Source organism: Lutra lutra, chromosome 5, assembly GCF_902655055.1.
Source record: "Lutra lutra chromosome 5, mLutLut1.2, whole genome shotgun sequence".
NCBI classification, from domain to species: Eukaryota; Metazoa; Chordata; class Mammalia; order Carnivora; family Mustelidae; genus Lutra; species Lutra lutra.
The window spans coordinates 164,296,031-164,368,119 of NC_062282.1; the positions used below are offsets into that span (position 1 = coordinate 164,296,031).

At 44.5% G+C, this 72,089-nt stretch overlaps 1 long non-coding RNA gene and 1 pseudogene across 1 annotated transcript; one reads left to right on the top strand and one right to left on the bottom strand.

Annotated features, from left to right (window-relative positions):
- Window positions 1–8,166: 8,166 nt before the first annotated feature.
- On the top strand, window positions 8,167–22,362 carry LOC125100415 (uncharacterized). The gene is made up of 3 exons (XR_007127543.1): window positions 8,167–8,211; window positions 17,523–17,716; window positions 22,241–22,362. It is a non-coding gene; the product is annotated as an uncharacterized LOC125100415 (long non-coding RNA).
- Window positions 22,363–30,124: 7,762 nt separating this feature from the next.
- LOC125100406 (uncharacterized) lies at window positions 30,125–32,291 on the bottom strand (annotated as a pseudogene).
- Window positions 32,292–72,089: the final 39,798 nt, after the last annotated feature.

Here is a 72,089-nt window from a genome sequence, read left to right on the forward strand (position 1 = left end):
ATGTGTTTCAAATATTAACCAGATAACATATTGTGGGCGATTTTTATTTACTCCTTAGAATGTTCTCTATGTTTAAAATTTCTCTACAGTGAAACATTAAGACTATGTAGATTATGAAAATGATGAAATGGAAATATAGAGATCAGACTTCATTCACAACAGCAACAAAAACCTAAAATATTCAAGAGTAGTTTTATTTTTTATAAGATTTGTTTATGTTAGAGAGAAAGAAATTGTGTGTGTGTGTGTGTGAGAGAGAAAGAGAGACACACAGAGAGAGAGAGAGAGAGAGAGAGAGAGAGTGGGGGGTTGGGCAGAGGCAGGGAATCTTCAAGAAGACTTCCTGCTGAGCATAGAACCCAATTCTGTGCTGGATCCCAGAAATGAAAAGATCATGACCTGAGATGAAACTCAACAACTGAGCCACCCATATGCCCCTCCAAGATTAGCTTTAAATGAGAAGAAATTAAAATGAGATCAATCCTCAATATATAAGTATAAAAAGGAAGAGTAGGAGAAGGAAGAAAAAGAAGAAAGACAAGAGCAGAGGAAGAGTAGTCAAGGAGTAATATGAATTTTACTTAAGTTGGCATGGGACAAGACTAGAAGGAAAGAAAGAACTTTATTAGTAGTATCTTCGTGGTATGACCAAGTGTGTTTTGTTTTTATTCTACATGCTAGAAAAATATCTTCCTATTTTTATTTCATTTTTAACTTTAATATTTAATATTCAAAGAAATATTTTGGGACTTCAGGAGGAATTCTCCTCAAACACACCACACCCACAAAATTTTGCTATACGGTTGATCCCCCACCATATCTTGGGTCTTGGAGATGATCATTATTTTCTCTAAAATGAACCAATAATAATAGAATTTCTAAGTCCAGACCCATTCATATGGATCCCTTCTCTCACAGAGATAGGCTATTGCCTTCTTGCTGGTAGTATCCTGCATAATTGTTCTTAGCTTTCTGCCTGCTAGGGACCTGCGGCTGGTTGTTTCCTTCCTTTGGCTTGCACAGTGAGTGACTCTGGATCTTGGGAGAGAGTATCTTTGCACCCCCTTTGGGAACCCATCTTATACCCAAGTGGGGCCATTCCATACTGTCAAAAATCCTTAAAATTCAAATTATGCACCCAGAGAGAAGGAAGCAAGTTGAAACTCTTATGCTGGATAGGTTGGATCAACATAGGATGTCATTTCATGTAAATACAAGTCTGTGAGTCATTGAGAGCAACTGTCCTCACAAATCTGAACAGAAAAGTAAATGCAGCTCTTTCAGCAATTCAAAGTTCCCCTATTCCTTTTCCCAATCTCCCAACTTCTCCTGCTTATCAAAGGGGGCTTATAAATGATTGGCTTTTTTTCTCCTTAAAGTTATACATCTTATCGTATCTTTGAAATATAAAACCAACCTACAGATGCCAGAGACTGAGGGAAAAAAAAAGGAAAGATGCCTTTTGGAAAATAGAAACTGCTAATAATACATAAATATAAAATACAAACTGCTAAAAGTCTTCTGTGCCTAAATTATAGCATAGTCTCCTTAATATTCCAGGGACACATACAGATCTTAACGTTTTCTCCATACATGTTAGTGACTCTAGGCTCCATGCAATGGTCTTTGTGTCTACAAATATATATTGTCAATGTGAGATATTTTTCTCACTGGACGGATATTGCTCAAATTAATTTGTAGAGAGCCCTATTTCCTTGGATTTGATACAAGTACTTGTAAGGATTGGGCATTCTAAAACTGCCAGAAAGATAAAAACTAACCTAAATTTGTTTCAAATTCATATGGTCTGGACAAATAGACTTGCCTTAGTTATCAGAACGAAAAATAAAACTGTCATGTGCCTTGGTTTAATAAAATAAGTAGATGTGATCTCTATTCAAAATGTTAAAAAAATAGCTTGGAAGAATGACAAGCTCTTATGTTTCCTAATTTTTTTTAATTTTCATTTTAATTATTTTTTATATTTTAAAATTTTATTTTAATTCCAGCTACTGAACACACCATGTTATATTAGTTCCATGTGCACAGTATAGTGATTCAACACTTGCATCCATCACCTGTGCACATCAGGACAAGCATAACCTGCAATCCTCATATCCTACTTCACTGATCTCACACCATGTCTCACACAGTTTTTATGGGTAATCTCAGTGAAACTGTTAGGAACAAGTTACATTGAATAGATGTAAATAAAATCAGAAATTTTAGATAAAGTCTTAGTCTTCCAAATCTTTTTGGTAAACTAAATCTTTAATGTTTTGGTGAGTTAGGTCAATGGTTAAATGAAATTACTTTCATTAAATATCTATATCATTACTAGTAAGATAATATTAAGTTATTAGTAAATGAACATGAGTTTATCTCCTTTTGGTTACCTTATTGCAAAGAAACTGGGCTTGTTTTTAAATGCATTTTTTGCTTTCCTGAAAGATTGTTTAATGGAGAAGCACGTAGTTCAGCAAATTATGAATTGCATTCATAAATTTCCCAACCTAAAGAATACTTTTTCACAGTTCACAACTGCTTTCTTTAAAAATGAAAGTTTCCAAGAGTTAAGAATTGTAAGTAATGTAATTAAGGCTACAGAAAATAATAAGAAAAAACAACTCAGAATGCAAAGAAGGTAAGATGTGTGTTTTTCATAAGTAAAGGAATGAGAAATGGAAATCTTTTCTCTCCCCCGCCCAGGGGAAAAAAGAAAGGAATTTTGTTTTACAGCAAAGGCAGTTACCTAAAGAAGGTAAACTCAGGACAATAATCTGAATGTAAAATAAAAAATTTGTAAAGCCTTCTAAAAAAGGAATGTTTGGAAAGGAATGATATGATTGTCAGGACGGTCTAAGATTGGAATGAAGAATTTTCCAATCAAAAGTAAGCTGGTAAAACATCAGAATTTGGGCTGCCTGGTAGCTCAGTGGGTTAAGACTCTACCTTCAGCTTGGGTCATGATCTCAGAGTCCTGGGATTGAGTCCCACATCGGGCTCCCTGCTGGACGGGGAGCCTGCTTCCTCCTCCATCTCTCTCTCTCTCCCTCTCTGCCTACTTGTGATCTCTCTCTGTCAAATAAATAAAATCTTAAAAAAATCATAATTTGGTTTTCCTTCCTGAAGAGAATGAAGGATTTTGTATTTTTTTTTTTAATTTTCTTGGAGTATTAGCCCTCTTAAGTCTCTTTGACCTGGAACGTCCCAAAGGATTTGCTAAATTAATTTAGCTTATTTGATATGTTAAATTACAGGGGAACCATTGTCAAATAAAACTTCCTACTAAGTTTTTTTTTTCCTGTTATAGTTGTAAGATTTGGCACATGTAAATAAGGTCCATTCCAATTCGACAAAACATGGCTCCTCATTGCCAGATGCAGGCCATCTTGATGTCTTTGTAACATGGCACCTGTTTCCTTCTGAATCAGAGAGAAGAAGGTGGGTAAAAAATGGGAGTGTTTTAAAGAAAGAGTCAGGCTAAGGGAAAACCAAGACAACAACTTGGTTCTTCCCAGATCCCTGGCAAACCGCATTTTTTTTCTTCTTTTTTTTTTTTCCATTCCTTCACCCACCATTGGGCATTTAAGATGATTCAAATGATAAATGGACATCAGTTGTAACCTTTCTAAAACAGTAAAAAAAAAAAAAAAAACAAAAAAAAAACAACTCTTTACCAGTGGTATCTAACTTGTCAGGTCCATAATCCTGAACACCTTTTTGTCTCCAGAGGTTTCAGACCCCCTTCCTGTGGACTCTTTGAACACCTGCAGCTGGGTTCATTCCACTGCCACTTACTAGGGTTTGTCATATACCCTTCTTGCTGTTTCTGTATCTTCTGCATCAGTTAAAGTCTTTCCCTGCCAAAAGGCTGATGATTGCACTATGGCAAAGACCCTGTTAAAAATGGGTTTCTCCCTTGGGGCACACTTTCTGTGATCTGCAGTATCCAGGGCACATATTTCACTGGGCAAATCACAAGAGCCTTTAGGAAATCCTTGCAGACTTCGTTGAATTGTTTCAGTGTTCAACCTTTTACTGATCCATTGTGTTGCATGCTGTTCTGTCCAACTACTGTAAGTCTGCGATGTCCAGTGCTCAAGCCTGTCATCAAGAGGTTATGGAAGACTTCCTAGATAACAGTTAAAAAGATCCTCTCCATCACAGTTTACAGTCTGGTGATTAAGTATTTGAGACACATCATTAGAAGAAGACAGCCCTTGAAAACCAGTAAAAGAGGGACTTTACTAAATCTCCTTCTGTAAAACTCAAAGGTATTGAGACTCTGGTGCAAATCCCATAGCAACAGAAGTCTCCACCTGAAACCTGGTCCTACACAGACACTTGATATTTCTGAATCTACTTGGAAGAAAGTGAAATAGCTGACATCTAAGTAGACCATGCTCACCCAAGGCAATGGGTCAAGACTCCAAGCTTTGAACCAAACATGTGATCCTTTATCTCTCTTCTCTTTTCCTTTATTCTGGCAATGGCCTGGAAAGGTAACACCCTCATCTGTATTGTCCAGTTTATTACAACAGCAGTATCCTCTGGAATTTAGAGCAACCTTTTATTTCAGGCTACCAGAAAATTCAACCCTGGTCTGAAAATTACTCAAGCTAAATAAGACATCTCATTGGTTAACTTCCCTACATTCATGTTCTGAGTTATAAGGGAACTACCAGGAAAAAGTGTGTTCTAAGATTCATGCCTTTGGCTGGCATTACTTCCCAGGTAGATGTAGATGGAGTATGATCAAGAGTATGATCAAGACATTTTCCTTCATTCTTGAAATTTTTGAAGAACCCCTTGCCAAAGCAATGTCTGCCCAAGAAGAATCCTTACACTCTGGCCAAAGGAGTTCTTGAAAAAAGATAGCCCTTAGTTATCTCTTAGCTGAGCAAGGCTGGGTTGGTGCTGTAGACAACAGCATGTGCTAAACCCCAATGAACAGTTCTGGGGGAAGTTGAAGCCCAATAATATCAGGTTACTGAGGAACCCACGTGGCTTCAAAGAGTGACTCCTTCAGCAGGGTCTTTCTTACTCATTTGTTTTTAATTGCTTTGAGTCTTGGAGTACATAGCCTCAAATTGCACTTCAAATATTGGGAATTATTTTGTTTATTGTAATCAACATAATCTGTGTGGTGCATTATGTTTTATCAAAAGCTCTAAATACAAATATAGAGACACTAACATGCACACTAATGATCTTTCTAAGACTGGAACATCAGAGAAACAAACAAACAAAAAGAAGATGATGACCAGCTCAAAAATTGTAAGACTGCAGTGGTGACCTGTGAGCATCACAAGGGTGAATCAGAAAGGTCAATAACTCTGAATACTGCACTGAGGAAGAACAAGTACTGTGAGCACTTCAGAGCAGTTGCTGAGAGTGGTGTTAAAGCCTTCAATTTAGAGCCCATGTCTCAGTTAAGTTGAGAGTCTGATCAAAAGGTGGGGTTGTTCAAAAGGAAAACCACAGGCACAAAATGCCGTCACATGGCTTAAGGCCTTAAATTGGTTAGCCAAGACTTAATAAGGACCCAACTGCAGTTGCAACATCCAGAACTATTTAACCTTTAGCCAGCCCAGGTGGGAATTTCCTGGTCAGCGCTAGGCAGTCTACTGATTGGCCCCCTGTGTTTCCCTTAGGGGGGTGATCTTGCCTAAAATAATGGATTCTTAGCTGATTATGTTTTGTTTTCTCCCTTGATGTCTTATTTTTAAGATTTATTTACTTGCGGGGGGGGGGGGTCAGAGGGAGAGTGAAACACAAACAGGCTCTGTGCTGAGCAAAGATCCCTGTGAAGGGCTGGATCCCAAGACCCTGAGAATAGGACCTGAGCCAAATCCAAGAGTGTGACACTTAACTGACTGCACCACCCATGCACTCCATCTCACAGGCTATCTTGGAAGTCTTTTCTTTCTTGTGGCCATTTGGAATGCCCCTCTACCTACTGGATAGGATACTATCCAAGTCATTAGTAGATCAATTAATACTGCCTATTAGGTCTTAAAACTTACTGGGCTGCATTTGTCTTATTTCACAGATTCTTATTTTGTGCATTTACCTTTGCTTACCTTTTATATACCATAAATATTTACCTTTGCTTGCACCTGGCCTGTGATGAAGATCCCATGAGATTATGTCAGTGAAAATGCTTGCTGTGGAAAACAATGAGGGTGAATTTATTATATACTTAAATTAATGTACATCTTATCCTAAAAGTAACACATGTATGATTACGAGAGTCAGCCCTAAGGTTTCAGTTCTACCACTAACAGAGAGCAAAGGATAAATTTAATATAAACACTGGGCTATGTGTGATGTTAAGTTTTGATTTTTATGGTGATCAGAGAAAAATAAAATGGAGTGTTAAGCTCCCCAGTGACCATTACTGGTAAGAGAGAAGTTCTTGTTTATGATGTATTTCACTTGACACTTATTTCTCTAATGAGTATCTGCCAAGGTCTTCTCATACAACAAAGTTAATGAGGGCATTTCTGTTCATGCAGTTCTACAGTGGACATCTAATGCTGGTTCTTGGGACCTTTTTTTTTTTTTTTGATTTTGAGAAAAGCTTGTTCATAGGTATGTACACTATACATGAAATCCCAGAACAGTGAGTGATTGTGAAGAGAAATAAAACTCATCTTTTCCATGATTTGGCCAGCCTTTGTTGAGAAAGAGCACCTAGACACATATACACATTTTAGTATGCAAACTGTTCCCTTAATGTCTGTATATCAAATGATGCATGATGTTAAAAGATATTTATTTATCTTTTTTACAGTTTTAATTTCATTCCAGTTAGTTAACTTGAGGATTATATTATTTTCAGGTGAACACTATGATGAATAAAGTCACTGTACGGAAAAGAAGGCGACATTAAAAGCACTTTAAATTTAGCTCTTTAGGCTATTTTAACACTTAACATCATTATGTTAACATTTTCCTTCTTGGGATTTACCCCCATGCCTATACCTCCAACCCACTTCCAGAACATACCTGCCGCGAGTCCCTATGCAGAAATTCTCTTAGGGCCGGTCTCCCACTGATGATTTCCAGGGCACTCCAGTGACGTCAGGGCAGCCAGGCAGCCCCTGGGCAGCAGTAGGGTGGTAAGGAGGGCCTGCATGGGGGACACGACAGTGGCGGGGTGGGAAACAGCAGTGGGGAGGGGAGGCAGAAACCAGAGGGGTGCAGTGAGGCAGCAGGTGCAATGGGGGGAGCAGAGGGGAAGCAATGTCACTGGGTCACAGTCATATCGGCATTGGGGAGGTGCAGTGGGGTGGCAGTGGCCTTGGCAGGGCACAGTGGGTCATCAGCAGGGTGGGGGGGGAGCAGGACAGTACTGGGGTGGGGTTAATGGTGGGGGACGGGCAGGATCAGCAGGGTGGCGGTCTCATGGTTGTGGGGCAAGGCAGTGGCACAGGACAACCAAGGAAGGGGCAGTTGCCTTGTAATCACTGGCAGCAGCACCAGGCCAGCGGGTCGTGGGGCGGAGAGGGGTGCAGAGTCGGGGTGGCAAGAAGGGGCTACGTGGAGAGTAGTTGGGGAGGGCTGCAGTGGCGATAGGGGGATGTGCAGAGGGACAGTAAGACCCTGGGGTGCGGTAGCTGTGGGGGGCGGGGTGTGGCAGCAGGAATTAAGGGCAACTCAGTGGGGCAATGGGGTCATAATGGCATGGAGTAGTAGGTGGGGCCGTGGGGTTGCCAAGCAGGAGGAGGTGGCACCCAGGTGATGAGCCTATGGTAGGGGGGAGGGACCCCTGGGGGGGGAGCAGGGGTCACCTGAGGCAGGTGAGGGGACAGCCAGGTGGTAGTGGCACAGGGAGCGGTGGAGGTCCGTGGTGGGAGAGCTGTGTGACAGCCAAGTGGGGCAGCCCTGCAGCGACTGTGAGGGGTGGGTGGAATCTAGGCAGCAGCAACCGGGAGTTGGGATGCGACCAGCCCGGAGGCAGCAGCTCTACAGTAATAGCAGTGGTGCAGCATGCTGGGTGGGCCCAGAGTGCATGTCAGCAGGGCGGGGCAGCAGCAGTTAGGTGGGCCTGGTGGGCGGGCCCACAGCTCACATCAAGGGGACTGGGCAGCAAGGGTTAGTAGGGCGTGGTGGGTGGGCCCATTGTGCACGTCAAGGGGGCGGGACACTGAAGCACTACAGAGGCCAGGGGCACAGGGCAGCCTCAGAGCAGTGGCACCTGAGGTAAGGCGGGCAGTGTGAGGGGCACAGCAGGGTGGCAGGTGTGCATGTGGCGGTAGCAATGTGAACTGTGCGGGAATGGGGCAGATATTCAGGGTGGAAGTAGCGTGGTAATGCACCTGGCAGCAGGGAGGCAATGGAGCAGGAGGAGGGTGAAGCCGTTAGGCAGTCGTGACATGTGGGGGGAGGCAAGACCAGCTGGGCGTCAGCGGGGCATCAACATCATGGCACGGTGGGCGGGGCTGCATGGGCCTTAGGAGTTGGCAGCCAGGAGATAACACTGAGGAAGGGGATGGGATCACAGGGGAAGGAGCAGGGGTCATCAGAGGCAGGGATGGGGGAAGGCAGTAGTGGCACTGGGAGGAGTGTGAGCTGTGTGGCACCTGTGGAGGATGGGTGGAATCTAGGCGGCAGCAGAGGGGGTGAGAGGGTGGGAGTAGCCCCAAGCAGCAGTGCAACAACTGTTAGGATGGCGTGATGGGCGAGCCCATGGTTCATGTCAAGAGGGCCGGGCAACAGCAGCAGGGTGGGCGTGGTGGGCGGGTCCATCGTGCAGGTCAAGGGGGCGGGGCAGCAAACAGTTAGGAGGTTGTTGGTGGGCGGGCCCGTCCTGCAGGTCATGGGGGCGGGGTAGCATCAGTGGGGCAGGCATGGAGGGTGGGCCAATTGTGCACATCAAGGAGGTGGGGCACCGAAGCACAGTAGAGGCTGGGACACAGGGCAACAGTGGAGCAGTGGCAGCAGTGGTAAAGGGGGTTGTGTGGGGGGGTACAGCAGGGTGGTAAGGGTACATGTCGGGGGCAGCAAGATGGTGGCAGCGTGAGGGGGGCAGGGGTCAGGCTTGCGAAGCAGTCATATGTGTGGCCGTGGTGAGGCAACGAAGTGGGGGGAGGGGGAAGCAGCTACTGGGTCGTGGTGGGTGGAGGGGAGGGGCCAGCCTGGAATCAGCGGGGCATCAGTGTCATGGTGTGGCAGGCAAAGCTGCCAAACTTCATGGGGGCGAGAAGGTGGCAGAGAGGTTAGAACACTCGGGGGGGTGGGGCCATCGCACGAAGGAGTGGGGGTGTCACCAGGCAGCACTGGTACAGGGAGGGGGAGCTTCTTGTGGTAAGGAGAAGCTGCATGACACCCGAGTGGGGCAGCTGTGTGGCACCTGTGGGGGGTGGAATATAGGCGGCAGGGCAGTGTAGGGAGTGTGGGACCAGCCCTGAGGCAGCAGCACAGTGACAGCTTGGCTGGCTTACTGGGCCTGCTCATAGTGCATGCCAACAAGGTGGGGCTGTGAAGCACAGCAGAGGCCATGGGCACAGGACAGAGGTGGCGCTACAGTAAAGGGGGCTGGGGGGGCACAGCAGGGTGGCAGGAGTGCATATTTTGGGGACAGCAAGCTGGTAGCAGCATGGGGTGTGGTGGACGTGCTGGGCAGCCACAGCCTTGGCAGCAAGGAGGCATCAGGGTGGGGGTAGGTGAGTAGCTAGGCAGTAGTGTCGCTTGGGCCTGGGCAGGGCTAGCTGGGTATAAGCGGGATGTCAATATCATGGCAGGTGGGTCAGGCAGCGAAGCAAGGGCCTGGCTTTGCTGGGCTTGGTGCATGTCTACAGGGGGGACCACTGATAGCAGAAGCAGCGGGGACCCAGGGTAGGAGCAGAGAGGCAATGGTGGTCGTAAGTGGGGGTGCTATGGATGGGGGTGCAGCACGGTGGGAGTGGCTCATGTTGTGGGGGCAGGCTGGTGGTACCAGTGCGGGGAAGGTGGAGTAGGACTCGTGGGGTGGCAGCAGCATGGCAGCAGGTCTAGGGATCAGGAAGGCTCCAGAGTGGGGGCAGGGGTAGCACTAGGTGGTAGTTGCAGGGAGGGGGGCTGGAACAGCACGGGGGCAGCGTGGCAGGTGGGGCAGGCATGCAAGTCACCAGGGCAGGGCTGCATAGGGCTGGGCTACTGAAGACCAGCAGCAACGGGACACAGGGCAGCAGCAGGACATAGGGCAAGAGTGGGACACAGGGCAGGCAGCAGATCAGAAGCAGGGTGGCGGTAAGGGGGCAATGACAGTGAGGGCAGGGGATTGGTAGCAGGGGTGTGGTGCACCTGGCAGGGTAGAGGTGCAGGGAGAGCATAGAGGGATGGTAGCAGCAATGCGGTGGGGCAGCAGGACAGTAGTGACGCATGGTGGTGGGCAGAGTGGGACAGCGTGGCTGCACGGGTGCATGTGGGGTTGTAGGCTGTTGGTGGCGTGGGGAGAAGGGTGTACGGAACCAGCTGGGAGGCAGCAGCACAGCAACTGCACAGGAAGGGCGTGAAGGGCGGGGTAGGGCCTTAATGCATGTCAGTGGGGACTGGACAGTGAAGGTCAGCAGTAGCCTGGGGCAGAGAGCTGAAGCTTAGCTACAGCAGCGGTGGTAAGGTGGACAGTATGAGGGGTGTGCTGCAGATTGCAGGGTCACGAGGCAGGGGCACCCAGGAAGTAGCAGCATTGGGAGATGGCTGGGATGAGTGGGGCGGCAGCAGCAGGTCAACGGCGAGAGAATCTGGAGGCACTGGAGCAGGGATGGAGGGCCGAAAGACAGTAGCATTTTGGGGGTGTTTGGTGGGACCAGCAGGGCAAGAGCATCAGGTTAATAGCAGTGTGGGCAGGACAGGGGCTCTGCACAGCTGAAGCAGCAAGGGGACAGTATGCAGTGAAGAAATGGCAGTGGGGGGCAGTGAGACAGCAGTGACTTGAGGAAGGCAGTGACTTAAGGAAGTACATTTGGATGACAGCAGACGTGGAGGCAAAGCGGGGAGGGATTGGCTCAGATGTGGTTGGGAGGGACCAGTGGGGCAACAGCTGTCTGGCAATGGCATGGCATGGCATGGCATGGCTTGGGGGCAGGGCGGGGCAGTGGAGATGGGCAGGAGCAGCAGGGTGACCATGCTATCAGTGGTGGTGCTCTTGGAAACACAGGCACCAGGCCAGTAGAAGCACTGGAGAGTGGTGCAGCAGGGTGGCAGAGTCCTGGAGGTGCACAAGGGAGTGGTAGGTGCACTGAGGGTGACAGTGCAGGGCATCAGTTGCAACATGCAGGGCAGCAGGGCAACTATGGTGAGGGTTAGCTGTTGTGGGACAAAGAGGCACTGCTGTGGAGTAGCAGGGTGGAGGGTGGCAGCACTGGTGGCAATGGCCTGTCAGCAATGGGGGGTGGAAGGGACAGCGGCAGGTGTGCGGGTGCAGCAGGGTAGCAGTGGGGGGATGGCACAGGGGGTGGCCATGGTACGGGGTGTGGGGACCAGCCAGGCAGCAGAAGCACAGGTGGGTAGGCAGTGATTTGGTAGCAGCGCTATCAAATGCTTTTTCTGCATCTGTTGAGATGGTCCTATGATGCTGATCCTTTGTTTTGTGAATGCGGCACAGTAGTTTGATTTGTGTGACAATTTTTATGATCTATGTTCATCACAGATACTAGTCTGTCATTTTCTTGGGGCACCTTGGAGGTTTCGATAAGGGCCTATGCTGGCCTCATAAAATGAGGTGGGGAGCATTCCTTCCCCTTGTTTTTCTGGACGTTTGAGAAGGATTGGTATTCATTTTTTTTCTGTGGATGATTCGTAGAATTCACCGGTGAAACCATGGGGTCCTGGACTTTTGCTTGTTGGAAGTTTTTGATTTCTTATTTAATATCCCTACTGGTCATTGGTCTGTTCAGAATTTCTGTTTCTTCAGGATTCAGTCTTGGCAGGTTGTATGTTTCTGGGAATGTATCCTTTTCTTTTGGATTATCCAGCTTCTTGGGGTGTAATTGATCATAGTACTTTTTATGAGCCTTTGCATATCTATGGTATCAGGCAATATCTCTTTCATTTCTCATGATGAGTCCTCTTTCATTTTTTCAGCTTGAGTCTGGCTGAGACTCTGTCAGCTTTGTTCTTTTCAAAGAACCAGCTCTTTGTTGATCTGTTGTTCTCTGTTTTAAGGGCTTTTAAAATCTTTTTGTTGTCTTTTTAGACTGTATTTCACTTATTTCAGTTCTGAGGTGCTCCTGCCCTTTGTTCTACTAACTTTGGACTTCATTTGTTCTTTTTCTGTCTCCTTGAGGTATCAAGTTATGTTGTTTATTTGAGATGATTCTTGTTTCTTGAGTTAGGCCTGAATCACTAGAAACTTCCTTCTTAGGACCACTTTTTTTTTTTTTTAAGTTAGCTCTAAGGGGTGCCTGTGTGGCTCAATCTGTTAGGCATTGGACTTTGGCTCAGGTCATGAATTTAGGGTCCTGGAATTAAGCGCTGTGTCAGCTCTCTGGTCAGCACGGGGAACCACGTTTTCCCTCTTCTACTGCCTGCTGCTACTTCCACTTTGCTCAGTCTCTCTCTCTCTCCCTCTGTGTCAAATAATAAATGACATCTTCAAAAAATTAAAGTGATCTCTATGCCCAACGTGGGGTTGAAACTCAAAACTGCAAGATCAAGAGTCACAGGCTCCACTGACTATTCGGGTGCCCCATTTTAGAACCCATTTTACTGCATTCCATAACTTTTGTTTGATTGTATTATTTTCTCATTTGCCTCAAAGTATTTCTGTGTTCCTATGTTCAGTGTGCCCATGAATCAATGGTTGTTCAGTAACATGTTGTTTAGTCTCTGTGTTTATGAATTTCCAGTTTTCTTCTTGTAATTGATTTCTAGTTCTATACCACTGTGTTTGGAAAAGATGGTCGATTTGGTTTCACTCATCATTTGGGAAAATCCTAGGCTTCTGGAGTTTATTGACTTGTCTTGTGGCCTCACATATGACCTATGGTGGAGAATGTTCTAGGTGCACTTGAGAGGAATGCATTCCATGTGCTGCTTTTGGATGGAGGGCTCTGTGTGTATCTGTCAAGTCCATTCTAAGTAACTGGGTTGTCTGAGGCTGATGCTTCCTTTGTGATCTTCTGTCTGGATGGTGTATCATTGAGAGAAGTGTGAGGTATTAGAGTTCCCTATGTTATTAGTGCTGATTGCTTCTCTTAGGTCTGTTCATATATGCTCTACATATTTAGTTGCTCCACTGCTGGGTGGGTAAATATTTATAAATATTGCATCAGTCTTACTGCATTGATTCCATTATCAGTTTGCTAGTGCCCTTCATTGGCTCTTGTTACAGTGTTTGGATTTTTTCTTTTCCTCCTCCATTGGACTGAAAATCAGAAAATCATCTGTTAGCTCTGCAGTCATGAGCAAAGCACAGCCCTGCTCTAAGTCTGGTTTTCTTTATTTTCCTATATAAATAAACACAATAAATTCTTTTCCCAGGACCATATCCTGACTCCAATAAGAAAGTATGTATAAAAGTGCTTTGGAAACTAGGAGATACTGCCCAATAATGAAAATGATTATGCAACCACCAAATGTTCAAGATTAGATTTTTTAAGACATATTTATTTATTGTAGAGACAGAAAGAGATTGCATGCACAAGCATATGCTAGAGAGGAGAGGGTCAGAGGAGAGAGGGAATCCTCCAGCAGCATATCCGCTGAGTGTGGAGCCTGGTGTGGGGCTCTCTCCCAGGAGTTGGGATCTTGATTTGAGCCCAAATCAAGAGTCAGCTGCTTAACTGACCCTGCCACCCAGGTACCCCCAGAATAAGATTTTTTAAAACATTTTTGAGGGCTTACTCTCATAGGTATTATTCTAAGTGACCTCTATTTCATTCAAATCTAAAAACTATTATTAAATTAAAAATAGAAGCTGTTCTAAAAGCAAATATTCATAATATCCTCAGAGGTGGGTAAACAGGCAGAAAAGAGGTTAAGTAGGGGCACCAGGGTGGTTCAGTTGTTGAAGCTTCTGCCTTTGGCTCAGGACATAATCCCAGGTTCCTGGGATCAAATCCCAGTTCAGACTCCCTGCTCAGTGGGGAGTCGTCTTCTCCATCTCCCTCTGTCCCTCACCCTGCTTATGTCCCCCCCTTCTCTGTCTCTCAAATAAATAATTAAATTAAAAAGGCAAGTTACTTTCTCAGTGTCATGATAAATATTAGAACTAGATACAGTCCTGAGTGTGTGACCCTGAAGAATGTGTTCTTTCATTTGTACATTTACCAAAAATACCTAGCCCTCAAAATACCATAGATTAAATTAGTTTCCCCTTTCTCCATACATTGAGTATCAGAAGATGTGACAATTCCAGGACCCTGGCTGGCGGGTACGGTGGAGTGTGTGACTCTTGATCTCCAGGTTATGAGTTTGAGTCATGTTGGGGGTACAGATTACTTAATTGAAAAAAAAAAAGATGCTATATTTGGGTTTGTTTTCTTTTTTCCTTTTGACACCTTCACCCATTTATCCCACCTCCAACCCCAAACTTCTGCCAGCCCCCATCTGTTCTGTCTGTGAGCTCACATTTTTGTTTTTGTTTTGTTTGTTTTAAGGTTCTACATGTAAGTGATTTCTAGTATTTGTCTTTCTGTCTGGCCTGTTTACTTAGCATAATGCCTTCAAGGGCCACCATGTTGTAAATCGAAAGATTTCATCCTTTATTATGGCTGAGTAGGATTCCACTGTGTTTATCAACCACAATTTCTTTATTCATTCATCCACTGATGGCATTTAGGTTGTTTCTTTATTTTCACTGTTGTAAATAATCCTGCAGTGTACACAGGGGTGAATATACCTTTGTGAATTAGTGTTTTCATTCCCTTCAGATAAATACTCAGAAAGGGAATTGCTGGCTCCTTTGGTTGCTCTATTTCTCATTTTTTTGAGGAACTTCTGTACTGTTTTCCATAGTGGCCAGCACCCATTTATACTGCCAGTAGTGGTGCACTAGAGTTTTCCTCTACTCCACATCTTTACCAAAACTTGCTATTTCTTCTGTTTTTGATAATGGCCCTTCTGACAGGTGTGAAGTAGTGCCTCATTCTGGTTTGATTTGCATTTCCCTGATGATTAATGATTGAGCATCTTTTCATGTTCAGTGTAGACCATCTGTATGTCTTCTTTAGGAAAATGTCTATTTGGAACTTCTCCTGATACACTAGATAACTTGTGGGGTTTTTGTTGTTTCTGGTGTCTTTGTGTGTTTTGTTTTGTTTTGTTGTTGAGTTGCACTGATTTCTTTATATTTTGAATATTAACCCCTTACTGGATATATAATTTACAAATGTTTTACCTTAGGCTTACCGTTTTATTTTGTTGATGGTTTCCTTTGTTGTTTGGATGTTTTATAGTTAGATGTAGGCCCACACTTTGCTTCTTTGTTTGTTTTTACTTTGGTATCCGCTTAAAAGCACCACTACCAAGACCTTTGCATCAAGGACCTTTCCAAACCCTGTGTTTTCTGCTACAGGTTTTATAGTTCCAGGACTTATATTCAATTGTTTGACCCATTTTGAGTTAATTTTTGTGTATGGTGTATTAGAATGGTGACAGTTTTGTTCTTTTGCATGTGGCTCTCCTAGTGTTCCCAGCACCATTGATGAAAGAGACTGTTTTTCTCACTTGTTTATTCTTGGCTCCTTTGTCATAAGGTCCCGGACTATAGATGTGTGTGTTTGCTTCTGGGCTCTCTCCTGTCTTCTGGTGATGTGTGTGTCTGTTGTTAGGACAATGGTAGATTGTTTTGATTACTCTAGCTTTGTCATTAGTCTGAAATGAGGAAGCACGATGCCTTTAGTGTGGTTCTTCTTTCTCTAGATTAGTCTGGTATTCAGAGTCTTTTGTGGCATCATACAAATTTTTAGAACCTTTCTTCTCTGTCTGTGAAAAATGTCCTTAGAATTTTGATAGGAATTGCAATGAAATTTTAGATGGTTTAGGGAAGTATGGACATTTTACCATTATTGATTTTTCTTCACCCATGAATATGCAGTGTCTCTTGGTTTACGTGTGTTGCCTTTGGTTTCTTTCCTTACCGCCTTGTCATTTTCATCATACAAGATTTTACCACTTGGTGAAGTATACTCCTGGGTATTTTATTCTTTTTCATGCAACTTCAGGTGGTGTGATCTTCCTAATATATTTTCTGATAATTCCTTATTAGCATATAGAAACACAGCAGATTTTTGGCAGTGACATTGTATCCTGCCCCTTTACTGAATTTAGTCATAGTTTGGACCATTTTTCACTGGCTTCTTTGAGGTTTTCCTTATATTCTGTATCATCTGCAAGTAGTGACCATTTTACTTCTTTCTTTCCAGTTTTGATGCTTTCTGATTATCTTCCTCCATAATTGTTCTGCCTTGGATTTTCAATATTGTATTCAGCAAAAGTGGCAAGGAAAGATCAGCAATGTCCCTAACTTAGGTGATCTTAGAGGAAAGAGAAACAGCTAAAACTTTTCACTATCAGATGTGATGTAATCTGTGTGGTTGTCATATGTGGCCTTTTTTAAAAAATATTTTATTTATTTATTTGACAGAGATAGAGAGATCACATTAGGCAGAGAGTAAAGAGAGGAGGAAGTAGGCTCCCTGCTGAGCAGAGAGCCTGATGCAGGGCTCGATCCCAGGACCCTGGGATAATGACCTGAGCTTAAGGCAGAGGATTTAACCCACTGAGCCACCCAGGCACCCCATATATGGCCTTTTTCGGTGTTGAGGTATGTTCCTTAGTCTACATACACTGTTGAGAATTTTGACTGCAAATGGATATTAAAGTATGTCAAATGCTTCCCTGCATCTCAAGATGATCACATCATTTTTATTCTTTATTTTCTTAATGTGCTTTATCTCTTTGATCAATGTGCACCTGTAAAACATCATTGCATTCCTGCAAGATCCCACTTGATCATAGTATATGATTTTTTTTCAGCATATTGTTGACCTTGAGTTGCTAGTATTTTTTGAACATTTTTGCATATATGGTCATCAGGGATATTGGAATGTAAGACTCTTTTCTTGGGGGTTCCTCATTTATTTTTGCATTAGGGTTATGTTGGCCTCAGCAAATGAGTTTAGAAGCTTTCTTTTCTGGTTTTGGAAAAGTGGGCAAAGGACTGCTATGAATCCTTCCCTGAATGGAAGAATTTACCACGAAATGCATCTGGTTCTGTAAGTTGTTTTTTTGGGGGGTTTTAAATTGCTGATATGATGAGTACTGGTGTTTTATATAAGTATTGAATCACTAAAGATGAAACTGTTTCCACATCTTGGTGGTGGGTTGGATGAAGGGGAATGAGAGTCATGGGGACCCAGCACTCAGAGGCTCCATCTGCCACTGCGGCTGTGCCATTCCTCTCAGATGCTGGCAGAGGAGGAAGGACATGGCAGAAACACAGGCAGAGTGGTGGTGGCTGGGGTGGTGGGAATGTGGGTCTGAGGGGTTGATGAGACTGATGCATGGCCCTCCTGTCCCACCCACAGGGTATCAGATCATCTACTGCCTGGCCAACAGCAACTCCAGCATGTTCACCACAGTGGAGATGGGTGCCATGGTGAGGCAATTCACGGCCACTGAGCTGGCCCCAGAGTCAGGGTACATCTTCAGACTGACGACGAAGATGAGGCAGGGCTGGGTGAGCCCCTAGAGGCCACCATCATCACCACTGAGAAGCAAGGTAAGGTCAGAGGCCCAGGTCCACCGTCCTGGTGACACGCAGGAGGACAGCTGGGCCCAATTGGGAGCCACAAACTTGCTGGGTCCACAGCTTCCTGAGGCAGAGCTTGCAGGGTAGTGTGTCTACACAGCACGATATTTACCAGACTGGCAGGAATGTCCCTAGAGAGGAGATTGTGCAACTGGATCAGGGTGGCTCTGAGTCACCATGTTGGAGGGAGGCTCCCTGAAGCCAGGTGCTTTTTCTCTGATGTTCAAAACGACATGACTAGCTGAGCCAGGGGTTCCAAAACACGTTTTCTACCAAGCAATGCTAGGGAGATGTGTCTTCATGGATGCCACTTCTGTTCCAAGCACTGGTGAAGTGCTTATTGTTCATTGTCTTGGTTTCTCCTCACCAAATCCTGGGGGACAAAGTGCTATGAGGCCCAGTTCTATAGAAGATGTGGGGCACAGACAGATTCAGTCATTCGCCAGGGACACAGCTGTTAAGGCAGTGATGTGAACACCCTCCACAGACTCTGGGCTCCCTGTTCCCACCACAATCTGCTGTGGGTTCCCATATCAGTGAGCCCCTGATATGTCCTCCAGCCTCATTCTGGGATCTGCCTCAGTGGGTTCCCTTCCCAGGGCCACCCCAACCACTCTATGCCGTTTTTATCCCACCTGACATTGGAGGGACCACAGGGATTCCAGCTTAGATCTGTGTCAGGACAGAACAGGGACGATCTGGAATGCAGAGCAGCCACTGAACCCCCAATCTGAAGCTGCCAGGAGCCTGGGTGGCTTTCAGGGCAGCGTGGTGCCTGCCAAGCCCATATGCATAGTTCCCTTAGAGTTCTGGCTTCAGAATGTGTGGCTCAATGACTGCATCCCTGTTCTCTCCACATCCGAGGAGCAGGCTGTGCTTTGGCCCTGCTGAGGTCACAGGGTAGCCCATGGGTAGTAGCCTGACCCAGCCTATCCAAGGAGTGGTGTTTAGGGGAATATATGGCTCATTTACCTCCTGTGCTCTCGAATGGAGAGCCCCGTCCATGCGCCAGAGGTATCTCCCTGTACTTTGGAGCAAAATCAAAATAACAAAATGAAAGGATCCAGGATACATTTGGGCCCACTTATCTGCAGAGGTTCTCTTGGTCTGTGGCTTGCTCATCAATGTCAGAACAGGGCTCTTACTGGAGCACAGGTAAGCTGTCAACCAGGCCTACTGCAGTGTATCTTGAAATGTTTCTGCCATGGGAGAAACACATTTGCTCACTATTCAAGTGTTGTTTGTGCTGTTGTGCTAAATACTTCTTTGATTCACCTGCGTACCATGAGAGGCTGAGTGATATGCAATGCCTGGAGTGTAGATGTGTTGGCTTCCCTATACATCTGTCCCTAAGGACTATTCAGCTGGTGGGGAGGGGGCTGGGAGCAGGTATTTGGGACTGACGTGCCTTGCTTCAGAAGTGCTCCCTGAGGTTGAGCAGGAAGGCGGGGGCTGCAGTCCTATCTGACACATGGGTCCACATTGGTCACCACGATGGTTGGGTTGAGGGGAGCATAAGACCAGCAAGCCAGAGTCTGTGGCTCCTCAACTGCCTGTTGATGGCCTGCAACCAGGGCCCGGGGCACCGGAGCAGAGCCAGAGTTGCAGGGCCCAAGCAGATGCTCATAGGAAAGGACTGGAGGCAGGGTGGGAGGTGGGCAGACCCAGGCAGCTGCATCAGACAGCCAGATCACAAGGGGGCTGAAGCCCGGCTCTGTACTCTGTGACACATTGAAGGGTTGGCATGTCTCAGGGCAAAAAGCACACAGCGGGAATTCTGCCATCACCACAATGCTGAAGTAGAAGGTGTGGTGTGGAGTGCAGTCAGGCACCTGGGTACAGTGTGTGTGTCTGCGTCTCCAGTCTCCTTTTGAATGCCTAGGTCCGCACCTGGGCGTTGGATGGAGAGAAGCTAGCTAGGGTGCAGGAGTTCTTCCTGAGGAGGCTGGCAGGTGGAATGCTGCCCCGTGGCTGGGGTGGGCCATGTGGTTAGAGACCAAAATATCCTGCTAAGTGCTAAGGCTCAGGCTTTGTGCAAGGGGATTCTTGGAAGCACCACAGAAGAACCCCATCTGCATGTCCCTACAGCTCTGCTCCCCCTGCACAAACCTTGGATGGGTGCAAGGAGGGAGAAAGGGTGGGAAGGAGTATATTTGCTCCTTCAACCCCTATGCAGGTTACCATCATCCAACGAGATCCATCAAGGACATGGAACACAGAGGCTGAGTGGCCTGGTGGACACCAGGAGAGGGTGGGCTGAGCAACCGGGGGAGAAAGGGCTAGACCTGCCTGACCGTGGTGGATGAGAAGTTGTCACTGAACAGTTTTGTGGGCCTCAGGCAAGGTGGTGGGAACCCCTCTGGTTTTCTCCTTGGGAGAAAATTCTAGAAGCAGAACCCTTAGTTCAGAAGTAATGAGTGTGTTGGGCTTGGAGACACGGAAACTCATGGACACGCCATGCCCTAGGGACCGAGATGCAGGTCTTGTGGCCTCTCTGCTTCCATGCTGATGTCTTCCCTTCAATGTTTGGTGAAAATATATCTCATTAAGCATGTGTCCACAGGCCTTTCAAACCTACTCTACCACTAAATGCCTGTGACTTTACACGGTGATCTGTCTCATGGGGTCTTAGTGTCCAATTGTGAAAATCCTCAAACTCAACTGGATACAGATTTGCAGAACTCGTGGAAAAGCTGCATTCAAGCCGAACAAGAATTAATAAGGGGGGGGGGGGCTGAGTGAGTTGAGGAAGATGAGTCTACCTTTGTGACTCTTGTTTGAAACATTGCTGGTCCTTTAATGTTTCTTCTTCCAGATTGAGGGAAACTATCTGAAAGTATCCATGACCTACAGAAATGTGATGATAAATTTCTCTGTTAGCAAATGGGAGCATTTAACTTCTCTCCTTCCCTGAACCCTCAATCATTCAGAAACTCTCAGGGAGAATTCTTTCTTCCAAGGTACTTAGAATTATTGGAGTAAGTTCAGCACAAGTGCCTTTTACTTGTAACAGGACACTGCTGGAAACATTGGTTACTTTACCAAGGGATTGAGTGAAATGTCCAATTTGAGAGTAATGTGTATGGACTCAGATAATGACCAGACAATTTTCAGGAATGAAGGGTGGCTTTGTGGAGCCCCTTGGCAATAGCGAATTCACACCTCAATGACACAGTGCCCAGGAGCCTTGCCACATGAGTAGGAAAAGTTACTTGTTGGCAGGTATAGGAACCTCAGGATATTTGGGGGACCTCGAGAAGAGGAATCCACCCAAATCGACAGGTATTGCAGTCCAGTCTGATGGGAGTATCGTGCTTGCTTTGGCTTGGACACAATTACTGAATGTTCACTCTAAAGAGTTCCTCATGAAAAGTGTCCAGTACAGCAGGGTTTCAAAATCTGTATGGAACAGTCCGATCACTATGCCTGCCAGGCTTAGTTAGAATAGATGCTAGCTAAGAAACCAAGTGTGCTTCTGGCTGCCTTCTTGCATCTAAGAACGATCCCAAATCCGTTGAACTGAAATCCATCAGCCATGTGGACTGGCACCCGCTGCCACAACCACAGGCATTTCTGTGCCTCCACATGGGTCCTGTGAAGCTCCTGAATCTATTTAATTTGCAATCAGGTTTGGAGGCTGGCAGTGTTTTCTTATTGGGAAAATCCTATCAGAACTAAACCCCAAATTATCCCAGAATCCTCTAGAAGCTGGTTGTTGGAGGGCTTGCCCTTTGTGTCAGTAGCATAGTCGCTGCCTAGGAGTGAAACAATCTTTAATCTCCAAGGTATAGGTTACATTCATTTTGGGTGGTGATTAGTTGTTGTTTTTTTATTATTATTATTTCTTTTTTTGAGTTCCAGGGTCCATGAGAGGCATGTCTTAGAAAGGAAAGACCAGAGGCTCATTTCAGCCAAATAGAGTTGTGAAAAAGAGAAAGAAAGACTAACAGAGTCACCCACGTAGAGTAGAAAAGACATTGAGAAGGTAGAGTATATGCACATCTCCTATAGGAGTTCTGTGTCATTGAAGTTACGGGGTAGATTAATGACAACGCTTGTCAAAGGTGAACGAAGATTCAAGGAGAAAGTAAGCAACCCTAGGACGGTCATGCAAAATGCAGTTGAAATAGGGTTGTCTGCAGATCTTCTGTTCAGGGTTCTCGGAGCAGCAGGAACTTTATTTAGGACTCTCGTCACTAGTTGCAAATGGTGATTGACCTCTGGGCCATCTCCTGGCCCACATCCTCCTGCGTGGGACTGGCATAGATGATATCCTGGAACTCCCGGTAGCCAATTGACTATGCATGTGTTATTTGAAGGTCTGCCAGCAGCAATGCTAAGTCTTTCACAAATTTTGGGATCCTGTGGTTTTGGCCTCTTTGAACTTGTGCTCTCTGCTGGAAGGGATGAGCTTGCTTTCAGTTTTGTATGACATTGTGTCTTCCCGAGTATGGGTCCTGAGACCTCAGCTAAATGCTCTCTCTGTTTTTACAGGTGGTGCTTCGAGGCTCAGGTGACTTGACCTCCTTGGCAGCATCCAATGCGCCTGGCCTCTGTCTCTTCAGTGCAGATTCAAGTGCAACACGTACAGGAGTGTGACGCCTGTTGTCTCCCCGGTGGATGTGCATCACAGCAGTAAGTTGTCCTGGTTCTGAACCTTCACTTGGGTTGAGGTTCAGGGCTTGATGTGGGTGCCTCTTTTGCTGGCTTCTGTCGTACTTACAGAAGGAAAGATACCCTCTTCTTTTTGATTAAATTGGAGATGTACCCTTAACCATAATATCTAGAGTTTGCTGTTTGGGGAAAATTCCTTAGTGGCACATATGGAGAAGGTTCCTCAAGTCCCTGCTCCAAACAAAACATCTGAATTACAGGTTGCTTCTGTTAGCAGAATCCTGAGTGATTTCAGGGTTATCTTATAAATAGACATTCTCTTCAAAATAGTGTTTTCTCTCAACACATTCTTTTTAAGGCCAGTAAACTAGAGTAAAGAATATCGGGCATCTTTACAAATGGATTTCTGTGTGGACGTGCTTTTTATGTTTTTTTTTTGTTTGTTTGTTTTTTGTTTTGTTTTGTTGTTTTTTTTTTTAAGATGGTGAGGTGCAAGAGGGAGAGGGAGACACTGGGCAGGCCCCACACGCTTTGCAGAGCATGACACAGGCTCGATCTCACAATCGTGGGATCATCACCTCAGCCAAAATCAAGAGGATCAGTAAGAAGGTCACTCACATAGAGTAGAGAAGACAATAGGAGGTAGAGTGTTTTCACATCTCCTCTAGGAATTCCATATCACAGAAGATTCAGGGTAGAGGAATGAGAACATATTTCTAATATGAAGATTCTAGGAGAAGTAAGCATTGCTAAGATGGTCATGTGAAATGCAGTTGTAATAGAGTTTCTGCAAGACTTCCATTTGGTTCTGGGAACAGCAGGAAGTTTATCTAGTCTCTTGTCACAAGTTGCCAATGGAGATTGATGTCTGGGTCACCTCTTGTCCTACACGCTCCTCCTTTAGTCTAGCATACACATCGTGGAACTTCTGGTAGCCAAGTTTGGAAGGGGAGGTATGGAGGGAGAGAGAGATCTTTACGCAGGCTCCACCTGTGGTGCAGATCATGACACATGTCAGGGGCTCGATCTGACAACCCTGATACCAGGACCTGAGCCAAAATCAAGAGTTTGTCCCTTAAATAAAAGAACCATACAGGCATTCCTGGATGTGGTTTGTGTTTATGGAAGGGAGCATACGTATCCCCTCCTGTTCTAAATATTCTAAATTGCGGACTGTTTCCATATCAGCAGTGGTCTTACAGCTTCTCAGGCCAAGAGATAAGGAGATATTCTTGGTGGTGGAGAAAAGCAGTTGGCTGCCATATTCTCAAAGAGGGGGAGGAAGGCCTCACTGCCTGAATTTAAACAGTACAGTTTAATTCCTGTCCTGATGCACACAGTTCTTCAAAAACAGCACCATTGTAAAACATGAAATTAATTTGCCAGTCCCAGGGTGGCACAGTTGGTTAAGCATCTGCCTTTTGCTGAGTTCAGAATCCCTGGATCCTGGAGGATCAGGCCCTGCATTGGGCACCCTTCTCTATGTGAAGCCTGCTTCCTCTCCCTCTTCTCTGCTGCTTAACCCGGACTGTTCTTGCTCTCTCTCTAGCTATCTCACTCTCAAATAAATAAGCATGTAATTAATTTATTAAATCTTTTCCAATTTATGAGGACAATATTAGTAGAATTAAGGACACATGAGAGGTAGATCATAAACCATGTGTTTGTTGAGTCTTGTTGCCATTCATCCTTGCAATCTACATACATCGATAGATTAATGTTTTCATGAACATACGTCAATCACCTTTTGTTCTAAGATTCTAAGATAACCCTCAAATTGATGTTCTCATGGATCCCAGGCAGTGTATATATGTGTCAAACTTCCAACCAAGAGACAGCACCAGTGTCATTTGTGAGAGCTAGTAAAGGGAAAGTCCCCCGATCTTAATTGGCACAGTGTGCATGGTTGTGAGACCACTCCTTTTCAGTGATACTGACCTTTATGCAAGTACTGATGGATGGGAACAGATTTGCTTTATTTCTAGCTATTGGTTACTGAAATACTGCATTCAGCATCCCTCAGAACATGACACAGTTGTATGTGTTTGCAGTGAAAAATTGTCAGTGTCTGAGTTTGTATCTCAATTTCACCCTAAGAAATTCCTTGGGAGGTATTTGCCCAGTGATTTTCTGATGTGAGTGTCGGGGGAAGAATTTCCCCTTATTGCATTGGGATCAGTGTTTCCTCAGTGTGAGGGTGTCGTTGCTGGCCAAGGAAGGAGGGATACCTGAGAACATTCCTTTCCTCTTCACTCCGGGAGGATTTTCTTCTGTGTGAATTCCCCCAGGTCCTTCACGTGTTGGCTCCATGAGGAATGGGATTCCCACATGGATTTCATCAGCATTCAGCAGCAGCGATGATGCAGGGTGTCCCAGGAAGTCCCTGCACCTTCACTCCTGTATAAGGGATGACCCCGCTCTCTGAGATGGTAGCAGGAGCTCAGGCCAGAGCCCCAGTTGAAGCTTCTTACACCCAGATACATCCCTAGTGGTTCTCCCCGTGTGAGTTCTCTGGTGTTGGGAAAGGGACCACATCTGGCAGAAGGCTCTGCCTCAGTGATCGGAGACACAGGGTTTGTACTCTGTGATTTCTGTGGTGGTGAGAAAGGTGGGCACTCTGGGTATAGGCAGGACCCCAGTAATGACAGACACAGGTTTCCCTGGTCTGAGTTGTCTGGTGTCTCCAAATGTGAGAGCTATATCTAACAGCTCTTCCATGTCGACCACATTTGTCGGGGTTCCCACCGTGTGGTTCCTCAGATGTTGGCTAAGGGTGTGGCTGTACTACATGCTTTCCCTTGAAGATGGCATTCAACCAGTTTCTGTCTGTGGCAATATGCCCATGGCCTCGAAGGGATGCATATTGCTGCGAGCTCTGGTACAGCAATGCCATCGCATGTCTTCTAACTCATGTGAGGTCATGGACAAGATTAAGAACAGAGCTCTCTGAATGAAGGGTCTCCCACCCTTGTTACATCCCTAAGGTGCCTCTCCCGTGGTTTTGCTGTGTGCAGAGGTGAGCCCTGTCCTAGAATTGTTTCCTCCATGCCTATCGTGTCTACTTTCCTCAGAAGGGTGAGTTCTCTCATGTCTCCCGAGGTCAGAGCCCTGACCAAAGGCTGTCCCACACTGGGGAGATGTGTGTGGAGCAATCCAGGATGAACGAGTTCTGATGTCATTTGAACTAGGGACACATGGCTGAAGGTTCTTCCACATTGTCTGTAAATATAAGGTTTCTCTTCCCAGGACATAACACACATGGAATGAGGTGTGGTACGTGAGAAATCTCTTCCCTGTGCCCCAGCATTGGCCGGGTTCCTGTGCAGAGTGAAACCTCTGCTAATGGTCAAAACAGGAGGGGCTGTGGAAGGATTGCTCACTCATGTTCCTCCCTTCCTGACTCAACATACGAATTCCAGCCCCTTCCCTCAGGAATTGTCTCTGCATCAACCTCTGCATGCCACTTGTAGTCGGGTGTCATGTTACTTTCTGGAATTCAGATAGATCTTTCTACATGGCAGCCTCACACCCATGTCAACTGCTGATTAAATTTTAGATGTTTGAGTTTCAAAGATTATATCGGTGTGTCATGTTCAAGCCAGTGACTTTTACAGACACTGAGGTGATGGTTTGACTTGAGGCACATTTCAGCCCAGAAATAAAACTATTCAGATTTCTGTGCTATGCTGGGGTCATGATGGGAGGCTGACTCTATCTAGGATGGGGTTGGGGTTGGTCAGGCAAAAGGGAGATTTTGCAAGAACGTTGCAGTAGGACAGAGAACACACAGGATACAGGAGGCTTTGCTCTTGTCAAATGAAGGTGGTTTTTCCTTCTAGGAAGGCATTAATAGAAAGATAGTTGGGAGCTTCCTGGAGGAATGTTACTTTCCTCATCTCACAAGTCCTTCTCTGTCATAAATCGAACTCAGACTGCTGAGGCCAAAGCCTGTCAGCAAACATGTCTGCCCCCAAAGCAGAGATCCTATTGTCCACCTGTTGGTTGTAATTGGCAAAAATCTTATAAGTATTTATCCTGACTCCAACAGGCCTTCGTTGTCCTCTACACCCATGAAGCAATTGACAGAAAAGGCTCTTCTTCCAAGCCATAACCCGCCAACCCAACATGGGCCTGAAATAATTGCATGTTCCAAGAATGGCCCTCAAACCTGCAGTCTTGAATAGAAAATCCGTTTTATTGACATTTCCTTCTGCCTCAGCCTCCCTCAGTGTGATGGAAGGGAGGGGGATGTTAGGGCTTCAGGAAACAGAGTTACGTGTTTCTGGATGGTAGCTAGCCTCTTGTTAAGAAAGCCTCTTCCTTGAGAATCACGAGGACTTTTTTAAACTGAGGGAGACTCTGGTCTTGCAGGGTTTTGATCTCTATTTGTGGAGAATCTGTTTTTTTTTTTTCCTTTCCATATTTTAGGGCAGTCAGAGCACCTGAGGAATGTCACTCATATCACATGTTGGGGGTTGGGGCTGTGTTAAGTGCCAGCTCCTGCTTGGTACTCAGCTGGCTTTCTCCTCCCTCCTCATGTGCCCCTGAACAGTTTAGACTCTTCTGTCATTAAGGTTGTTGAAGGAGGATAGTCTCATCTTCTGTAACTTCTTCCTGCTGAATAGGGGCGTAGAGCTGTCCCTACCCGTGGGTCATTCCTGGTCAGTTGGGGGCCTCTCTGTGTCAGAGTTGTAAAATGAATAGACCGCTGAGTGCGGGGTAGAAGTTGTGACTGGATCTTGTTGAGTGGAAAAGACCATCTGTCCTCTGGAAGTTACTGCAGTGAAGGGTTCCTGGCACCACCTGCAGAGACAGGGGGGATGGGTGGGGAACAACACAACAGGGTTAAAAGAAGAAAGAGAAGGACAATCCCCATGAAGAGTCCTTTGATAGTGGGTGAGAACCCTCCCCCAGGCTAAGAGCTGAGCCAATCCTTAAAGAGAGGGATCTTTGGAAGTGAAGATTTGAGCAGTGGTATCTGTTAGCAACCCAGAAATCTCTTTGTGATAGTGGGGAATGTACACACAGCATTGTGTCTTTAGATTGGCACAAGCTCCACCTTGTGCAGCAGTTACAACATCTAAAGTCTTTGTGTTTTGTAGAACTGCTTCATGCATTGGGATCATTCCCTTATTTTATTGAGAAATCCTGTTTGGGCTGATATGTAGGGCCTTTACTGTGTACTCTGTAAGGACTTCTCCATGCGACATGACATCATCCAGTCCCAAAGAGGGACAAAGATGGATGCTAGGTGGCCATGTCCGTGAAACAGAGCACACATGCACCGTTGCTTGAAATGGGGAAGTTTGGCTGGGTCGCTGATGGTTTTCATAATGCGCCCATGCATCTGGGCCCACCCCAAGTGTCCAGTGGCCTCTGGAGCTTGGGGAAGCCATGGGCACAGGTTAGAGCTTCATAGCCACTGGGTCCCAGCTAGGGGCCCTTATCTAATCCTGAGGCTCCTAGAACTGCAGTCAGGCTTTCAAGGGCTCCTCGGGTTTGGAGGGCCATTCTTGGAACATGCAATTATTTCAGGCCCATGTTGGGTTGGCGGGTTATGGCTTGGAAGAAGAGCCTTTTCTGTCAATTGCTTCATGGGTGTAGAGGACAACGAAGGCCTGTTGGAGTCAGGATAAATACTTGTAAGATTTTTGCCAATTACAACCAACAGGTGGACAATAGGATCTCTGCTTTGGGGGCAGACATGTTTGCTGACAGGCTTTGGCCTCAGCAGTCTGAGTTTGATTTATGACAGCATACCTGGTTTTTCTTAGCCCATTTCCATGAAACTGTTGCCATTACTAAAGCACCTGTGCTCTGCATTTCTTGGGGCATCTTAAGTCTGGCCGACTTAAGAACCTTTCAAGAATTATGAGCCATGTGTGTAGAATGGTCGGGTCCAGGCCTAAGGGTCGCTGGGTTTAACTTTGGTCTGGTTTCTGGCATTAGTTCAGGCATATCTGGAAAAGTAAGCTGGTACTTGATAAATCAGCCTCTTATCATTGTTTGGTGGCCTTTGTTCTCTGTGATGCTCTGGAGTTGATGCCAAGTTCTTAGAGTCAAAGGCCATGCCCATATGAATTGGGAGGTTCCTTTTCCCAGGAGGGCAGTTGGATGCTTAGCTAAAGCCTTTGTTTGCCATTGTACCTGAATGGGGTGGCTTCTTGGATCAGTAGGACTGGGAGGGAAGAATCTATTCCAAGAAGCTCTTTTTATTTTGAGGCCTTGCCTGAATATCCTCGTTAGTATTAGTCTCTGGTGAGTGGGAGAAAACTTGTCTGGCAGATAAGGGCTTTCCCAAGTGTACCCTCCACTCCAGTTACAGGGACAGCTGGGTCCTTCATTGTCTCCATAAGTCCCCAGAGAACCCTGTGGAGTGTTGTATGTTCTCTGGCTTTGAGGGAAAGAGCTCCTCATCCCAGCCCCATCCAATTGGTCAAGGTGCTAGTTGAGTTCTACAGTCATGGGGGAATCAATCGCATGCTCCAGTTGTCGAATTAGCCCTGAGCCCATGGGGTCCTGGTCTCCCCACAGAATAAGAAGCAAGGGGATTTCCTGTCCATGAGCTAATGTTGAAATGTTTCTGGCTCAAGTTGTCTAGCTCAGGTAAGCAACACATATGGAAAGGCCACCAGAATTAGACTTGAACGTCCACAGAATTGGATTTTTAAAGTCTACTTTTCCTCTTCAAAAGAATGCTCCTTTCCAGAGACAGCCAGCTCAGGGCTCATGTCCTTGGAAAGCAAGTCCTGCTTTAACCCACGTGGTGCAATTATTGACTTAAGCTTAGCAAGCCTAGTGATCAATCATGGTGATTGCTTAGAATCTGCACCACTGGGACTTTTTTGAGGAATCTCTAATTGTTGTCTCTCTAGGCCAGAAGCCAAGGGAAGGGCTTGCCGTCAGGCATGCCTGCTATACCTGTGGATTTGGGCACATTCCTCTTCCTGAGGTGCCCGAATATCCAAGGTTCCTACACCTGCCAGAAAGTGACATTCTTTAAGCTCCTGGTGATGCAGTGGGGAAGTCTGGAAGCAAGGGGTCAGGCCAATATTCCCAAGGGGTTTGATGGCTGCAGATTTTCTGAAAGTCAGCCTTAGTTCCTTAAAGCCCTTTGGTCCCATATGAGTCTCTGTCTAGCTCTCTCCATAGGAAAGTCCTGTTCAAGCCTTGGTCAAATCACCCATGTTTCTGATGCCCCGTTTCAAGGAGAAGAGATTCTTCTTGAAAATGGGGAGATAGATTAGGGTTGCCTTGCGAGAAGAAATGCTTCCTGAGACCTTTGGACTTGGAAGCCTCAGGTAGAGAAAAACGTGCAATGCTTCAACGTGCTTCCTAAGGAATTGCTGCCATGAACATTGGTATACAGATGGGCGTTCTTTTCACTACATCTGTATCTTTGGGGTAAATACCTTGTAGTGCAATTGTAGGGTCATAGGGAAGCTCTATTTTTAATTTCTTAAGGAATCTCCTCACTGTTCTCCAAATTGGCTGCACCATCTTGCCTTCCCACCAAAGGAATGTTGGATCCCATTTCTGTAAGCCCTAGGTGTCTAGCATTGCCGTCCTTGAAGCCCATGTTTTACTCGAGGTGCAGTGTGGTGCTTTGGGCCCCAGTTCCTCTGTCATGGTGTCTGGGTGCTCCAGAGGTCGAGCTCAGTTTAGGGAAAGCTTCTCCTCCTTAAACCTTTTGCTGCTGCAGAACACACAGACTGAGCAGGGCCCGTTTTGTGGTGCCACTGCCATTGTTGAGCACAGCACTGGTCATGGTCCTGTGCATGGAAGCAACAGGGGCGGTTCAGGGGCAACACCCTCGAGGAATAGAGCTGGGGTGGCTGCTGCCCCTCAAGTCGATTCCACGGTGGTCAAGGGGCCCTGGAAATCCCGCTTCTTCCTGCATCTGGCATGCTCTGCATGGTTGATGGAGACTGGAGGGGACAGCGGGATGAGGAGAAGCCCCTGCAGCATACAGGGGAAATGACTGGAAGACTGCCATCCTGTCCAGTCCCGGGGGCCCAGTCTCACCAGACAATGGACTGTTGTAGGCCCGGATCATTGCCTCCTGCTCCAAGTGTCAGTCATTAGCAGGGCTTGGGCAGCCAACTGTGGGTGTGGTGGCCGACTCAGAGGGTCCTCTTGTCTCATCCTCGGGGATCCATTGCTGTCTTCTGGTGGGCTGCACATAACTGTTCTATTTGTTTGGCCTGCAGAGGTCAGGTGCAAGATAGCCGTTCCTGCAGGCATGTTTCATTGTGTTTTCAAGCCGAGTCTTCCTCTGGGCCCCAATCGAAGCCTCAAGTGGGGCCCCAAGATCCTCCTGGCTCCCTTTGTCTGAGAACCTCTGGAGATTCTGGTGCTTTGGGTCGTGGGCAGACTGTCCTGCGGTGCAGCTGTGGAGACAGCTGGTGGAGTGGTATGAGATAGCAACTGGCATGTGCCCTGGGGAAGATCTTACCAGAGACATGTGGGGTTTTGTGGGGCATGTCTTCTGAGGTGTTGAGGTAGAGGTTTCCCTGTAGTACCCATGTGTGACATGACGAAAAAGAAGTTTCCCATGGGCCCCCTGGGGCTGAATGAAGGCTACACTCCCAGGGTCACTCAGCCCCTTTCCTGACCATCTTCCTCCATTACTGCCAGGTCCTACACCTGCTGGGCTATCACTTCTCCAGCCTCTCTGAGAGCCCTGGACATGCCCTTCTCTGTGGGGGAAGCCTTTGCCCACACGGGTGTTGCAGGTGGCATGACAGAGATGTGCTCCCGACTCCCATGGGAAGTGAGTTTGCATGGGCCCCATGCTGTGGGCGGGTGGTGGGTGAGGTGGAAGCAGGCAGGGTGGCCTTTCCCTGATGGGTCTCCCCTGCGTATTTAGAGATTGAAGAGAGTCTCTAGAATATCAAACTCACATAGTGAAATGGTGCCATGAGGGGACCCTAAACCTCCCCCGAGGCGTTTTGGAGGTTTGGGGGACTGGAGGTATTGGTCAGCTCCTAAAGGAGTGGCCAGCATACATGACTCAGCCAGAGACTAGGGCCGACTCTGTGCCCACAAGGATGCAGTGCTGCGAGGGGTGAGCTGTCCTGCTCCTATGAGCCTGGAAGCCTGTCTTTTTTGCTCATTTCTCAGGTGTCTGAAGTGGGAGATGGGGCCACCCCACCACTGTCTCTTCTCGACTAGTGTTGTTTTGGAGCAAGCCGTCTGCTGATTTATGCAGGGTAAGAGGGCAAGGCTTGGTTCATGCAGAGTGAGGGGTCAATGGGGCGTGGGGCCCTTTTCCAGAGGAGCACAGTGCATGGGCTACCTGGTGTCCAGTCCCTCCAGGCAGTCAGTGCCCTCCCTCCAAGATCAGCAGCTCATGGAAAACAGTGCCCAACCACCACAGGGAGTTGCACGGATCAGGTGGAGGTTACCCGTGGGATGTTCTCAGGTTTCCCAGTGCCTGCAGGAACTGTGACCTTCCTCTCATGTCCTCTTTGTGGTCAGAGGCTAGGGCAGCACCCCGGGTTTTGTGTGGTTTCCCGAGGTGCCCACAACAAAGTCAGAAAAATGAGGGAGAACATGTGTCCATATTTGCCTGCCCCTCTTCCTGCCCAACTCACCCCATTCCAAAGTCCTTCTCTTCTTCTGCTTCCCTTGTTGTTTCTGTCAAGTCCACAGAAGGGAAGTTTCTTGAGAGATGAAAGCAAGAGCAAAATAGGGCATGAGCACAGACTCTCAGGCAGTGGAGAACCAAACGGGGACACCCAGGCCCAGCCTCCCTTCCTGAGGACCCTCCAGCAGGGTGAGCTGTGCCCTGCCAACTCCCAGCCATACTCCCTGCTCTGCTCTCCAGGGCTGCTTCCCAGACTCAGCAGTGAGAGGTCAAGGTGATGTTAGGAGAGGGGTGAGGAGGGCTGCCCCCGGATTTCATGCAGCAGTTCAGATGCAAAGCCTGAGTGCCTGCCATAGATTAGGGCCTCTAGGGTGGGCCTCATCAAAGCAGGGTAAGGGGAAGAGCAGGGAGGATGTGCTTATGGACAGATGAGACAGGAAGCCCAAGAGATGGAGGTGGAAATGAATTACAGGCACAGTGTGGCTCCTTCCGTCAGAATCGTTGTCTTCTGTGGAATCCTCCTCCAGGTCAGAGAGCAGCGAGGATGCTGGGGTGGCTGTCAGAGAAGATAAAGGGGAGTTAGTGGAGCTGACAACATATGGCCTGCTGCTCTGGGTATGATGGCTCTGCCCTCAGTTGGGTGGGGCCCCAGCTCTGAGTCCTCCCTGGCCTTGGTCGCTTGATCTCGCAGGGTGCAGGTGGGACAGCAAGTGTGTGAAGCAGGTCCAGAAGCCCCTTAACACATGCTTGGAAGACCCTGGCCCATGACAGGGGTCTCCAGGCAGCTTCATGGGGGCGTCCTTCCCTTGGGAACACGTCTACATGTCAGACTCAGCTGACGTGTGAAGGCTGGCAGAAGCCAAGGAACACGGGAGCTTGTGTAGTAACCCAGGGGAAGTTTGCTTTACCTTCTCCAGCTCTGGGGGTCCCCTTGAAGGTACATCAGCTGGACAGAACCAGGAAGGTTTGGTAGTGGACGTTATGAGGGAGAGAGTTTACCTGTCTTCCACATCCTGGCTCTCAATAGAATGTAGTGTCCTGGTTCTCTTGCACAGGAGAGGGTGGTTGGTTCTGCAAAGTCATGACCATGAACAGGTCTGGACCCATGCAAAGTAAGACCCAGAATCTATTGTGCACCATTCCTGAGAGGCCATGAGTAAAGAGACCAAGCTTTGACCTGTGGCAGCTGCAAAAGGAGGCAAGAGCAGGTTTGATGGGAAAGGTCCTTAAAATAGCCATCCAAGGAGTCGAGTGGTGATGACAAACCCAACCTACCCTAAAGGCCTGTGGTCACAATGTCTGTCCTATTTTTTCAGAAACTATGAAATGAGCAAATCATGCCTGTTACCAATGCATCCCTTTCCTTGGTGGTTTTTTTATCCACCTTATTCTTTCTCCAGAGCACCAGGGGCAACACGCTGTTCCCAGGAGCCCTGTTCCACTGTTCCCTTCCTCTGTGCCGTTCCCTACCTGAAGAGAATTCGTCCTCACTGCTGGAGTTGTCAATGCTGTCTACACACAAATCTGTAGGAACTGATACAGGAGAAATGTGTTATGAGAGAGACTGCCTCAGCCATTCATCCCAGTTCTATTGAAATATCTATGGTCCATGCAGCATCTGCCTGAGCCTTTTGCTCTGCTGTCAGATGTACACGGGGCTGGTGTAGCCAGAGCCCTTCGAGGAGACAGGGATTGGTGTTTCACCCTTTCTAATGAAACCAGGATGATGCAGCAGTCACCTCAGTGTCAGTTCTACATGCCCATGACCGCTGTCCCCTCCCAATGCAACCATCTAAAACTCCAGTCATTATGGGACTCTTGACGTGTGGCTAGTGGGAGTGAGCAACTGGACGTTTTCTTTTCCTTGATGATTTCTCTATTGTTCATTGAGATAGTAAATGACTTTGTAAAATGGATTGTAGACCGACTCTTTCCTGGTTAGCTCAGCATTAGAAACCAACCAGGAATGAGAGACAAGCCCTACTCTCCAGCATATTTCTCCAGCCTTAGTGGCTGGCCTGACAGGGCCATTGATACGTAAGATGTTCCCGGGCTCATGCACACCCACCAGGTAATGTTGGAGGCCGTTGGACCCTAAGAGATTAAGGTGACCCCCAGTTCCTAGAATAAATGGGGAACAGATTCAGTGAAACACCGACCAAAAGCACAATGTGATGTTCTCGAAACAGAGAAATTGCTAGAATAGATATGGAACCACAAAGAACACAAGGAGTCAAAACATTTCTGAATATGAAGATGTAGGTGGTGGGTCCCTTAGAAGCTGAACTTCCAAAACCTTGGATCACACCCCTGAGCCAACAGGATGGTGATGGCATACAAATAGGCAGGGGCACGTGGGAGTGAAATAGAAATGCCCAAATAAATGCACTCTTGATGGCATGATGATGCTTGTCAAGAGGACCACCTAGAAAAAGCATCCTCTTCTAAAACAGTGAACATAATGAAAAGGCAGCCCACAGATTGGAGACACTTATGAAAAGATGCTCAATATAGGGCATCACTAGGGCAATGCAAATCCAAAGGACGCTGAGCTGTGGCATTGTCTGTTAGGATATCGAGGACCCAAACTAGGAATTCAAGCCCAAAACCCATGTTGGAAGGATGCAGAAAATCTGAGACTTTGTATGCAACTAGTGCAATGCAGAGTGGTGCGGCAACCCAGGAAGAGTCTGTAGATTGTCCTCAGAGAGCAGCAAAATGTACTCCCGTGGATCCCGCACATGCGAGTAAGGAAAGGAGATGTCAGAAAATCAGATTCTGTTCAAATACGTGTTTCTCACAAGTTAAAGTCTTGTTTGCTGCCAAAGAACCCTGAAACCCTGATTTGGCAGTTTCCATTCCCAGGCACTGAACTCCCTTGACTTGTCTAATGGCCCAAACCTTCTGAATAAAACAAGCCCCTCTTGCATGGACAGATGCCGAGCGAAATGTGTGGTGATTGTCTTGTCCCACCTCTTGAGGTTTGAGGTTCTCCTTCACCACTTTGCAATGCACAGAGCACCCCTCGTTCCTGCATGGAGGGTGCCCAGGTCCCCACAGTGATGCTCAGTCCCTGAAGACGACCTCATTTGTCCTTTGATAGGCCACCTTTTGGGCCCACCTCAGAGAGCACCAGCTAGGACCAGTGGTGGGTGTGTGATTTCCCATGGGAGAAGGCCAGTTTAATTCTTAGACACAGTATCTGCAGGGAAATGGTAGATCTCCACGAATAAACATGGAGTGAATTGGCCCCATCTATTCCTGGCCACTGCTCCTTTGTCAGGGTCCTCCCTGAATGGGCTGTTGTATGGGGCTGCTCCAGAAGCCGCCTGCAGAAGGAAGGAGTCTGTCCCAGCACTCAGTGCTTCCAATGAGGTTGGAAAGATGCATCATGGGTTCTCTGATGCAGAGATGTGTGTGTGAGTGAAGTGGCAAGAGAGAGGTACTGTGACCATTCATGCCCGTGACGTACCATGACATGAGAGACCCATGGACACTGACTCAGAAAAAGGGATTGGAAAAGACACACTTGTGTCTTTGGAGCAGTTTCCCCCTCCCTAGTTAACGATGGGATCTGTTTTCTAGGGGAATTGATGTGTATTTGCAAGGAATGTACACATATTTAAGGGGCACCTGGGTGGCTCAGTGGGTTGAGCCTCCACTTTCAGCTCAGGTCATGGTCCCAGGGTCCTGGCATTGAGCCTCGCATCGGGATTTCTGCTCAGCAGGGAGCCTGCTTCCCTTCCTCTCTCTCTGCCTGCCTCTCTGCCTACTTGTGATCTGTCTGTCCAATAAATAGATAAAATCTTAAAAAAAAAAGAGAACACCTATTGAAATTGTAGGTGTTGAAGAGTTTTCATGTGCATGGACGTTCATGACGTGATGATGATGGGAAACTTCCCTGAGAATGTGGACACCATTAATTGCCATGTGGAAGGGAACAGACATGTACGAGAACATAGCATTCACCCAACTGACACAAACACCAACCCTGAGAATCACAGCACATGGATTCCCATGTAAACACACCTCCTGCCCAGCACCCAATCATACAGCACCTAAGACCAGCATGGTAGCTTCTGGGGGCAGGGTCATGAAGCCTCGGGTCATGGTCCCAAACATGACATTTAGTCTCCTTATTGCAGGATCTGGATTCTGGGTGGCTCTCAAGATGGAGCCAGCAATGAAGCCCCACCTTGCTCATTGTCCAGGTTGCTCCAAACCAATGAGTGACTCTAGAGTACAGAATACTTACCACTCTCCCTTTCCAGCAGGGCCACCTGTGATTTCAGAAAAGAAAATATTATGGACATCAAATCATGCCTTGTCCTGTGTGCACAGCTCTTTTGTTCTCTTGGTGATGGGCAGGGCCATGGGCAGTGATATGGAATGTACCTCAAGGTTGCATGCCCTGGGTCCATTGGACAAAACAGGTGCCAAGGCAGTGTAAGTAGTACCCATAAAAAAGCTCACTACCTTGTGGACTGTAACAGAACATGCTGTTTCCTGCAGGGTCTTTGGAATCGGGTATCCATGGGTAACAGGCTCTCCCTCAATAATCTCCCCAACAAGGACATTGTATGTGCTGAGGTGTTTGGATCTGATTTTGAGTATAAGAGAAACAAAGGATGCTGTACCTCACATGAAGAAAGGCTAATTTACCACGGTGGTAAAAAATGGGGCCTCTCCTTCTGTGCTGTCCACATCAAGGCCATTGCACTGGCTAGCCAGGGGATCTGGGTAGATACACACAAAGAATGTCTGGATACCCACAGGGCTCTTCAGGAATCGCTCAGGGAGCTTTTCTTGGTGTGCACGTGTGGACAAGTGTGTGGAGGTGGGGAGCTAATCAGTATCAACTAAGCTGCAGTTGGCCCTTCCTGGATGGAGGAAGAAAGGTCCTGGAGTGGAGCAGGCGTGTGAATAGAAACTCTGCTCCTATTGGAGCTACAGGGCATGGAGTGGCTGTGAAATAAGTCCATCTCAAAAGCACACCTACTCCCTGCACCCAAACCTGCACCACCTAAAGGCAGCGGCGTAGTTTCTGGGGACAGGGCCATGAAGCCATGGGTCTTTCCCCAGAAAATACTCTTCTGTTACTACAACACTTATTCTCATTCCTGCAGGACCTGGAATCAGGGTGGTTTTCATCATGGAGCCTGTGAGGAAGCCCCACCTTTCCCCTTTTCCAGGTTGTTGCAAACAAGTGAATGACTCTAGAGTACAGAATACTTACCACCCTCCCCTTCCAGCTGGGACACCTGTGATTTCAGAAAAGAAAACAGTATGATCATCAAATCATGCTTTGTCCTGTTTGCATGACTCTTTTGTTCCCTGGGGATGGGAAAAAACCAGATAGGGAAGTGTGCTAGAGGCCCGTGAGCCCCAAAGAATGAAGAGAGCAAAATGAGTCATGCACAAATGGGCCTAGTATTCCCACAGCTTCCACGTTCTGGGTCCCACTGGACAAAATAGGTGGCAAGGAGTAATAGCTGCTACCCGTACCAAAGCTCACTCCCCTCCAGATGGTAGGTGATCCTGCTGTGGTTGTCCCGCCCCCCCTGCAATATGTTTGGAATTATGTAGCATTCGGTAACAGATTCTCACTCAAACTTCTCCCTACCCTGTAATTTGTGCATGCTGAGATTTTTGTATGTGACCTCGATTTAAAAAGCCAGAAGAATTTTGTGTCTCCCACAAAGAAAGGCCAATGTACCACCCTGTTAAAAAATGGGGCGTCTTCCTCTATCATTCCTGTGGAACGTTCACATGCCTGTCCATCCAGTGAAGCTAGGGAGAGATACACAGAATGTTCAGTCCACTGGTGGGGTTTGGCAGGAAGAGCTCAGGGAGTTTAGCTTGGGGCCAGCATACATGGGAGTGTATAGAGACATTGGGTTACATGGGTACGGACTGAGCAAGCTGTTGCTGCATCAAGAAAGGTCAGGGCAAGGAGTAGTATTGGAGAGAGAAACATTGACTCTGAACTTTAGCTACAGGGAATTGAATCAGAGTGACCTCTTCAATCCAAATGAGGGTAAACACTAATGTGCATGCTCCATTGTACTAACAGGTAAGTTCATCCAACCAGCGACTGTGTCATGGTCATTGTCAAGACCGTTTCTTTGCCAGGATCAACCTGTGAGGCTCCTCCCTATCTCTCACCTCTTCTAGGAGAATGTATTTCTTCAGAAGAACACTGTGTGGCAGGGTTGCATTCAATGCAAGCACAAGTACCCTAGAGGTTTCTATTTGTTCCTGAGTCATGCATGGTCAGGAAAACCAAAGACACGGGATTTCTATGTACTGACATCTGTGCATTCCAAAAGAGTCCCCATCCACAAAGTGCTGATTTTTCCCAGTCTTCCTTTCCTGTGGCATGTGGGTGTGTCCTTCAAGTCAGGAGGACCCAGTTTCCCAGGAGCCCCCCATCCTCAATCAGGAACCCATAAGTTCATGAGAGAGTGGAGGCCAGGCAAGAGAAGGGTACTCTCTAACCTAGCCATGTAGCAGATTGTCGGGATGTTTGATCAGGTGCCAAGCTAATGATGAGGATTTCCTGGCAATTGCCATTTTCCAGTGAGCCTTCCCTCTGTGCATTCAAGATGTGAACATTATTGTAAGGCTAGTGATGATGTTTTGGTAGACTGAAGGAGCTTCTGATTCTTTTGTGTTTTGACCATGTCTGAGAAATGTCCCCAGCTAGGACAGATGTGGGCCCCTTCCTTTCTCCCCATCCCTGTTTGAGGAAAGGGAATCCTAAGCAACCCTACAGGTGTTCTGTATCTGTGGTCAGCGAGGAATGTGGTGTCCTGGGGGGTGTGCACAGTGAAGATGAAGGAGGTTTGGCTTTAAAACTTTGACCCATGTCCTGAACTCCATTAAGTGGGAGATGTCTTCTGATGAAACACATGCACTCATCACACCCACATGCCCAGTCCCGTCGCATCGGCCCACACAAAAACAAGCCCCAACCCTCAGACACACCAAGCACACCACCTGAATGACCTACTGGTTTGCAGGGACTGTAGCACAGGGTCCTGGTTTTCTACAGGGCATTCCATTTGTTCAGTCCACCCCAGCCTCCTTTCTGAGCAGGAACTCAGAATGGGGGAAGCCATCCAGACCAAAGGAGGAGACAAAGCCCTACCTTGTTCTTCAGCTAGATCTGTCCCCCAAAAGTAACTGATGGGAGAATATGTACATGGTCCATTTATGGTTGCAACCTCCTGCAGTTGGAGAAAGGGAAACCCAGTGAGGATCCCAGCATCCTGTGCACACGATGTGCACTCATCTCTGTGCTCTTGGTGTTATAAGCAAGCCAGATGGGATGCAGTCATTGAGTTTATGATCCAAAGACGGAGAAAATGACCTCCAGAAAAGGCTACAGCTTGGAATGTCAAATCTCTTAAGTCCATTTTCTTTATAGCAAGTCATTACAAAACCATTTTCCATAGACAGAATGACCTCCTGGAAAATGCTCACGACCATCCATTGCATAAGGAATGGTGGTGATGTTTTCTCAGTGCCCCTGTAATTACGGTGCCCGTTAATGGTATAAACTCACTGCAGGCTCTCAGCATCAAGGAAATTGTCTTTCCCCTCTGGCATGTACATGTTCAGATGTTCATGGAAAGAGAAATCAAATACTGGTTGTCCCTCAGAAGCACAAAATGACTTTACTGAGGGGACCAAGAGGCTCAGACATTTAAGCTTCTGCCTTCAGCTCAGGACCTGATCCTAGGGTCCTGGGATGGAGCCCCACATTGGGCACCCTGCTCAAAAGGGGAGCCTGCTTCTTCCTCTCCCTCTGCTACTCCCCCTGCTTGTGCTCTCATGCGCTCTCTGTCTCTCTCTCTCTCTCTCTCTGACTCTGTCTTTTTCCTTTTAAATAAATTAAATCTTAAAGAAAAATGGGTTTACCTGAGGGAGAGTTGGTGTTAATTCCTCTGCCCTCAAAATGGGCAGCTCTTCCATCAGGTCCTCAGTGGGAGCTAGGAGGATACAGAGCCACTGTGAGGACACTGGTGGTGTTTCTTAGGAAGTAGGCAGGGAGTTTGGATGGATGAGGACAGGAGGCGAGTGTGTGTGTGAGTGCATAGGAGGTACGGACTGCACTGCTGCTGGGCCTTCTACTCGGTGCAGAGAGGAAGGGGTGCGAGAGGAGCAGGAAGGGAATGAGAAGAAGGTTTTTGTCTTTCTAGCTAAAACGAGCCCGATCAAAGTCAAATAGTCAGTCCAATACATGTACACCCTAACCTGGTTCCCACATCCCTGGGGTCATATGTAACTTCAGTAGAGGAAAGCTGAGTCCACATCCTGAAGGAACATTGGGCACACTACTACTCTGAAGCCCTCCAACCTGGCTCATCACAGGACATATGGGTGATCTCAAAATCCAGCCAACCCAGATGTACACAATATGTGGAATATCTGGAGACATCAGGCAGAGGGGGAATTTTACACAACAAGTAGGTACTGGGAAAAGGAATCACCACATCTCTATATGCAATGTTAGTCCTTGGAACACTGACACTCAGTCCATGGACTGTCTGAAACAACTCAGCAGTGCACAAAATAATTCCCCAGAAACCTGGCTAACCCAGAGACCACAGACCATCAATCCTCAAACACAGCCTAACAAAGAGACCTTCAGACCTCAGGACACAGCACCTCCCAGGAACCCAAAGATTGGGAGGCTTCTGATTCCATTTAACACTGGGCAGATGAGTCACACAGACACTGGGTGGACAAGGAGCCTCCATACATCAAGCTCGCCAGCCCAGTGCAGCACAAAGCAAGGGATTCCAGAGAACAGGCTTGCCTAGTGCCAAGAAACCGTGGGTTCTGCTTCCCAGCTGGTATCGGTAAAATGATTCAACTCAACAGAAGCATTACAATGGGTCTCTGTACCAAGTAGACAAATACTCACCTCTCCACTAGGCCAAGCAGGCACCTGGACACCAGACCCACCATGTGCCCATGGACCAGGAGACCAAACAATTCAGATGTCCCCTAGGTCAAGCAGGTACCTTGAAGAGCCATCTCACCATGTTCCCATGGACATGGAGACTAACAAATCTTCTTTGTTCAGTCACAGCTCTTCCTTCTTGCAGGCACCAAGCAGGCACCTAGACAGCAGGTCCACCATGTGCTCTTGGACTTGGAGACTGACAAGTGAGCTTTCTGGTAAGCTAAGCAGGCACCTTGGCAGTGGGCTTACCATGGTCCCTTGGATATTAAGCCCAAAAATGGAGCCCTGGGCTAGGCCATGCAGATAACTGGACTTGAGCCTCACCATGTGACTTTAGACCTGGAATCCAACAACTCAGCTTTTTGCTTGGCCAAGCAGGCACCATGGCAGTGGGCTTACCATGTGCCCTTGGACCTGGAGACCAACAATGCAGCTCTGAGATAAGCTAAGCAGGTGACTTCACAACTGACTCAACATAGGCCCATGGAACTGGAAACCACAAAATCAGGTCCCTACTAGGCCAAGCAGGCACCTGGGGAGCTGGTTCTCCATGTGCCTTTGGACCTGGAGACCAATAAGAGAGTTCTGGGCTAAGCGAACCAGATATCTAGACACGTTGTTTACCATATGCCCTAGGACCTTGAGACCAACAACTCAGCTCTTTGCCTGGCCAAGGGGACACCTTGACAAAGGACTCACCAAGTGCCCTTGGACCTGGACACCAATAACTTAGCTGTATGTTGGCTTAATCAGGCACCTGGATAGTGGGCTAAACCTGTGCTATTGGATGTTGAGGACAAGAAAGGAGATCTGGGACAGGAAAAGCAGACACCTAGACAGGAGTCTCACCATGTGCACCTGGACCTGGAGATCTGCAACTCAGCTCTTTGCTTGGCCAAGTGGCCAACTTTGCAACAGGCTTCCCATGTGTCCTTGGGCCTGGAGAATGACAACTGAGTTGTGTAATTGGCTACACTGTCATCTTGACAGTTTACTGGGTGCCCTTGGACCTGGAGTCCAACAATGTCTCTCTGTGACAGGCCAAGGAGACAGCTTCACAGCTTCACACCATGGGCCCATGGACATGGAAGTCACAATACCTGGTCTGTACTAGGCCAAGCAGACACCCAGACAGGAGGCTCAACATAGGCCCTTATGCCTCAAGACAAACAGCTCTCTTTGAAGCTTGGCCAAGGACACATGTTGACAGCAGGCTCACTGTATGCCCTTATTCCTGGAGACCAGAAACTGAGCTGTCTGCTAAGTTAATCAGTCTCCTTGTCAGTGGGATAAGGTTGTCACCCTTGGACCTGTAGACCAACAATACAGCTCTGTGACAAGCCAAGCGGGAAACTTCACAGTTGGCTCAACATGTGCACATGGACCTGGAAAGCAAAAATGAGGTCTGTACAAGGCCAAGCCAACACCTGGACAGCTGGCTCACCATGTGCCCTTGGGCCTCAAGACCAACAACACAGCTCTCTATTAGATCAAGCAGCCACTTGGATAGCAGGGTTACCATGAGACTTTGGACATGGCGACCAGTAAAGGAACCCTCAGCTAGGCCAAGCACATACCTTGAGAGTGGTATCACCATGTACCCTTGTCCTGAAACTAACAACATAGCACTTTGATAGGCCAAGAGGGCACCTGGATAGCAGGCTCACCATGTGCTCTTTAATGGCAAAAAGAAACACACAGTTCAGTCCCAGGCCAAGAAGACAAATAGACAGTAGGCTCACCATGTGCCCTTTGGACAGAGACCAAAAAATGAGCTGTCTGATAGGCCAAGCAGACAGCTGGGCAGCAGGATCACCATGTGCCCTTGAACCTGGAGACAAACTCAGCTGTCTGTTATGACACATAGGCACCTGGTAAGCAGGTGCACCTTGGGCTCTTGGACCTCAAAGCCAACAACTCAGCTCTGTGCTCAAGCAATTAGGAATGTTGATAGCAGGCTATCCATGGGCATTGGTCCAGTAGACCAAAAATTCAGCTGTGTGCTTGGCCAAGCAGGCATGATGAATGTGGGTTCACCATATGCCCTTCGAACTGGAGACCAATAATTGAGCTGTCTAATAGGCCTACCAGGCACCTGGACAGCAATTTCACTGTGTGCCCAAGGACCTGGAGACTAAGAATGCAGCTCTGCACTAGGCCAAGAAGGCAACTAGACAGCAAGTTCAGCATGTTTCCTTGGAATAGATTGCTCCTTCTCCCCAGAGTGCAGAACACTCTAACACTCGGCTTTCCAGCTGGCATAAGATTATGTGACCTCCAAATCTGCTCAGCATTGAACTGATTTGTCCAATGCAGCCATGTAGACCTGGGAGCCTCCAAACTATGAGCCCTCTATCCCAGGAAAGCATAGGACTAAGAAGTCACTGGGACACTAACTTGCCCCAAAAATCTATGGTAGTATGCTTTTAACCTTTGCAGAAAAGTGAGTATTCAAGTTTCTTCTTACTTTTGATCTCCTTCAGCCTGAGGTCCTTTTGGCCTGCTATCTGTACAGTATTCATTTGGGGGGGGGGAGTTCTCCCCCTGAGAAGAAAACTACACCATGCCCGAGGAGATGAAACAGCCCAGTGGTTTGAATACTTTTATTCAAACTTATGGAACGAAATGAAGAGGGACATTTGGAGGAAATTGTGGAGGAGACCCAGGCCATGAAAACTGTGGAGTCATGGCTGAGATCCTCCAGCTGAAGGAGAAATATTACTTCCTCAAAGGAGAGGTGGAGGCCTTAAAAGAAGAAGCCAAGCAGTGCACTGAGAGGCAGGCTGATCTCCCTGAGTTGGAGAATTTCTTCATTTAAATGAAGGTCTTTCTGGACATTTCTGTCTTACATGCAGTGCCCAACTGTTAAGTTTTGCCACCCACCTACTGTGGCATAGAAGCAGGAGATGGGAAATATGTGTTCATCTCTCCAATTGAGGGTAAGCTATGAATTTGAAAAATAGGCAAATAAAGCATTTAAAATTTCAAAAAATAACCAAAGCTTATTATTTCTAAATCACTGATTTACAAAAGACAACCCCTGTGTGATTGTAAAGGGCAGCCTGTCTTAGAGTTACTACTATCCCTTACTGTCTATCACATTTTCCTGAGGTTGGGGTCTCCATGGCTCTAAGAATATGTTGGCTAAACATGCAGAGTTGACATTGAGCATAACCTGCCTGTAGTCATCAACTTGTTCAGACATATTAATCTCTAGAACCAAACCGGAGGACCAAAGTTTAGGAGCATTTTGATTGGAAGGAATAGACAATCCGTGTGTCTGTTCACAGGTATTTCTGCATAAAGCATTGGCAGAGACCAATTTTACAGATTTTTGCTAAATTTGAGGTTGACCCCTGATGTTATGGCTTCATACTGTGGCCAGAAATACAGCTGTTGATCCATAACAGATTCATCTCTGATGCAGTACTTGGAAGAACAAATATAACAAGACCATGCAAGAAGGGTAGAGCGACTACAGAGGCAGGGTATGATTCCCTGGATCTGGATGAGTAGATTTGGGGATCAGAGCAGGAGGCAGAGTGGTATGAGTGGCCAGGCTGTGGGATCCATTCTTACCAAAGAAGGACTGCAGGGTTTGGGGAGAAATGTGGGATTAACAATGGGTGCTTTAGATGCATGTGTGTCTGCACAGAGTAAGGCTCAGTGGGAGAGAGATGGGAAGAGGTGCACCTTGGAGACTGTAGGGTCTGCTTGGGTATGAAGAATGGGGCCACTTCCAGGACTCAATACTGACCTTCTGATAAATTGGACACTGGAGGTCAGAATGGAGTTGGAAGGTGAGATTCCTGGATGGCCCCTCCTGGGCTATGGTCCATCTTAGCTGCAGGGATGTGGAGTGGGATTGTAGGTGTGGTGCAAATGCCAGTCATCTGGTGTCTATATTTGACACCAACTGAGATAGTATGGGAAGTGCCTAGAGCTATGGCTCCTGGGCTGAGCTCAGTAATGACAGTGTGCTCATAGCACCTGGGCATACACAGATGGGAACCATGAGGAAGTTTCTTCTGGGGGTTGAAATGAACTTCAAGGGGCCTTCAAAGTGGGAGACCTGCAACCATAAGATGGATGATGTCTGAACTGATTTGAGGGTGATGCTTCCTGGAGCAAATGTGGAGGCTGGTAGAGTCCAGGTCACTTAAGTGTAAGGGGGACATGTGTTGCTTATGTGTTCCTAGCACTCAGGAACTCCTGTGATTAGCTGCTCAGACCATGCTCACTGTACCAATGGTTCCACAAACATCAAGAACCTGCATTGACTGGCACCCTAGAGTTGCTCATTCCTTCAGTCCCCATTCCTTCATACCGAAAATGAGGGTAATTATTGTAGGAGGTGATTGTGTGAGCAGGAGGCAGGAGAAGGCAGGTTTGGGGAGGGGATCTACCAGGGCAGGGACAGATGCAGTCTAGAGGCAGAAGGGAAGAAGGGGCTGTATACAAAGGTTCTTGCTGCAGACTTTTCTCCCCAAAGCAAAATATCAGATTTGGGAAGGTAGTGTGTGAGATGACTCTCCCATATCTAGCCTTTGCTGACCCTTTGGGCTATAGGTCATCACAGGAGAACACCTGCCAATTCACAGACCAGCACCAGACTCTTCCTGCCTCTTTCACTGTTGCTTGACACCCACAACATAGGGTTCTGGGGTCTTTAGGATATATTTGGAACTCCCATGACCTGGGGTGGGATTGCTTTACTTCGAGGTGTGCTGAAAGGTAGAGCACTACTACAGATAGGAAGGGAGGTACAGACGTAGATTTATAGATTCACAGAACTGCAGGTATTTCAGAAGAGTTCTCAAAAAGTTAAACATAGAGCTACCCTACGACACAGCAGTTGCACTACTGGGTATTTACCCTAAAGATACAGATGTATTGAAGAGAAGGGTCATAAGTACCCCAGTGTTCATAGAAGTAATGGCCACAATAGCCAAACTGTGGAAAGGGTCAAGGTGCCCTTCAACAGATGAATGGATAAAGAAGATGTGGTCCATATATACTTTGGAATATTAATGAGCCATCAGAAAGGAAAAATACCCCATATCCCCCTCCTTGGTATATATTTTTCTTTTTTCAGTGAAACAGTATTCATTGTTTAGGCACCACACCCAGTGTTCCGTGCAAAACTTGCCCTCTCTAATACCCACCACCTGGTTCCCCCAACCTCCCACACCCCGCCCCTTCAAAACCGTCAGATTGATTTTCAGAGTCTGTAGTCTCATGGTTCACCTCCCCTTCCAATTTCCCTCAGCTCCCTTCTCCTCTCCATCTCCCCATGTCCTCCATGTTATTTGTTATGCTCCACAAATAAGTGAAACCATATGATAATTGAATCTCTATGCTTGACTTATTTCACTCAGCATAATCTCTTCCAGTCCCGTCCATGTTGCTACAAAAGTTGGGTATTCATCCTTTCTGATGGAGGCATAGTACTCCATAGTGTATATGGACCACATCTTACTTATCCATTCTTCCGTTGAAGGGCATCTTGGGTCTATCCACAGTTTGGCGACCGTGGCCATTGCTGATATAAACATTGGGGTACAGATAGCCCTTCTTTTCACTCCATCTGTATCTTTGGGGTAAATACCCAGTAGTGCAATTGCAGGGTCATAGGGAAGCTCTATTTTTAATTTCTTGAGGAAACTCCACATTGTTTTCCAAAGTGGCTGCACCAACTTGCATTCCCACCAACAGTGTAAGAGGGTTCCCCTTTCTTCATGCCCTCTCCAACACATGTTTCCTGTCTTGCTAATTTTGTCCATTCTAACTGGTGTAAGGTGGTATCTCAATGTGGTTTTAATTTGAATTTCCCTGATGGCTAGTGATGATAAACATTTTTTCACGTCTGATAGCCATTTGTATGTTTTCATTGGAGAAGGGTCTGTTCATATCTTCTGCCCATTTTATGATATGATTGTCTGTTTTGTGTGTGTTGAGTTTGAGGAGTTCTTTATAGATCCTGGATATGAACCTTTTGTCTGTACTGTCATTTGCAAATATCTTCTCCCATTCCGTGGGTTGCTTCTTTGTTTTCTTGACTGTTTCCTTTGCTGTGCAGAATCTTTTAATCTTGAGGAAGTCCCAAAAGTTTATTTTCGCTTTTGTTTCCTTCGCCTTTGGAGACATATCTTGAAAGAAGTTGCTGTGGCTGATATCGAAGAGGTTACTGCCGATGTTCTCCTCAAAGATTCTGAAGGATTTCTGTCTCATGTTGAGGTCTTTTATCCATTTTGAGTTTATCTTTGTGTATGGTGTAAGAGAATGGTCAAGTTCCATTCTTCTACATATAGCTGTCCAGTTTTCCCAGCACCATTTCCCAGCACTTATTGAAGAGACTCTCTTTTTTCCACTGTATATTTTTTCCTGTTTTGTAGAAGATTAACTGACCATAGAGTTGAAGGTCCATATCTGGGCTCTCTACTCTGTTCCACTGGTCTATGTGTCTGCTTTTATGTCAGTACCATGCTGTCTTGATGATCACAGCTTTGTAGTAAAGCTTGAAATCAGGTAATGTGATGCCCCCAGTTTTATTTTTGCTTTTCAACATTTCCTTAGTGATTCGGGGTCGCTTCTGGTTCCATACAAATTTCTGGCTTATGTACTCCAGCTCTTTGAAAAATAACGGTGGAATTTTGATCAGAATGGCATTAAAAGTATAGATTGCTCTAGTCAGTATAGAAATTTTAACAATGTTTATTCTTCTGATCCAAGAGCATGGAATGGTCTTCCATCTGTTTGTGTCTTCTTAAATTTCTTTCATGAGTGTTCTGTAATTCCTCAAGTACAGATCCTTTACCTCTTTGGTTAGGTTTATGCCCAGGTATCTTATGGCTCTTGGTGCTATAGTAAATGGAATCTATTCTTTAATTTCCCTTTCTGTATTTTCATTGTTAGTGTATAAGAAAGCCACTGATTTCTGTACATTGACTTTGTATCCTGCCACGTTACTGAATTGCTGTATGAGTTCTAGTAGTTTAGGGGTGGAGTCTTTTGGGTTTTCCATATAAAGAATCATGTCATCTGTGAAGAGAGAGAGTTTGACTTCTTCATTGCCAATTTGGATACCTTTTATTTCTCTTTGTTTTGTGATTGCTGTTGCTAGGACTTCTAATACTATGTTGAACAAGAGTGGTGAGAGTGGGCATCCTTGTCGTGTTCCTGATCTCAACGGGAAGGCTGCAAGCTTTTTCCCATTGAGGATGATATTTGCTGTGGGTCTTTCATAGGTAGATTTTATGAAGTTCAAGAATGTTCCCTCTATCCATATACTTTGAAGCGTTTTAATCAGGAATGGATGCTGGATTTTGTCAAATGCTTTCTGCATCAATTGAGAGGACCATGTGTTTCTTTTCTCTTCTCATACTAATTTGTTCTATCAAACTGATTGATTTGTGAATGTTGAACCATCCTTGTAGCCCAGGAATGAATCTCACCTGGTCATGGTGGATAATCTTTTTAATGTGCTGTTGGATGCTGTTTGCTAGGCCATTCACATTGAGAGTGCTTATTGGTAGAAACATTTTTACTGACATCGTGTTACCTTTGAAGTCTTTCTTTCTGTAGACTGTCTCTATATTTCTGTTCAATGCTATTCTTATGATTTTTCCTCTTTTATAGAACCCCCCCTTAATATTTCCTGCAGTTTCAGCTTGGTGGTTGCATAGTCTTTTAAGTCTTGCCTGTCTTGGAAACTCTTTATCTCTCCATCCTTTTTGAATGTCTGTCTTGCTGGATTAAGTATTCCTGGTTGCCTGTTCTTCTCATTTAGTGCCATGAATATATCTTACCAGCCTTTTCTGGCTTGCCAGGTCTCTGTGAACAGGTCTGACGTTATTCTGATGCGCTTTCCTCTGTAAGTAAGGAGCCTCTTTGTCCTAGCGGGTTTCAAGAGATTATATCTATAATTATGATTCCTCAATTTAACTATCAGTTTCCTTGATGTTTTTTTGGAATCTATAATCTTGGGTGGAGACCGAACGGCCTTAATACATGAACGCTGGTTCCATTCACGAGATTGAGAAAATTTATATGAAAACTTGTTCCACTATATCTTCCAGATTTCTTTCTTTCTCCTCCCCTTCAGGTATTCCAATAATTCTGACGTTGGAATGTTTCATGGCATCATTTATTTCCCTGATTCTGTTTTCATGGCTTCTAAGCTGTTTGTTCCAGGCTTCCTCCTGATCCTTTCTCTCTATCTGTTTGTCCTCCAGATCACTAATTCTATCTTCTGTCTCAGTTACCCTAGCCTTGAGAGAATTTAGATTAGATTGGAACTCACTGAGAGCATTGTGATCCTCATCCCTGGTAGCTTTCAGCTCTGCCCTAACATTGTGAACATCATCCCTGGTCACTTTCAGTTTTGCCCTCATCAATTCCATTTGGTCATCCATGGCTTTCTCCAACCTAGCTATTGCCTGGATAATTGTTAGCCTGAATTCTCTTTCTGACATATTGTCTACGTTGATAGCCATTAGCTCTGTTGCAGAAGGCCCATTTCTTCTGTTGGGCATTCCTCCTCCTAGTCATTTTGGTGAGAGATATCTGAACGGATGTAGCTTGATGTATTGACCATGGAGCAGTCAAGGTGCACCTTGGAATGCTTCTGAGAAATCAGGATTCCCCACCCAAACGAGACAAAAAAGAAAAGAGAAAGGAAAAGATTGAGAGAGAGAGAGAGACAGGAAAGAAAGGGAAGATAAAAGAGAAGATTCAGCCCAAATGGGCCCCAAGGTAAGATTGATGAAGTATACTAACAAAAACAGACAAACAAAAAGACTGATAAAAGTATATGACAAGAGAAACAAAATATATATTTGCAAATAAAGGAAGAACCTCGTCGAAAATACCCCAAGTGTAAGATTTATATACTATCAGGTCAAACACAAAAACTCAGAAACTCTGGTGGAATAAAAAGATGGGAGAGTGGTTATAAATTCTCAGTGTGGGTGAGGAAGGTTGCTTTGATTCTTCCTGGATGTATCTTGATATCTTTGTTAAAGGACTCAACATTCCTAAGATAAAGGGGGATTAAAAATTGGTTTACACATAGGGGTAGTATTGATTGGGGAAAGGGGATTACTTTGAAGTTTAACTCTATATGAATATTAGAAAATAAAAATAAAAAAGGAATATACTAGACTAAACTAAATTAAAATTTAAACAAAAAGAAATTAAAAAAATAGAAATGCAAAAAAAAAAAAAAACACAGGTGTATGTTCAAAAATTTCAGGTTAGAAGGTTATTATGGAATTTGATGTACTGGACAGCTCACTGTGATGGTAAATAGGTTAAAAATTATCTATATAAAAAATGAGCGAAAATAGTGGGTACAAATTAAAAATAAAAGTTGTCCTATGAAGTAGTGGTGGTTGTTCTCTTGTAGTCTTTTTTTTTTTTTTTCTTTCCTGGTTGGTTTTCTGGTGGAGGTGCCAGCCACGTGGGTTTTCAGTCAATGATGTTCCCTGAGTTAAGTCCCCCCCGCCCCCCTCAAAGGAGTGGGCTCTGAGGAAACCGTTTTTTTCAGGGTTTTGTTCTCTGGAGGTTTTTATGTTGGTTCACTTTTTTTTTTCTCTTGCCTTGACTGCTTTTGATGGTTTTTGTAGGTTTAGAGGAAAGCAAACTGCACCCTGACCTCCCTCTCAGAGAGAAACCTCAGTCTGGCTGCAGAGCCCAAATAAATTCCCCCTTGGCTGGCAGAGCTGGTTCCGAGTTGTGGTCCCTGGGGATGCAGGATCTTCTGCTTGTACCCAAAACCATGGCAGCAGTGGCTGTCTGGCCAGCTCCAGACTGTCAGAGAGGTTCCAAGCAGCGATTGCACACTGAGATTTTCCCGCTGGCCCGGGCTTGGAGTGCCTGGTCTTTCTGGGTCTAAGAGCACTCGACTTGCACGCACCTCTCTCAGGGGAGGCTGTGGGTCACGTGTGCGTGTTTCAGGCTCTGAGAGCAGGGCGCAGGTATGAAAACACCAGGCTGGGCCTTTGCGCACCTCTCTCGAGAAGAGTTTGGGGTGTGCGTCTCAGGCTCTGAAACAATGGCGTGGGTCTAAGAGCACTGGGTGGACCTTTGTACACCTCTCTCAGGGGAGGGTGAGGGGCGCAAGTTTCTTAGGCTCTGTAGCATGGTTTGGAGTTCTGCCATCTGGCGTGGCTCCCAGCCCCTCAGAGGAGCCATACCCCACTCAATCTTGGGCACGCTCGCAGCTCAGGAACCAAGGCCTGATTTCTCCGCTGCATTGTCTCTGGCTCAGCGCCAGGGGAGGCTGTCCTGGGTCTGGGGACTTAAGCCCCTGTCCCTAGCCGTCCCGACTCCCACAATTCCCAACCCCCATGATCCTTTGCTCTTTTGAGTGCCTTCAACCAGTCTCCAAGTTAATGCTTCCCCAGATGCAGGGCACTCTTGTATTAGGGCTATTACTTTCCAATCAGTCGCCTCTGGTGGCTCCCTCTCCCTTTTGTTTATCTTCCAATATCAATCCAATGATCCCCCTCCGCTTTACCTGCCCACTGGCATCTTCTGCCCCTGTAGAGATCCAGACATGTATAATTCTGATCTCTGGCTGATTTTGTGGGTGATCGGAGTTCTTTGGTAGGTAATCAGCTCACTTTATTGTATAGGTTGAAACAGCACCTCGTCCTACTTCCCCGCCATCTTGTATCACCTTCCTTGGTATGTTTTTCGGAATACCTCACTTTTGAATCAACATGGAAGTGACTGGAGTAAAGTATGCTGACTATAAAGTGTAAAGCAGAGAAAGTCAATTATCATATGTTTTCATGTTGGAGAAAATAAGGAATAACATGGAGCACATTAGGAGAGGAAAGGGAAAGCAGAAGGTGGGGGAATTGGAGGGAGAGATGAACCACAAGAGAATGGAAACTTGAAGAAACAGATGGTTTTAGAGGAAAACAGGTTGGGGAGATTGATGAGGCTTGTGGTGTTATTAAGGAGGGCATTTAGTGAATGGACATATATATAACGTATATAATGTTGTTATACGTAAACCATGAGTCTAAGAACTCTACCTCAAAAACTGATGATTTACTGTATGGTGACTAACATTACATAATCAAAAATTAAATAAAAAAAAGGATCACATACTGATTCACAAATCGGATCTCAACCAACACCAATGTTCTGAGATTTTCCCCTGCATTTTTCAGACGGTAATGCTTTGCAACTGGAACCCTATCGTAAGAGGCATTTTGGAAGGAATTCACACATTTGGACATCAAGAGAATTCTGCCAGGGATTGATTGCATCATTCAGGAAATTAAAGAACTTAAACAATTCATTGCAACTAATGAAAATGAAAACACATTGGTTCAGAACCTATGGGATAATGAAAAGTTGGTCTTTAGAGGGAATTACATAGCCATCCAAAAAATTGGAAAAATCCCAAATGCACAAGCTAACCTTACACCTGGAAAAAAGAACAGCAAACTGATCTGGAACCAAGCAAAAGAAAAAAAAAAAAAAAAGATCAGAGCACAAATCAATGAAATAGAAAGTAGTATAGCAGCAGGGCCCAACAAAACTAGAAGTTTGTTCTCAGAACAAATTAATCAGATGGATAAACCTCTGGCCAGAGGTAGCCAAAAGAAAAGATAAACCTCTGGCCAGAGGTAGCCAAAAGAAAAGATAAAGGACCTATGTTAATAAAATCAGGAAGGAAAGGGAAGAGATCATGACCAATGCAAAAGAAACAGGGAATTGTTAGGACACATTATCAGCAACTATATACCAACAAAGTAGGTCATCTGGAAGAAATAGATGCGTTCCTGGAAACTTGTAATCTACAAAGTCTGAAACAGGAAGAAATAAACAATCTGAACAGACCAATACCCAACACGGACATTGAATCAGGAATCAAAAACCTCCCCCAAACCACAAGAGTTCAGGGCCAGATACCTTTTCAGTGAAATTCTACCAAACATTTTAAGAATAAATCATGCCTATTCTACTGAAGCTGTTTCCAAAAAATAGAAGTGGAAAGAAAGCTTCCAAAACATTTTCTGAGGTTGAGCATTACCTTGACCCACAAGCAGACAGAGACCCCATGTAAAAGGGGAATTACAGATGAATAAGCTTGGTAAGCACTAATACGAAATTATTCAACAAGATACAAGCCAGTAGGATTCCATGGTACATTAAAAGGGTTATTCAACACCACCCAGTGAGGTTTATTCCTGGGATTCAAGGGAGGTTCAACATCCACAAGTCAATTGATGTCATCGGTCATACAAACAAAAGAAAGACAAGGACCATATCAACCTCTCATTTGATGCAGATAAAGCAAAGCATTTGGCAAAATACAACACTTTCTCATGATTAAAACTCCTCAAGATACAGAGATGGAACATATCTCATATTATAAAAGCCACCTATGAAGAGCCCACAGAAAATATCATTCTCAATGGGGAAAAACTGACAGCTCTTCCCTTCTGGTCAGGAATATGACAGGGATGCCCACTCTCACCACCTTTGTTGAACACAACATTAGAAGTCCCAGCCTCAGCATTTGGATAACAATAGCAAATAAAAGGGATGCAAGTTGTCATAGAAGAAGTCAAATCATCTCTCTTTGCATAAGACAATATACTTTATTTGGAAAAGTCAAAAGACTTCACTCCTAAATGACTTGAATTCATATAGCGATTCAGAAACATTTAGGATTCCAAAATGAAAACACAGAAATCTCTTGCTTTCCTATACACTAACAAAGTGAATGGAGAAAGAGAAATGAAGGTGTCAATTCCACCAACCATAGCACCCAAACCCACATAATAGCTAGGAATAAACTCAACCAAAGAGGTAAATGATTTCTACCATATAAACTACAGAATACTGAGGAAGGTCATTGAGGAAGACGCAAAGAGATGGAAAAACATTCCATGCTCCTGGATTGGAAGAATCAACACTGTAAAAATTCATATGCTGTCCAGAGCACTCTACACATTCAACGCAATCCTTATCAAAATACCATCAAAACTTTTCACCCTTAAAACAAACAATCATACAATTTCCATGTCGCCAGAAATGATCCTGAATAGCCAGGGGACTGTTGAACAAGAAAACCAAAGCCAGGCACATCGCAATGCCCAACTTCAAGCTAGTTTACAAAGCTGTGATCATCAACACAGCATAGTAGTGACAAAAAAAGAGACCCATCACTCAGTAGAACAAAAGAGAGTCCTTAGAAATGGACCTTCATGTCTATGGTCAACTAATCTTTGACAAAGCCAGAAAGAGTACTCAGGGAAAGAAGACAGTGTCTTCAATACATGGTGCTGGGAATATTGGACAGTTATACACAGAAGGAGGACACTGGACCTTCTCTTACACTATATGCAAACAAATTCAAAATGGATGAAATACCTCAATGTGAGACAGGAATCCTTCAAAATCCGAGAGGAGAACCCAGGTTGCAACCTCTTCAAGTTCAGCCACAACAACGTCTTTCAACAACATCTCTAAAGACAAGGGAAACAAAAGCAAAAATGAACTAGTTTCTCATGATAAAAAGCTTCTGCACAGCAAAGGGACCAATCAACAGAACTTCTGATTGGGAGAAGATATTTGCAAATGACATATCCAATAAGGTATTAATATCCAAAATATAGAAAGAACTTATACATGAGACATAATATTCAAATACCTGAGGAAATATGTCTGTTTACCTTCTGAATTAACCTTTAACTCAACTATTCAAACAACTACACAAAGTATCAGAACTATTTCTAAACTTTGTCCTAAGAACACACAGAGCAATTGATATTTTCACCTTATTCATGTCTGTGGACCTTCTCAAGTGAATACACATATAAAACACTAGGTATTCTCCTTCATGTACAAAGATGTCCTGAAATCACGATTGCTGTTATGTTTTTATGGAGTTATCTAAAAAGTCAAGGGCAGGGATGAAAGAAAAGTATACACACTGGTTTGAAAACTATTCAAAGAAGTCTAATCAGAAAAATGATTTCACTCATAGGATGGTGGAAGGACCAATGTCAGCTCTCCAAACCAGTATGTTTGTTACTATGCAAGATAATAAACAGATATGTGTTATGGCATTTTTATTTTTATTTATCATTTAAGGTTGAGATATTTCTCCAAATACTTAAGATGATTTTAATTGGTATTAATAAAAACTATTTTAATAAACTATTAGAATTAACCAGTTGATACTTTCTCAAGCATTTAAATAACAGAAATGCAAAGGAAAATCTTATTTGTCAAGGTCGATTTAAAGATAAATATATTATGTATTTTATACTTTCACATAGATATATAATTAAATGTTAAAAGGTAAATAAATTACTTACATACTTGTGTGTTAAAAAAACCATAAACCTCTCTTTTAACTTCAAACAAAACATGATAGAATTCTTCAAAGAATTGGTGTTGTACCTTCTAATCTCTTATGAACTTGTAGTAAAGGTGGTGGAAGTGATATTTTAATCAATGGGTGATATCTACAAGCATCAATGTATTCTTTACTCAATTTAAGGTAAATGAAGCTAAGGTCGACACTAATTGATATTATATTCATGTGAATGTGATCACTTTAAAGTAATAATAATTCTCTCTGGCAAAATATATAGTAAATAAATGAAAGCAAATAAACTTGCAAATATGCAAATTTGTCTGAACTACGAGATTTTCAGAAAAATAATTGAATTTGAAACACACATATTATCACTGACTGATACAGCTAACAGGAGGTAAATGAAAAGTTCCTATAAGTTAAATTAACTCCTAAGACTATGATCTTTTTTAATGTGGGTATTTGTTTTTTAGTCTTTTTTCCCCCTTTCATTCTTAATCAAGACATGTAGTGTTGTAAATGTGCCTCACAAAATACATCCTAAGAAAGTTTCTTTAAAAAAATAAATAAAAAATAGAAAAAAGTCTAAGCATCCCCCAGGCATTTCTAGTGGTGCATTACTTTTTTTAAAAAATTTTATTTATTTTTATATTTCTTTTCAGTGTTCCAGAATTTGTTGTTTATGTACCACAACCAGTGCTCCAGTCAGTAAATGCCCTCCATAATACCCACCACCAGGATCACCCAACCTCCCACTGCCCTCCCCTCCAAAACCTTCAGATTATTTTTCAGAGTCCACAGTCTCTCATGGCTCATCTCACCCTCTGATTTCCCCCAACTCCCTTCTACTTTCCATCTACCCATGTCCTCCGTGTTATTCCTTTTACTCCACAAATAAGGAAAACCATAAGATAATTGACTCTCTCAGCTTGATTTATTTCATTCAGCATCATCTTTTGCAGTCCCACCCATGTTGATACAAAAGTTGGGAATTCATTGTTTCTGATAGAGGCGTAATACTCCATAGTGTATACGGACCACATCTTCCTTATCCATTTGTCTGCTGAAGGCCATTTTGGTTCTTTCCACAGTTTGTCGACCATGGCTATTGCTGCCATGAACATTGGGGTACAGATGGCCCTTCTGTTCACTACATCTCTATCTTTGGGGTAAATACCCAGTAGTGCAATTTCAGGGTCATAGGGAAGCTCTATTTTTAATGTCTTAAGGAATCTCCACATTGTTTTCCAAAGCAGCTGCAATGACTTGAATTCCCACCAACAGTGTAAGAGGGTTCCCCTTTCTCCACATCCTCTCCAGCACAGGTTGTTTACTGTCTTGTTAATTTGGGCCAATCTAACTGGTGTAAGGTGGTATCTAAATGTGGTGTTGATTTGAACCTTCCTGATGGCTACTGTTGATGAACATTCTTTCATTTGCCTGTTAGCCATTCATACATCTTCGTTGGAGAAGTGTCTGTTCATGTCTTCTGCACTTTTTTTTTTTTTGACATGATTATCTGTTTCGCGTGTGTTGAGTTTGAGGAGTTCCTTATAGATCCTGGATATCAGCCCTTTGTCTTTATTGTCAGTTGTGAATATCTTCTCCCATTCCATGGGTTACCTCTTTGTTTTCTTGAGTGTTTCCTTTGAGTATCATGTGCAGAAGCTTTTGACCTTGATGAAGTCCACAAAATTCATTTTCACTTTTTTTTCCTTTCTTTGGAGACATATCTTGAAAGAAGTTGCTGTGGCTGATGTTGAAGAGGTTATTGCCTATGTTTTCCTCTAGGATTCTCATGGATTCCAGGCTCAAGTTGAGGTCTCTTATCCATTTCAAGTTTATCTTTGTGTATGGTGTAAGAGAATGGTCGAGTTTATTTCTTCTACACATAGCTGTATAATTTTCCCAGCACCATTTACTGAAGAGACTGTATTTTTCCACTGGATATTTTTTCCTGCTTTGTTGAAGATTTTTTTGCCCGTAGAGTTGAGGGTCCATATCTGGGCTTTCAACTCTGTTCCACTGGTCTATGTGACTGTTTTTTTTTTTTTTTTAATTTTTTTTAAGATTTTATTTATTTATTTGTCAGAGAGAGAGAGCACAAGCAGAGGGAGCAGCAGGTAGAGGTAGAAGCAGACTCCCTGCTGAGTGGGACTTGATCCTAGGACGCTGGGAGCATGACCTGAACTGAGGGCAGACGCTTACCCAACTGAGCCCTTCAAGTGTCCCTATGCATGGTTTTTATGCCAGTACCATGCTGTCTTGGTGATCACAACTTTGTAGTAAAGCTTGAAAATGGGCAACATGAAGCAACCAGGTTGGTTCTTTTCTTTTTCAAAATTTCCTTAGCAATTCAGGGTCTCTTCTGATTCCATACAAATTTTAAGATTGTTTACTCCAGCTGTTTGAAAAATGCCAGTGGAATTTTGATTGGAATTGAATTGAAAGTATAGATTGCTCTAGACAGTATAGACACTTTAACAGTGGTTATATTTCTGATCCATGAGCATGGAATGCTCTTCATTCTTTTTGTGTCTTCTTCAATTACTTTCATGAGTGTTCTGTAGTTCCTCGAGTACAGATCCTTTACCTGTTTGGTTAGGCTTATTCCCATGTATCTTATGGTTCTTGGTGCTACAGTAAATGGAATCAATTCTCTAATTCCCCTTTCTGTATTTTCATTGTTAGTGTATAAGAAAGCAACTGATTTCTGTTCATTGATTTTGTATCGCACCACATTCCTGGATTGCTGAATGAGTTCTAGTAGTTTGGGGGTGGAGTCTTTTGGGTTTTCCATATGAAGTATCATGTCATCTGTGAAGAGAGAGAGTTTGACTTCGTTACTGCCAATTTGAATACATTTCATTCCTTTTTGTTGTCTGATTGTTGTAGCTAGGACTTCTAATATTATGTTGAATAAGAGTGGTGAGATTGGGCATCCTTGTTCCTGATCTCAAGGGGAAGGCTGTCAGCTTTTTCCCATTAAGGATGATATGTGCTGTGGGTTTTCATAGATAGATTTTATGAAGTTCAGGAATGTTCCCACTATCCCTATACTTTGAAGTGTTTTAATCAGGAACAGATGCTGGATTTTGTCAAATGCTTTTTCTGCATCAATTGAGAAGACCATGTGTTTCTTCTCTCTTCTCTTATTGATTTGTTCTATTATATTGATTGATTTGAGAATGTTGAACCACGTTTGCAACCCAAGGATGAATCCCACCTTGTCGTGGTGGATAATCTTTTTAATGTACTGTTGGATCCTGTTAGGATCTTGTTGAGAATATTAGTATCCATATTCATCAGGGATATTGGTTGGAAATTCTCCTTTCTGGTATGGTTTGGGGATCAGGGTAAGGCTTGCTTCATAAAAAGTGTCTGGAAGTTTTCCTTCTGCTTCAATGTTTTGAAACAGCTTCAGGAGACTAGGTGTTATTTCCTCTCTGAAAGTTTGGTAGAATTCCCCAGGGAATCCATCAGGTCCTGGGCTCTTGTTTTTTGGGGAGGTTTTTGATCAATGCTTCAAACTCGTTACTAGATATCGGTCTATTCAGGTTGTCAATTTCTTCCTGGTTCGATTTTGGGAGTTTATAGTTTTCCAGGAATGCATCCATTTCATCTAGGTTCCTTAACTTATTGGCATATAACTGTTAATAATAACTTCTGATTATTGTTTCTACTTCATTGGTGTTCATTGTGATCTCTCCCTTTTCATTCATAATTTGATTAATTTGGGCTTTCTTCTCTTTTCTTTTGAATTAGTCTGGTCAATGGTTTATCGATCTTATTGATTCTTTCAAAAAACCAGCTTCTAATTCCATTGATACATTCTATTCTATCTCTAGTTTCTATCTCATTGATCTCTGCTCTAATCTTCATTATTTCCCTTCTTGTGTGTGGAGTTGGTATAATTTGTTGTTCATTCACCAGTTCTTTAAGGTTTAGAGACAGCTGGTGTATTCTGGATTTTTCATTTTTTTTGAGGGAGGCTTGGATGGCTATATATTTCCCCCTTAGGACAGCCTTTGCTGTATCCCATAGGTTTTGGACCGATGTGTCTTCATTCTCATTGGTTTCCATGAATTGTTTCGGTTCTTTGATCTCCTGGTTGATCCAAACATTCTTAAGCAAGGTGGTCTTTAGCTTCCAGGTGTTTGAGTTCCTTCCAAACTTTTCGTTGTGATTGAGCTCCAATTTCAAAGCACTGTGATCTGAGAATATGCAGGGAATAATCTCAGTCTTTTGGTATCGGTTGAGCCCTGATTTGTGACCAGTATGTGGTCTACTCTAAAGGTTCCATAAGCACTTGAGAAGAATGAGTATTCTATTGTTTTAGGGTGGAATGTTCTGTATATATCTATGAGGTCCATCTGGTCCAATGTGTCATTCAATGCTCATGTTTCTTTATTGATTTTCTGCTTGGATGATCTGTCTATTATTGAAAGAGGCATGTTAAGATCTGCTACTATTAATGTATTCATATCAATATGACTCTTTATCTTGATTAACAGTTTGTTTTTTTTTTTTTTTATGTAATTGGCTGCTCCCATATTGGGGGCATAGATATTTACAATTGTTAGTTCATCTTCATGCATAGTCCCTTTAAGAATTACCTAGTGTCCTTATGTATGTCTGGCTACAGTCTTTACTTTAAAATCTAATTTCTCTGATAGAGAATCACTACCCCAGCCTTCTTTTGAGGCCCATTGGCATGAAAGACGCTTCTCCATCCTTTCACTTTCAGTCTGGTTGCATCCTTAGGTTCAAAATGAGTGTATTGTAGACAACATATGGATGGCTCCTTTCGTTTTATACAGTTAGCAACCCTGTGTCATTTTATGGGTACATATAGGCCATTCACGTTGGGAGTGATTATTGAGAGATACGTTTTTATGGACATCGTGTCACCTTTGAAATCTTTTTTTCTGTAGATTTTCTCCATATTTCTGTTCAATGATATTCTTAGGATTTTCCTCTTTTATAGTATCCCCCTTAATATTTCTTGTAGTGTCAGCTTGGTGGTCACATATTCTTTTAAGCCTTGCTGGTCTTGGAAACTCTTTATCTCTGTATCCACTTTGAAAGTCATTCTTGCTGGATAAAGTATTCTTGGCTGCATATTCCTCTCATTTAGTGCCCTGAATATATCTTGCCAGCCCTTTCTGGCATGTCAGGTTTCTGTGGACAGGTCTGATATTATTCTGATGGGCTTTCCTCTGGACGTAAGGAGCTTCTTTGTCCTAGCTGCTTTCAAGAGAGCCTATCTACAATTATGAATAATTATTCTTACTATCAAGTGTCTTGAGGACTTTCGAGATTCTATAATCTTTGGGTAGATGGTTCTGCCTCTAGTACATGAATGATGGTTCCATTCGCGAGATTGGGAAAATTTTGATCAAGAATTATTTCCACTATATCTTCTAGGCTACTTTCTTTCTCCTCCCCTTCAGGGGTTCCAATAATTCTGACGTTCGAACTTTTCATGGTGTCATTTATTTCCCTAATTCTGTTTTCATGGCTTCTTAGCTGTTTGTTACAGGCTTCCTGCTGATCCTTTCTCTCTATCTGTTTGTCCTCCAGATCACTAATTCTATCTTCTGTCTCAGTTATCCCAGCTTTTAGAGAATTTAGATTAGATTGGCACTCATTGAGAGCATTGTGAACCTCATCCCTGGTGGCTTTCAGTTCTGCCCTAACATTGTGAACATCATCCCTGATGGTTTTCAGTTCTGCCCTAATCAATTCCATTTGGTCATCCATGGCTTTCTCTAACTTAGCTATTGCCTGGATAATTGTTAGCCTGAATTCTCTTTCCAACATAGTGTCTATGTTGATAGCTGTTAGCTCTGTTGCAGAAGTCCCAGCCTCTGATTTTTTCTTCTGTTGGGCATTCCTCCTCCTAGTCATTTTGGTCAGAGATGGCTGAACCAATGTACATGAATGTATCGACCATGGTGCAATTAAGGTGCACTCTGGAACACTTCTGAGCAATCAAGAGTCCCCACCCAAATGAAAGAAAAAAGAAAGAGAGAATAAAAGAGAAGGCCCAGACCAAATGGGCCTCAAGGTAAGATTTATGAAGTATACAAACAAAAACAGACAAACAAAAAGGCTGATAAAAGTAGATGACAAGAGAACTATATATATATATATATATGTGGATATGTCCACATATATGTATATATATATATACAATAGCAAAACAAAACAAAACAAAACAAAAAGAACCTTGTCAAAAAGAACCCCAAGTATAAGATTTATATACTACCAGGACAAACACAAATACACAGACACTGGCAGAGAAAAAAGATGGGAGAGTTGTTATAAATTCTCAGTGTGGGTGAAGAAGTTTATTTTGATTCTTCCTGGATGTATCTTGATATCTTTGTTAAAGGTCTCAATTTTCCTAAGATAAAGGGGTATTAAAAATTTGTTTACCTATAGGGGTAGCATTGATTGGGGAAAGGGGATTACCTTGAAGTTTAACTCTATATGATTATTAAAATATAAAAATAAAAAATAACAAACTAAACTAAACTAAAATTTTAAATAAATTAAAAAATAGAAAAGCAAAAGAAAAACATGAGTATATGTATCAAAAAGTTCAGGTTAAAAGGTTATTATGGAATTTGATGTACTGGACATCTCACTGTGATGGTAAATAGGTTAAAAATTATCTATAAAAAAATGAACCAGAATAGTGGGAACGAATTAAAAATAAAAATTGTATCTATGAAGTAGTGGTGGTTGTTCTCTTGTCTTTTTTTTTTTTTTCTTTCCCGGTTGGCTTTTTGGGGAAGGGGCCTGCCACGTGGATTTTCAGGAAGTGTTTCCTGAATTAAGTCTTCCCACCCTTCTCAAGGGGGTGGTCTCTGAGGAAACCGGTTTTTCAGGCTTTTGTTCTCTGGAGGTTTTTGGTTGGTTTGTTTGCTTGTTTTCTCTCGCCTTGACAGCTTTTGATAGTTTTTAGAGGTTTAGAGGAAAGCAAACTGCACCCAGACCTCCCTATCAAAGAGAATCCTCAGTCTGTTCCCCTCTTGGTGCTTCAGAGCACATAAATTCCCCCTTGGCTGCTGGCAGAGCACGTTCCCAGTCGCTGTCCCTGGGGACGCAGGAACTCCTGCTTGTACACAAAATCATACAGCGGTGGCTCTCTGGGCAGCTCCAGACCGCCAGAGAGGTCCCTAGCAGTAATAGCACACTGAGATTTTCCCACTGGTCAGGGCTGGGAGGTTCAGACTTTCCAGGTCCAAGAGCGCCGGGTTGGGGCCTGCACCCACCTCTCTCAGGAGAGGGTGTTGGGTGTGACTCAGACTCATAGCACTGCACGGCGCGCCCATAGAGAGTGCAAAAAGGCTGTGATTCTGCTTGCTGGCAAGGCTTCCAGCCCCTCATGGGAGCCACCACCCAGGCGCTCTCAGGCGCACTCACGGCTCAGGGAACAGTACCTGGTTTCTTTGCCTCACTATCTCTGGCTCAGTGACAGGGGTGTCTGTCCTCCGTCCGGGGACATAAGCCCCTGTCCCTAACTGCCCTGATTCCCTCAGTTTCCCCCAAGATCCTTTGCTCTTTTTGAGTGTTTTCAACCAGACTCCAAGTTAATGCTTGTCCCCAGTCACAGGACACTCTCGTATTGGGATTTTACTTTCCAATGGGTCACTTCTGGTGGCTCCCTCCCCCTTTTGTTTATCTTCCAATATCAGTCTGACGTTCTCACTCCACTTTACCTGCCCACTGGCGTCTTCTGCCCCCGTAGAGATCCAGACATGTATAATTCTAATTTCGGGCTGATTTCATGGGTGATTGGAGTTCTTTGGTAGGTAATCAGCTCACTTCAGGGTATAGGTTGAAATGGTGCCTCCTCCTAGCTCTCCACCATCTTTTCCAATCCTGTGATTTCTGATAACATATCCCATTCTTGAGACGAGAACACAAAGGTGCTTTAGGTGAGAGGGCTTAGGATATCAGGGCGTGGAGGATATAGGATGGAGCACTGTGTGTTGGCAACAAAAGGGGATCACATCAAAGTCCTGCTTCAGTAAAGGGCTCAATGGCTGTAATAAATGACTGGCCTTCTGGAATTGTGTGCAGCACAATGGGGCCCCATATCCTGACACTAGAAGGACCCCAAATATGTGTTCCATCAAAACAAAAGGGTAGAGCAAGAGACATAGTACCATGGGCTGAAGGTCCCTTTGGATAAAAGTCTCCCAACTCACCATGATCATTTGCAAGACTTACAGAACTTGTGGAAGAGCTGTTGGGCCAATGGGACACCTGAGAGTGTGAAATAGGAAAATGCATAGCACAGTGCACAATGACTCTAGATAAATGAGATGAGACATGGTTTAAAGTCTTTTCTTTTTAATTTAACATTTTTTAAGTTATTTTCAGCATAACAATATTCATTATTTTTGCACCAAACCCAGTGCTCCATGCAATCCATGCCCTCTCTAATACCCACCACCTGGTTCCCCCAACCTCCCACCCCTGCAAAACCCTCAGATTGTTTTTCAGAGTCCATTGTCTCTCATGGTTCACCTCCCCTTCCAATTTCCCCCAACTTCCTTCTCCTCTATAACTCCCCTTGTCCTCCATGCTATTTGTTATGCTCCACAAATAAGTGAAACCATATGATAATTGACTCTCTCTGCTTGACTTATTTCACTCAGCATAATCTCTTCCAGTCCCGTCCATGTTGCTACAAAAGTTGGGTATTCATCCTTTCTGATGTAGGCATAGTACTCCATAGTGTATATGGACCACATCTTACTTATCCATTCGTCCATTGAAGGGCATCTTGGTTCCTTCCACAGCTTAGTGACCGTGGCCATTGCTGCTATAAACATTGGGGTACAGATGGCCCTTCTTTTCACTCCATCTGTATCTTTGGGATAAATACCCAGTAGTGCAATTGAAGGTTCATAAGGAAGCTCTATTATTAATTTCTTGAGGGATCTCCACACTGTTCTCCAAAGTGGCTGCACCAACTTGCATTCCCACAAACAGTGTTAGAGGGTACCACTTTCTCCACATCCCCTCCAACAAATGTTGTTTCCTGTCTTTCTAATTTTGGCCATTCTAACTGGTATAATGTGGTATCTCAATGTGGTTTTAATTTGAATCTCCCTGATGGCTAGTGATGATGAGCATTTTTTCATGTGTCTGATAGCCATTTGTATGTCTTCATTGGAGAAGTGTCTGTTCATATCCTCTGCCCATTTTTTGATATGATTTAAAGTCTTTTTAATTATATTCTTATAAATATGTGGACAATGATTCTGCTTATGTCCAAGGCGTGGGCAAGACCATGAGGGCAAGTTTGGGAAAGAGTTGGGATGGAGATGCATGTGATTACTGGACTCAAGGAGCCCAGGCTGGCTTCTAAGAAGTGGGGCCCTTTGTGCTTCATTGGCATCTTGGGAGTGGGATCTCCCCAACACCTGCACTCACCTCAAACCAGCAGTGGACTCTGTTGGCATTGTGGGGCACCTTCTTGTCCTTCAAGGGGGTAGAGCAGGGGATCTCATCATTCAGCTCCTGCCCCATCTCCTTTGTAGATCTCTGTAAAGACAGTGCCCGGCAGCCAGGCAGGAGGCCTCAGAGCCCTGTCTGGATGCCTCTGCTGGTCTTCAGACCAAGGACACTGCATTACAGTCACACCACACCCCAGTATGCACACATCTCCATCAAGGAGATGTACTTGCCAAAGCTTCAGGATATTGTATGGGCTCTGGCACAGGTAAGAGATACTTCAGGAATCCTCTTTTCACCCTGCCCACAATGACGTTGGTGCGAACAAGAAAGGATCACCAGGGTAACCACTGTGCTCGACCAACGATACCCCATGGTCAGAAACCCCCACATATTCCTCTTTCCCTAAAACTCAAGAGGAAGGGATGGACCTGCCCTTGAATGGTTCATAGAGGTGGGAATTGCCTAGTCTGCTCAGTATTAAGTAACTTATGGCACCTCTTCCCAAATGCCCTCAGGCTTTGGGGGCCAGGATTTGGGACAATATCTGAAGCATGTGAAAAAGTCATTTCCCTGGGGTTCCTGGAAACCAGAGACCTGAAAATAGGCAAGCAGCAAGAAAATATCTCTCTGTATCAGTTTTCTCTAGCCAAGTAACCCTGATACGGACTACACTGGAATGTGGGTGCCTGGTTGCAGGGGTTCCAAGTTCTGTTGCAGTCTGTGGTCAAGGAAGTGACATCACTGCGTGGGATCCCCTACCGCAGTCCATTCCTGGTTTGACACCTATGCAAACAGTGCTCTGGTTTGCCATCCATCATTTTTCTGCATGCAAGACCACATCTGTACACAGTGACATCAACACACCCCTCTCCACAGGGCCCCAGGGAAGATCTAGGTGCAGCCAGGGCCCCAGATTGGAAACACATCTGGTTTCAGACACAACTCTCTATTCTTACTTGTTTTTTACTCTAGATAAGCCATTGTGCTTGACAGGGATGTTCTTCTCTGTAAAATACTGATGATTCTACCATGTCCTTCTACCAGATATACACAGGCATAGGTTGGATAAGATCTATGTTAGAGGAGTGGGTCACATGTAGGAAATACCTCCAACCAAATTTCCTTCCTCCTATCAACTTCTTTGAATCTGCTGCTAGTCAGATCCCACCCACAGTCTAGATTGGTTTGTGTGTTTTTGTGAGCACATGCACAGTTGCTCTTGTGTGCACACATGTGTTCATCAGTACTGACATTCTAGAGTCCCAGAATATGGCAGACCCTCCTACAATGGGTGGGTAATAGCTTCACAATATCTTAGACTTCTAATTATCAATGCAAACCCTAAAGAAGGGATTGGAGCCTTGGCCCTTTATGGTGAGAATGCACCCTTACCCTTAGAGACTGCCTGTCCTGGGATGCAAGCCATTACCTCCTTTCCAAAGGGTGTGATGTAGATAGGGGTCCATTCAGTTGTTTGCTATAACCTGGAGTCCTTAGTTTGGGTTTGGTTTTTTAGTTAACTCTGCCTGATGTGGGGCTCAATCTCATAACCTAGAGATTGAGTATCCTATTGACTGAGGAAGCCAGGTACCTCTTTGGTCACTTTTAAAGGTTTTTATCTGATAACGCTTGAAGTTAACTTGGTGATTTCAACATGTTTTAGGTATATTACATTAGGATAAATTACCAAGTAACTCCCCATACTTTGGTAGCATATCAACTCAGATTCCCTCCCCCCCCCCATGACAGTGCTGAGAGGCTCTTCAGATTAGGAGACTGAAATCCTTTCTCTGGTCTTTCAGGAAGGCAGATTCCCTCCACAATGGGCCTTCTCACTCCCTGGGTTGTCATGCACCTCTGACGCCATCAGCACAAGAGGAAAGATGACAAAAAAAATACACAAAGGAGGGTGTTTGCAGCCAGGTCTTGAAGGCCTAAATTTACACTTTTGTGCTCAATATTTTATTATTTTTTCAGGATTTTATTTCTTTATTAGAGAGTAAATAGCACAAGCTGGAGGGAAGGGGCAAAGGGAGGAGAAACAGCGAGATGCTGAGGTGAGGAGGACAGTGTGTGGCTGATATAAACCAGTGGAAGAAACAGCTTAGGCTACATAGAGCAAGTCTCCATCAACTGGTAGTCCAGGAGTAATGAGTACTCTCAGATCCCTGTGCCTATGACCTGCCATCAGGGGAGATCTTCCAGGGATTTCTTCATGGACTCAGAGAACTTTGAGTGGTGAGAAAATTTTTCTTCATTTAGGAGGGTTATGAAAAGTCAATATTGGTGATGATAATTTCTCTTCTTGGACCTACAGCACCAGTCCGAGAAGAAGATCCTGAACCACCTCAAGAGGAACCTCTAGCTCTCACTGTGGTGACTGCGGCAGCTTCAGAGCTCAATTGGCATGGGTGGGAATAAGTTGTGCTGGTGATATGACTGTGGACAGAGCAGAGGGGAGACACCTACTTGAAGAAGCTTACTGCAACATTTTTATTCACAATGAAGTGCTTGATTGAAACACATAGGAATTGAATACAATGGGGGACATTTATGGCTTAAAATTGTTCAAGTGGTGAAGTGGGGTGGAATCCCAGATGTGACAGCATGATCTCATGGTCCCAGGGGTCAGAAGATGAGCAGGTAGGGCCAGAATGCTTCAGAGTTCCCAGACATCACTTAGAGAAAAATGGCTGAATACCACTAAGCTAGGTCCTGGCTTTCTGCTCTGTGTTGCCCTATACTCCGAATCACTGCATGATTGGGCGTCCACTTTCCTGAGAGGCGTCCAGCAAAAAACAAGCATGGCAAGATCTCCAACACCCTGTAGGTATGGTGTGGGTCTGTGCCACAGGAATCCATAGAAATTGGAATTGGGGTCAGCTGGGTGGCTCAGTTGTTTAAGTAATTGCCTTCCGCACAGGTCATGATCCAAGAGTCCCTGGATCAGGTCCCACATCAGGTGCCCAGCTCCATGGGGAGTCTACTTCTCTCTCTGACCTTCTCTAATCAAATAAATAAGTAAAATCTTTAAAAAATGGAGTTAGAACTCAGTCACGTGCCTGAGATAAAAATGCCTTGTCACTGGCAGGGTGAACACAGAGTTCTGACAGAAACTGAGGAGTTAAGACTGGTGGATTTTTTTATCCTGTGATGGCTCACTGCAGATCTGGGGTGCAAATTTTCAGCTCCTGGGTAGAGAGCATGGTGCAGTGATATTCATCTCACCCATTGGTGCTGCAAGCCTTCAGGGATTAAAACAGCGCCACATACTGGAATTCAGAGTGGCTTACCAGGAGACCTGTCTCTGCTGCTTAGGAGAGCAGCATTTGAACCAGTTGGAGTCCACTTGAGGATCAGCGCAAAAGATCCCTTCCATAGAAGACCAGCATGAACAACTCACTCCTCTCAAGTTTACTGACAAAAGAGGGCTGGAAAGCTTCAGAGCTTAGGGAAAACACTAAGTAACATTCTTTGTATTTTTTTTTAATTTTTTTATTTTTTCAGCATAACAATATTCATTATTTTTGCACCACACCCAGTGCTCCATACAATCCGTGCCCTCTACAATACCCACCACCTGGTGCCCCCAACCTCCCACCCCCCACCCCTTCAAAATTCTCAGATCGTTTTTCAGAGTCCATAGTCTCTCATGGTTCACCTCCCCTTCCAATTTCCCCCAACTCCCTTCTCCTCTCCATCTCCCCTTGTCCTCCATGCTATTTGTTATGCAACACAAATAAGTGAAACCATATGATAATTGACTCTCTCTGCTTGACTTATTTCACTCAGCATCATCTCTTCCAGTCCCATCCATGTTGCTACAAAACTTGGGGATTCATCCTTTCTTTTTTCTTTCTTTCTTTTTTTTTTTTTTACAGCTTTATAAACATATATTTTTATCCCCAGGGGTACAGGTCTGCGAATCGCCAGGTTTACACACTTCACAACACTCACCATAGCACATACCCTCCCCAATATCCATAACCCCACCCCCTCTCCCAACCCCTTCCCCCCATCGAACAAAAACCATATGATACTCTCCATAGATGATGAAAAAGCATTTGACAAAGTGTAGCATCCCTTCCTGATCAAAACTCTTCAAAGTGTAGGGATAGACGGCACACACCTCAATATTATCAAAGCCATCTATGAAAAACCCACCGCAAATATCATTCTCAATGGAGAAAAACTGAAAGCTTTTCCGCTAAGGTCAGGAACACGGCAGGGATGTCCATTATCACCACTGCTATTCAACATAGTACTAGAAGTCCTAGCCTCAGCAATCAGACAACAAAAGGAAATTAAAGGCATCCAAATCGGCAAAGAAGAAGTCAAACTATCACTCTTGGCAGATGATATGATACTACATGTGGAAAACCCAAAAGACTCCACTCCAAAACTGCTAGAACTTGTACAGGAATTCAGTGAAGTGTCAGGATATAAAATCAATGCACAGAAATCAGTTGCATTTCTCTACACCAACAACAAGACAGAAGAAAGAGAAATTAAGGAGTCCATCCCATTTACAATTGCACCCAAAACTATAAGATACCTAGGAATAAACCTAACCAAAGAGACTAAGAATCTATACTCAGAAAACTATAAAGTACTCATGAAAGAAATTGAGGAAGACACAAAGAAATGGAAAAATGTTCCATGCTCCTGGATTGGAAGAATAAATATTGTGAAAATGTCTATGCTACCTAAAGCAATCTACACATTTAATGCAATTCCTATCAAAGTACAATCCATTTTTTTCAAAGAAATGGAGCAAATAATCCTAAAATTTATATGGAACCAGAAAAGACCTCGAATAGCCAAAGGAATATTGAAAAAGAAAGCCAAAGTTGGTGGCATCACAATTCCGGACTTCAAGCTCTATTACAAAGCTGTCATCATCAAGACAGCATGGTACTGGCACAAAAACAGACACATAGATCAATGGAACAGTATAGAGAGCCCAGAAATGGACCCTCAACTCTATGGTCAACTCATCTTCGACAAAGCAGGAAAGGATGTCCAATGGAAAAAAGACAGCCTCTTCAATAAATGGTGTTGGGAAAATTGGACAGCCACATGCAGAAAAATGAAATTGGATCATTTCCTTACACCACACACGAAAATAGACTCAAAATGGATGAAGGATCTCAATGTGAGAAAGCAATCCATCAAAATCCTCGAGGAGAACACAGGCAGCAACCTCTTCGACCTCAGCTGTAGCAACATCTTCCTAGGAACATCACCAAAGGCAAGGGAAGCAAGGGCAAAAATGAACTATTGGGATTTTATCAAGATCAAAAGCTTTTGCACAGCAAAGGAAACAGTGAACAAAATCAAAAGACAACTGACAGAATGGGAGAAGATATTTGCAAATGACATATCAGATAAAGGGCTAGTGTTCAAAATCTATAAAGAACTTAGCAAAGTCAACACCCAAAGAACAAATAATCCAATCAAGAAATGGGCAGAGGACATGAACAGACATTTCTGCAAAGAAGACATCCAGATGGCCAACAGACACATGAAAAAGTGCTCCATATCACTCGGCATCAGGGAAATACAAATCAAAACCACCATGAGATATCACCTCACACCAGTCAGAATGGCTAAAATTAACAAGTCAGGAAATGACAGATGCTGGCGAAGATGCGGAGAAAGGGGAACCCTCCTACACTGTTGGTGGGAATGCAAGCTGGTGCAACCACTCTGGAAAACAGCATGGAGGTTCCTCAAAATGTTGAAAATAGAAGTACCCTATGACCCTGCAATTGCACTGCTGGGTATTTACCCTAAAGATACAAACGTAGTGATCCGAAGGGGCACGTGCACCCGAATGTTTATAGCAGCAATGTCTACAATAGCCAAAGTATGGAAAGAACCTAGATGTCCATCAACAGACGAATGGATAAAGAAGAAGTGGTATATATACACAATGGAATACTATGCAGCCATCAAAAGAAATGAAATCTTGCCATTTGCGACGACGTGGATGGAACTAGAGGGTATCATGCTTAGCGAAATAAGTCAATCGGAGAAAGACAACTATCATATGATCTCCCTGATATGAGGGAGAGGAGATGCAACATGGGGGGTTGAGGGGGTAGGAGAAGAGTAAATGAAACAAGATGGGATTGGGAGGGAGACAAACCATAAGTGACTCTTAATCTCACATTCTTTGTATTTTAATTTTGTAGTCTTTTATTTATTTTTTTCAGGTTTTTCTTAATTTTCATCTCTTTTTAAATAATTTTCATTAGAGGGAGAGAGTGTGTGGGGTGGTGTTGGGCAGAGGCAGAGAATCTTCAAGAGGACTCCCAGCAGAGCATGGACTCCAACTATGGGCAAAATCCCAGGGTTCAAAAGAAAAATACCTGAGCTGAAACTCAACAACTGAGCCACCTAGGATCCCCTCCAAAAGTAGCTTCAAATGAGCAGAAATTAAAAATTATATCAATCCTAAATATGTAAGAATAAAAAGGAAGAGTAGGAGAAGGAAGAGAAACAGAACGACAAGAGCAGAGGAAGAGTAGTCAAGAAGTAGTATGAATTTTACTGAAGTGTGACATGAGACAAAACTAGAAAGAACTAAGTAACTGTATTAGTAGTATCTTTGTGGTATGACCAAATGTGTTTTGTTTTTATTCTACATACTTGAAAAAATATCTTCCTATTTTAAGGCATGCATGAATTATTTCAATTTTATCTTTAATATTGAAAGAAAAGATGTTATATAATTTATTTTGTCAAATGTCTTAGGACTTCTGGCAGGAATTCTCCTCAACCACCCTGCATCGCCAAAGGTCTTGGAGGTGATCCTCAATTGTGCTCTCAAACATGAACCAATAATAGTAGTCATTTCTGCATCATGTTTATTTTTTCTTTAATTGTCCTTACCACAATAATAAGTACTTACTAATTTAGTTATGTACATATTAAGTGTGTTTTTCTCTCCCACTTACCAATGCCAAAACGGCAGTCACCTATTCTGTTTTATTCAACAATGTGTAATCAATCGTTTAGCACAATGACACATTAGGTAGGAACTCAATAAATACTGTGGAATGAATAAGTATGTAAAGCAAGAAAGTGAAATTGTATCAGAGTTTGGAAGTATAACTGAAAATCTATAAATACGAGATAAAAAATGATTCATTGGAGCAAATGGTTGCAAATTTGTCATCACAAAATGGGCCATTAGTGTCCAGATTTTTTTTCTTTTTACTACTCTTTCATTACCATTTTTCACTAAGATTTGTTCTTCCCAAAACTGAAAAGTAGCCATATCATCTGAGAAAATAAAAATTAATTGTTTTTGATGTAGTGTAAAGAACAG